This window comes from Carcharodon carcharias, chromosome 22 (genome assembly GCF_017639515.1).
Source record: "Carcharodon carcharias isolate sCarCar2 chromosome 22, sCarCar2.pri, whole genome shotgun sequence".
Classification (NCBI taxonomy): domain Eukaryota; kingdom Metazoa; phylum Chordata; class Chondrichthyes; order Lamniformes; family Lamnidae; genus Carcharodon; species Carcharodon carcharias.
Window position 1 is genome coordinate 46436906 of NC_054488.1, and position 53290 is coordinate 46490195.

At 44.0% G+C, this 53290-nt stretch overlaps 1 protein-coding gene across 1 annotated transcript; it reads right to left on the minus strand.

The window, feature by feature from the left end:
- Window positions 1-6253: 6253 nt before the first annotated feature.
- On the minus strand, window positions 6254-40515 carry sirt7 (sirtuin 7). The gene is made up of 10 exons (XM_041217126.1): window positions 40362-40515; window positions 34788-34925; window positions 33042-33146; window positions 29364-29434; window positions 27563-27635; window positions 23362-23460; window positions 17624-17860; window positions 16527-16607; window positions 12008-12114; window positions 6254-9766 (listed from the first exon to the last, which is right to left on the minus strand). The coding sequence occupies exons 1-10, from the start codon at window positions 40449-40451 to the stop codon at window positions 9598-9600; spliced, it is 1170 nt and encodes a 389-aa protein (XP_041073060.1). The 5' UTR covers window positions 40452-40515; the 3' UTR covers window positions 6254-9597.
- Window positions 40516-53290: the final 12775 nt, after the last annotated feature.

A 53290-nucleotide genomic window follows, 5' to 3' on the forward strand; every position in this document is an offset into this window, starting at 1 on the left:
GGCTCGATGGGCCGAATGGTCTACACCTGTTCCTATTTCTTATGTTCTTATATTACTAAAATAGTGGACATAGTCTGCATCAGGGCTAAGAAGCCTTCTATACCACATGTCTTCTGTGTCTCCTTATGGGAACAACTGTCCTTTGCTCCCTGGTTTTCCATTTACCTGTGCTCTTGACAGGTCCCTGCTGTTCCTTTGCTTGAAAATCCACATCTGCTACATATTATAAGCATCAATTCTTGATCACCTGAGTTTTATAGGTTCAAGAATTTATGCTCAATTTGAAGCAGAGTTGTATCCCTGAGCAAAGCACCAGCAGCCGGAAGCGGCTGGTAGCAACAGTGAGCAGTAAATAAAGATGTGTTTCTTTGAACTATCTGAATGGCTCAGAGAGGAATGAATGTCAGAGGGAACTGGAATGCGAGGTGAAGGGGAAGAAAATGCGTCTGTGACCTGGAAGGAGGGATGAGTAGAAAGGTGCCATTATTTAATTGGAGGTGGTGTGGGAAGAGGGAGTAGGACAGCACCTTTGAACTGGAGAGAGTGGGAGAGGACGAGTGGAAAGGTGCCTCTGTGAATGGGAAAGGGAACTTTTTTTATTATTCATTTGTGAAATGTGGCCATGGATGTCACTGGGGGCATAGCTTCCCTGCTTTTGTACACTATACCTCCATTTATAAAGCTAAAGATCACATATGCTTTTTTTTTAACATCCTTATCAACTTGTCCTGCCACCTTCAAAGGTGTGTATACATAAATCTCAGGTCTCCCTGGTCCTGCACGCCTTTTAAAATTGTATTGTTTTGTTTATATTGCCTTTCCTCATTCTTCCTTCTAAAATATATCACTTACCACTACGTTATATTAAAGTTTATATGCTTTGTATCTGCCCATTTCACCAGATCAGTCTATTTAATTAAAATTAAACATTAATTAAAATTATTGATAATACTTTAGAATGCAATTTCAATCTACGTCTATTTATTTGGGTCACTAATATTTTTAATAAGCAGACTCCCAGTCTAATTAATTTACAACAATAAGGGATGTGCTAACACAAGTTTTGCAGAAGCTTCATAGAAATGATATGGTTGATTCCAGCTGTGGTTCATTAGAAGGAACTTGCAGAGCCAAAATTATTTTCATCAGAGGAAATAATGAAAGGGGAAGTGTTTAAATAGACATGATCCAATTCTTTAGATTGCTGAGAGGCATGAACAGTGTAGATGTGAAATGGTTGCTGGACTTGGAAGATGATCAAAGAACTGGAGGGATCATGGGTTCAAATTTAAGCTTCAAATGAGACAAAACTTAGAAGTGCAATGGCTATGGAAAGGAGACATCCTGAAAAAGCAGCTGATGTTCTGCTCATTACCTCCTTCAAAAAATGGACTGGACAAAAATCTGACTGGAAATGGGACAAAAGTCAAAAATAAATGCTTACTTAATCAAATATTTTGCAGACTGTAATAGTTTTTATAAAATCAATTCTTAGGATGTGAGCTTTGCTGGTAAGGCTATCACTTAATGTTCATTCCTAATTGCCCTTGATAAAATGGTGGCGAGCCACCTTCATGAACTGCTGCAGTCCATGTGTGTCAGCACAATCTGTTAGGGAGGGGGTTGCAGCTTTTTGACCTAGCGACCATGAAGGAACAGTGATATAGTTCCAAGTCAGGATGGTTTGTGACGTGGAGGAATAGTTGCAGGTGATGGCATTCTCATGTCTGTTTCCTTTGTTTTTCTAGATGGTTGAGCTTGTGTGTTCGGAGATACTGCTGAAGAAGGCTTGGTGAGTTGCTGCAGTGCATCTTGTAAATGGTACACACTGCTATCACTGTGCAGAAGTGATGGAGAGTGAATGTTGAAGCTGGTAAATGGGATACTGATCAAGTGGGATGCTTTGTCTTGAATGATGTTGAACTTCTTGAGTGTCATTGAAGCTGCATTCATCCAGGCAAGTGAAGAAATGTCATCACACTTCTGACTCGTGTCTTGTAGATAGATGGTGGACAGGTTTTGGATGGTCAAGTGAGTTACTCGCTGCAGCATTCCAAGCTTCTGGCTTGCTTTTACAGCCACTGTAATTATATAGCTGGTCCAGTTCAGTTTCTGGTCATTGTTAACTCCCAGGGTCTTGAATAATGGGAGAATTCAGTTGTGGTGATGCCATAGAATGTTAAGGAATGGTTAAATTCTATTTTAATGGAGATCTAGCACTTCTATGGTGTGAATGTTACCTGCACATATCAGTCCAAGCCTGAATGTTGTCCAGGTCTTTCTGCATGCTGGCATGGACTGCTTCGATATCTCAGGAGTTGAGAATGGCAGTGAGCACAGCAATCATCAGTGAAAATCTCCCCTTTATATTGTGTTAAAGGGAAGATCAGTGATGAAGCAGCTAAACCAGTGTCCTGTTTTGGTTCAGGATACTGCCCTGAGGAACTCCCACAGTGATGTCCTGGGGCTGAGATGATTAGCCTCCAAATACCACAACCACTTTCCTTTGTGCTAGATGTAAATCTAACCAATGGAAAGTTCTCATGATTCCCATTAACTTCAATTTTGCTAAGGCTCCTTGATGTCACAGTCAGTCAAATGCTGCCATATCAATGCAATCAGTCTCTCCATGCCTCAGGAATTCAGTTATTCTGTCCATGTTAAGACTAAGGCTGTAATGAGGTCAGGAGGCAAGTGACTCTGGCGGAAACTAAACTGTGCATTGGCGAGCAAGTTGCTAAATGCAGTTTGATTGCACTGTTACTGACACCTTCCATCATTTGCTGACTATGGAGGGTAGACTGATGGGGCAATAATTGGCTGTATTGGATTTGTCCTGCGTTTTGTGGACAGGACATACTAGGGAAATTTTCCACATTGTCAGATAGGTGCCAGTGTTGTCGTTGTACTAGAACAGTTTGGCTAAGGCCATGGCTAGTTCTGGAGCATAAGGCTTCAGTACAACAGTAGGATGTTGTCAGGGCCCATTGCATTTGGTGTATCCATTGCCTTCAGCCAATCCTTGATATCACGGGAAGTGCATTATATTGTCTGAAGACTAGCATCTGTGATGTTGGGGACAAGGAGAAGGCCAAGATGGATCATCCACTTGGCACTTCTGGATGAAAATGGTTACAAATATTTCAGCCTTGTCTTGTGCGCTGACATTACGCGTTTTTAAATTCTTTCATGGGATGTAAGCATCGCTGGCTGGGCCAATGTTTGTTGCCCACGCCTAATTGCCCTTGAAAAGGTGGTGGTGAGCCGCCTTCTTGAACCGCTGCAATCCAAGTGGTGTAGGGACATGCACAGTTCTGTTAGGAAGGGAGATCCAGGGTTTTGACCCAGCAATAGTGAAGGAATGGTAATATAGTTCCAAGTCATGATGGCGTGTAGCTTGGAGGGTTACTTGCAGGTGGTGGTGTTCCCATGCATCTGCTGCCCTTGTCCTTCTAGGTGGTAAAGGTTGCGGATTTGGAAGGTGCTACTGAAAGAGATTTGATGAGTTGCTGAAGTGCATCTTGTGTATTGTATACACTGTTGCCACTGTGTGTTGACGGTGGAAGGAGTGAAAGTTTAAGGTGGTGTAATGGGTGCCAATCAAGCGGGCTGCTTTGTTCTGGATGGTGTCAAACTTCTTAAGTGTTATTGGTGCTGCACTCATCCAGGCAGGTGGAGTTTATTCCATCATGCTCTCAACTTGTGCCTTGTACATGGCAGGCAGGAGTCAGGAGATGAGTTATTTGCCACAGAATTTGCATCTTCTAATCTGCCCTTGCAGCCATAGTATTTATATGGCTGGTCTAATTAAGTTTCTCATCAATGGTAACCCAAAGGATGTAGATAGTGGGAGATTCAGCGATTGTAATGCCATTGAACATCAAGCGGAGATGGTTAGATTTCTCTCTTGTTGGAGATGGTCATTGCCTGGCACTTGTGTAGCCCAGATGTTACTTGCCACTTATCAGCCCAAGCCTGAATATTGTCCAAGTCTTGCTACATATGGGAATGGACTGCTTCAGTATCTAAGGAGTCGCAATTGGTACAGAATAGCATGCGGCCATCAACAAACATCCCCACTTGAAATCATGATGGAGGGAAGGTCATTGATGAAGCAGCTGAAATTGGCTCCAACCATCATTGAAGCCGAGGATGTTTTTGGAACTTCTTCTAGTTAGCTGATTACTTGTCCTCAATCATTCACAACTGGGAGTGGCAGCACTGCAGCGTTTGATCTAATCTGTTGGTTGTGGGATAGCTCCAATGCTGTTTCCAATGTTTAGTTGGACTGTGCTGTAGGTTCACCAGGTTGGCATCCCATTTTTAGGTAGGCTTGGTACTCATTAAACTAGGCTTGATGCCCTGGCTTAATGGCAATGGCACATAGTGGGAGATGTGCCTGGCCATGAGGTTACAATTTGTGGTTGAATGCAATTCTTCTACTGCTAATGGCTCACTGTGCCTCATGGATTCCCAGTTTTGAGCTGTTAGATCGGTTCTGAGTCCATCCCGTTTAGCGGTGATACACATTGGAGGGTTTTCTTGGTTCACAGACAGAACTACTTCACACATACTGGGTAGTGGTCACTCCTATCAATACTGTCATGGACAGATACATGTGTGAAAGGTAGATTGGTGACGATGAAGTAGAATTTTTCCTCGTGTTGGCTTACTCAACACCTGCTGCAAGCCCAGTCTAGTCTTTATGTCCTACAGCACTCAGCAAGCTAGGTCAGTAGTGGTGCTACTGAACTACTCTCAGCAATGGGGTTTACGGTTTTCCCACCCAGAGTACATTCTCTACCCTTGCTACCCTAAGTGCTTTTAACAAGTGGTGTTCAACATGAGGGAAGTGCTAATTGCCGAGCTGAGGGAAGGTGACAAGTGGTAATTAGAGGTTTCTTTGCCCATGTTTGACCTGATGTCACCAGACTTCATGGGATCTAGGGTCAATGATGAGGACTTTCAGCCACTACCTCCTGAGTGTAATCCAATATTGCCATCACACCTGGTGAGTCTGCTCTGCTGGTGGGATGGGACATTCCCAGGGATGGTGATGGAGGATTTGATGAGTATGACTATGCCAGACTGTTGTTCAACTAGTCTGTGGGACAGCTCTCCCAAATTTTGGACAAGTCCTTAGATGTTAGTGAAGAGGATTTTGCAGGGTCAAGTGGACAGAATGTAATTTTGTCATTTCCCATGCCCAGGTTGATGCCAGGCGGTCTATCTGGCTTTATTGTTATTCAATTTTTCATTAGCAGTTTCGTACAACTGAGTCGCTGTCTCGGCCATTTCAGAAGGCAGTTAAGAGTCAATAGCATTGTTGTGGGTCTGGATTCACATATAGGCCAGACTGAGTAAGAATGGCAGATTTCTTCTTCTTGAAGGATATTAGTGAACCAGATGTTTTTTTAGAACAATTTGGCAGTTTCATGATTATTACTGAGACTAACATTTGATTCCAGATTTATTAATCGAATTCAAATTCCTGCAGTTGCCATGATTTGAACTCGTACCTCCAGAGTATTAGTCCAGTCTGACATTCAAGGTTGTGGACAGCAGCTGGACAGAGTTAAATGATGTAGCTGTGGGACATTTTTCCTTGATTTCTGGTGGAGATTGGGCTACATCTTTAAAAAAAAGTTACCCTCAGGAGATCAAAGAGGTGCAGGCCACATTAGGGTCAATAGCACACGGTCCATGGAAACAGCAAGCTTAGTGGTCCAAATGGCCATTTCTCATCCAACACTGTTTATGCCCCTCATAGTCTATTGTTCTCATCAGTTTCAACCAATTACCACCATTTAAAATTCCACAACTGATGGGAGAAAATTTTCCTATAAATACCTTTTATCTTCTCTAGATTGTTATGAATAATTTATTTTCACCCATTGTATTGTCTGTGGTTCTGCATCCTGGTATTATGCTGAGAGCACAGATCAATTCTTACTGACATCTTTATAGCTACTATTAATGCCAGTTATATAAGTTAATCAGGAGGAGAGACTAAAGCAAGGCCCATGTTGGGAACCTTGCCAAAAATCAATCCCATCAGGAAGCTCAATTTCTACAGCTCACTATCTAGGTCTAGGAAGTAGTCAGGTTTGATTAACTACCTCTGGAAAAAGATTCACATCATTACACAAAATGGCATAAATATCACTATCAGGCAGCAGATTCCACAGCTTGGGTAGAATTTTTACTGGTGATAACACAACTAATTTACACTGAACAATAAGAATGCAGGCTCTCCATTTAGGACCGTTTATTTAAAAAATAATTACAGTTCTGTTGTAATACGATTGACAACTTATATCAAATAAAGTGCAACCACAGATGGGTTGTTCTATACAAGTGATCATCAATTTTATGCTTGTTCATCTTCCAGTAACATGAAGGCGATTTCTCACTTCTGTAACATGAAATGCTATTATGTAAAGTTCTATCTGGGACTCCATAGACACACAGCACACAAAAATATTAACCCTGTAAGTGTAACAGGCATATGTGAGACAATTACATGACTAGTGACACACAAGTAGAGAACAACCCAGGTGTTAAATTTACAACCACATGTTTGAACCTCACTATTTTTTACATGTTTAAAAGCATAGGCTGATGTTGCTGGAAAGCTGAACAATTTTCTTGTTTACATCACATAACATTACAAAACATTAAGAATAGTTGAAAGAAGGCATAAGACAGTGTTCAGGATTTTAAAATTATAAGTCAGTCCAAGCCCTGTGCTCACAAATCTGTCAATTTTGCTTTTTTTTATTTTGACCCTGAAAAGCCATCCCTGGGCTTAATTCACTCAGCATTATTAGATGTAAGAATGAGTTTAGTGACTGCAGAATGTTTTAAGCTTACAAACAGAAAAAAACCCAGGCTCAGTCAGATAAAAACAGCAGCATCTTTTAACAAAATATACATTCTCACACTCATACACTGCCAGGAATCTGCCACTTAATCTGATAGTGACACACAATGCGCTTATTCACTTCCAGGATACCGCCACTCAATCTGTCCATCCAATGTCAGGATACTATCACTGAATCCACTGCTTTTACTTCAGATTTCCAGTATTTTACTTTTGTTTTACCATTTAATCAATTCATTCACTTTTAGGATACTAACAGTCAATTCGTTCATTAACTGTCAGAATATGAACACGCAGTCTATTTTACAACTAAAAAAATACCCGTTTTTATACATGTCCTTACATGGTTTTGGTGTTAAAACTATTTAAGTTGTATTAAAAACAAGCCACAACATTCAGTGTTGTCTCAAGGCTGGCAGATTGATCCTGAAACACAGCACACTTTTTTTCATTCTCTGATTTAGAACAAAGGAGGTCTTGTGGCGCAGGGGGAGCATCCCTTCCTCTGGGCCATAAGCTCTGGGTTCAAGTACCACTTCAGGACTTGATGGTCACTGAAGGTGCATTTATAATGTCGTCAAACAGGTTGATTATCAGCGTTATGCCTGAAGGCAGGCAGAAAAGAGCAGGATGGTTCTAGGTCAGCCATGCTGCAGAAAACAACGGCTAACCACTGTAGTACTTTGCTAAGCATAATCGTGGACCAATCCAATGGAAGTCCATGGTCACCAACACCCTCTTAGGGCATGGTACCTGAAGGAGGAACAAGACGATTCAGAACAGAATGAAATAAGCTAGAAAGCTGAGAAAGACCTTTGGGAACAAACCCAGTTAATGACATAATGACATTGTACTCCAGGCAATCACATAGTTGGACTCTAGGATAAATACCAGAACTTTCACAGCAGCTGCCAGTCCTTTTGCATGTATGCAAAGTAATTGAAGTATTGGCACTCTTGACTTTCCCGAGAACAAATGAACTATTTCATTAAAGAGTCCATCTTTCACATTTAGAACTATGCTCCAATGTCAGCAAATTGCATAACTATAAAATGTTTTGAACATTTGTACAAGGATTATACTTTTCCCTGATAGGAAACTATCTACATTCAATATTACATTAAAACTTCAGCTGATTAATAGGTGGAGCTCTACATGTTGCAATATGTATAATCCATATTGTTTACAGCCAGACAGTGTTTTGGGTACATTAGGAAACTGCAAAGCAGAGGAAATGAAGGATTATATTAGGGTGGGATTGTTTCAGGATCAATCCATCGATAGCCTAGCTTGCAGCATTACAATAAACTGTAAAGCAACATATTAGAGGGCTCCAACAATGAGCAAGAGTAGTAAATCTAGAAAAGCAACCAATCATTAGAAAAATCCCTGTGTAGAAGAGGTGGTTTTGAAAATTCTTCAAGAAGTAGTCCAAATATGCAATATAAGTAAACAAAGACATACAAATGGCATTGTAAATTGAATATTTCCTAGTGCAAAATATACTCAAAAGCTTTATTTTCTTCTGTGGTTTCTCTAACTTTTTCAAAATTTAAGTTAAATCTTTCAGAGCACCAGCAGAGCTACAGACAGGCTTATCTGCTTTGATGCCATTACTGAAGATGGAAAGTGGCTGAGAATCACTGCTCTGCAGACAAAATTGAAATTTTAAAAATTGAAATTTGGCACAAGCAAATGCATTTACAAAAGCTATTTCAGCACACAGCTACTGTTTCTGTGTTTAACGTCAACATTTGATATCACTGGAACTGGTTTGCATTTTCTTAAGAATCAAGTAGCTGATTTAACAGGAAGTCACAAATCAAGGTTGGTGAGAGACTTTTTTCAAATTACCTGCTCTATTAAAGGAAAGGTTACAGAAATAGGTCTAGAATTTCCACTTGGGCTACCCTGGCTTGTGGGCATAATTTGAATGGCTTGCACTGGAAAATTATTTGCAAACCTCACTTGTTCCACACTTGTCTCCAGCACTTTCTACTGGGCATTGAATGGAGGTCATTTTCAACTTCAGAAGGGGAGGAAAACTTGTGACAATTGTCTGTTCTCTTGTCTTGTATTTTCATTGCAGGAAACCAAGGGCAGAGTGCATTAAGCAGTAGTGTAAGCATACACAGAATGTGTACCTTGAAACTAAACTTGCCCAAAAATAGATGTGAAAGATCAACTGTTTTAACTTTGCATTGTTTCACTTTCCATACTGCAATAAATGTAGATGCACCAGGGAGGTACTGCTTTATTACTGGTAGCAGGTGGACCCAAATCATATTCAGTTGCCTGTCAATGCCTTTTGGCCAAAGTACTTCAACTCTCCCTGTTTGCTGTACCTCTTACAGAACCTTTAGTGGCCAAACCTCAGATGTCGCGTGATTTTAAACCAGGTAGCCCACTAAGTTTCAACTGTTTGAAACTTAGCAGCCCAATTAATACTGTGGCACCCTGAGGGCTCGCATTAACAGACTAGTTCAAATCACAAGCCAGGATGGGTGTTCTCGAACAACCTAAGATGCAAAATGGAACTCCTAGTCATGCAGCCAGCACACAGTCTACTGAATCAGCAGTATGCAGTATTGGCATCAGGGTTTGCAGAAATCTGGCATTAGCTCTGCTCCTTCCCCAAGGAACGGAGGTTGTATGAGGAAGGAGGGAAAATTAAAATCAGAAAAATGTAAACAATGACAATCAGCGTTCCCAGTTTAGATTTTCTTCTTTCTTCTGCCTTTTGCACAACCTTTTCCATACCAACCGCCAGAGACAGCGGAACCCACGCTTCCTGGACTGTCCTTGGTTAGTAGTTTGCGGCTATGACTGTCTTCTTCACCTGGTCTCAGCTGAGTGGCTAGGCTGAAAATAGGATCTTTGGACCTTGATGAGAATCAGGCATCACAGTGAAAGTCATTTTGAGATATTAATGGATAAAGATTTTGCAATCTATTCTCAGCAACTATACTTCACCAACAAAAGATTATAAAAACCAAAATAAAAACAGAAAATGCTGGAAATACTCAGAAAAAAGCCACCCGCCTCCCTGATAGCTCAATTGTAAAGACAGGGTGTAAGACCATAAGACATAGGAGCAGAAATTAGGCCATTCGAACCATCGAGTCTGCTCCGCCATTCAATCATGCCTGATAAGTTTCTCAACCCCATTCTCCCGCCTTCTCCCTGTAACCTTTGATCCCCTTACCAGTCAAGAACCTTTCTATCTCAGTTTTAAATACACTCAATGACCTGGCCTCCACAGCCTTCTGTGGCAATGAATTCCAAAGATTCACCACTTTCTGGCTAAAGAAGTTTCTCCTCATCTCTGTTCTAAAAGATCTTCCCTTTACCCTGAGGTTGTGCCCTCAGGTCCTAGTCTCTCCTACTAATGGAAACATCTTCCCCACGTCCACTCTATCCAGGCCTTTCAGTATTCTGTAAGTTTCAATCAGATCCCCTCTTATCCTTCTAAACTCCATCGAGTATAGACCCAGAGTCCTCAAACTTTCCTCATATGTTAAGCCTTTCGTTCCTGGGATCGTTCTCGTGAACCTCCCCTGGACCCTCTCCAGGGCCAGAACATCCTTTCTGAGATATGGGGCCCAAAATTGCTCACAATATTCTAAATTGTGTAAATGGGCGATAATGGTCAGCTCTACAATAACTTCATCGCAGGAGCATGGCCACTTGGATGGGGGAACACTGTGAAACGGCAGCCCTTCAGGAATAAATGTCTCCAGCTGAAGAAGTGAGAAACAGGGAGAAAACTGGCAACAAATGAAATTTGGGATGCTTGCATGCGATTGAAAAATAGGAAATCCTACAACCAGTCAATGTTAGTCTTTCCATTACAAGTATAATTTACGAAATTACCTCTTACACCATCTGAAAAATCACAATGGGTTGAATTTTACGGAGATTGAGGGGGGTGTGTGTAGTGCTTGCAGCTCCCCACCACCCGTTACAAAAGTCAGTTTCAAACCAACCAACTTAAAAAATGGCTGCCCCACCAGCAATAACATGCTTTGGGCAGCCCTAAACAAACAGAGGGTGGGACTTCTGCCCCTGGGCGGGAGGAAGTCCCACCCCCCCCAGAACTGCTGGCCAATCTGACTGGCTGGCAGCTCTAGTAGTCCCAGCAGCGCCAGAACAACAGTTCTGGGGATTGGTCACCCTTGGGAGGGGGCGGGGGGATGGGTTTTGGAGGCCGGCAGGGAGGCACAAAGTGGTGAGGGGGGGGGTGGTGGGGGGAGTATCAGCTTGGGGGGAGGGGGGGGGGGGCATGCCCCCAATGCTGACAGGGTACTCCCAAAGGATGTACACCCACTCCCCAACTTCCTGTTTTTTAACCAGCTGTGTTTAAAAAACGGATGTCTATCTCTTGCCCGCTTGCCCACGCCAACCATATTATGGCATGGACAGGGTAATATTTTAGTCAATTTGCTTGTTAACGAGCTCAATTGCCCATTCATTTTTTTTAAAATGGAGGACAGACTGTTCATTTCAGTGCCTGCCCACCTACCATATTATGAGGAACAGGTCAGGGCGGAAGGCGGTGAGGTATTTCATGTGCCCACCATCCCGCTGAAGACAGATCTGTTGTGGGGGGACGACCGTAAAATCCAGTGCAATAGTTTTACATAAAATCTGAAAAAGCTTTCGTATGTGACAGCTAATTGTCACGGAGCCAAAGAGATATTAAAAGGGGTGACTAAAAGCTTGGTCACAGAGGTGGTTTTAAGGAGGGGCTTACAAGGAGCAGACAGGTATAGAGGTTTAGGGAGGCAGTTCCAGAGTTTAGGGTCTAGATGGCTCACATCATGGCCATGACTGGTGAGACAGAATGTCAGTGGGGAGCGGAAACACAGCAGGCCAGAGTTGAAGGAACTTGGACATTACAGCATTGTAAAGCTGGAGAAGGTCATAAAGATAGAAAGGGCCAATGCCAAGAATGGATTTAAAGCAAAGGTCTTTGCAAAAGAAGCAGTTCAATAGTGGAGCTCAGAACAGATCAGAGAGCCAACAGCACAGATTTTGTGGGTGGAAGGTTTTATATGGAGGAAGAGGTTAAATGAGGACTGGAGGGCAGTGGAGAAGCAGCAAGGTGAAATTTCCATCCTATACCTGTCATAGTATGGAATGTCAAGGTGAAGTTCTTCCAATAGCAATTGCATGACATCATCGCATTTTGCATGGATCTTCAGTGTAGCTATATCATCCTTTGGTGTCCACTGCAAAGGATAAGGAGGGAGCAACAAATTACAATTTACATTGATTTACTGACTTTAAAATCAAAAAAAATCCCAAGATGCTGTAAAGTTGTTGGGCAGAATAAAACAGGAAAGAGGTGTTTCTTGGAAAGCAACAGATGGTGCTGTTTGATATGGGAGAGAAGGAGCAAGACAAAGAATGTTAGAAGGGAGTTTTGGACTATGAGGGTGGGGGGGTGGGGGTTGGCAGAGTTGGGGGTAGGGGAAGAGGGTTAGGGCAGGGTGGGGGTTGGCTACTGTCAGTAAAGATACAGTAGAAGGTTAGGGGAATGCACAGTGGACCAGAGTAGGAAGAATGGGACTGTAGACTCAGACATAGCATATGAGAAGATTTCAAAACTAGAAATGAGCAGGACTCTGGAAGAATGTGAAAATTGTGAAGCTAATCCACCGAAAGATAGGAGACAATGGGATTGACAATAACTAGGGTGATAGATAGACAGCTTTTCTTCTGGACAGGATGCAAGTGCTGGAAATTGGATGACTGACTTTATGTAGGGTGGAAGCCAATGGATGATAGGTGTGCTAGAGAAATCTGATAGTGACAAAGGTTTTGATTGATTAGAAATGTGTGGTTTGAAATTCAGCTCAAAGTATAACAGGGCAGTAAAGTTACATATCATCCAAGTCAGCCTGAGTGGGCATTCAAAATAGGAGATAGACCTGGGTCTTCTCTTGATCTTTTCAGTGAGAACAGTCAGCGTGACATTAGTCGTCTCAATTTCTCTGCTCCTCTCACCCATTCTTACCTGTCTCTCTCTGAACTTGCTGCACTCTGTTCTCTCAGGTCCAACCCTTATATTGTCATCAAACCTGCAGACAAGGGCGGTGCTGTTGTTGTCTGGCGCACTGACCTCTACCACGCAGAGGCTGAGCGTCAACTTGCAGACACTTCCTCCTGCCTCCCCCTGGACCATGACCCCACCACTGAACATCAAGCCATTGTTTCCAGGATTGTTACTGACCTCATCTCCTCTGGAGATCTTCCTTCCACAGCTTCCAACCTGATAGTCTCCCAACCTCGGACGGCCCGCTTCTACCTCCTACCCAAAATCCACAAACAGGACTGTCCCGGCAGACCGATTGTGTCAGCCTGTTCCTGTCCTACAGAACACATTTCTTGTTATCTTGACTCCATTCTCTCTCCCCTTGTCCAGTCCCTTCCTACCTACATCCGTGATTCCTCTGACACCCTACATCATATCACAATTTCCAGTTCCCTGGCCCCAACCGCCTCCTCTTCACCATGGACGTCTAACCCCTCTACACCTCCATCCCCCACCGGGATGGTCTGATGGCTCTCCGTTTCTTCCTCGAACAGAGGCCCGAACAATGCCCATCCACCACTACTCTCCACCGTCTGGCTGAACTTGTTCTCACACTGAACAATTTCTCCTTAATCTCCTCTCACTTCCTCCAAATAAAAGGTGTGGCTATGGTTCCCCGCATGGGCCCCAGTTATGCCTGTCTCTTTATGGGGTATGTGGAACATTCCTTGTTCCAGTCCTACTCCGGCCCCCTCCCATAAGTCTTTCTCCGGTACATCGATGATTACTTCAGTGCTGCTTCATGCTCTCGTCTGGACCTGGAAAAACTTATTAATTTTGCTTCCCATCTCCACCCCTCCATCATTTTCACATGGCCCATCTCTGACACTTCCCTTCCCTTCCTTGACCTCTCTGAGTCAATTTCTGGTGTTAGACTGTCCATCAATATTCATTACAAGCCTACCGACTCCCACAGCTACCTCGACTACAGCTCCTCACACCCCGCTTCCTGTAAGGACTCCACCCCATTCTCTCAGTTCCTTCGCCTCCGTCGCATCTGTTCTGATGATGCCACTTTCAACAACAGTTCCTCTGATATGTCTTCCTTCTTCCTTAACCGAGGTTTTCCACCCATGGTGGTTGACAGGGCCCTCGACCGTGTCCGGCCAATCTCCCGCGCATCCACCCTCACACCTTCCTCTCCTTCCCAGAAACATGATAGGGTCCCCCTTGTCCTCACTTATCACCCCACCAGCCTCCATATTCAAAGGATCATCCTCCGCCATTTCCGCCAACTCTAGCATGATGCCACCACCAAACACATCTTCCCTTCACCCCCACCCTGGCGGCATTCTGCAGGGATCGTTCCCTCCGGGACACCCTGGTCCACTCCTCCATCACCCCCTGCACCTCAAACCCCTCCCACACCACCTTCCCATGCAACCGCAGAAAATGCAACACCTGCTCCTTTACTTCCCCTCTCCTCACCGTCCAAGGGCCCAAACACCCCTTTCAAGTGAAGCAGCATTTCACTTGACTTCCCTCAATTTAGTCTACTGCATTCGATACTCCCAATGCGGTTTCCTCTACATTGGAGAGACCAAACGCAGACTGGGTGACTGCTTTGCAGAACACCTTTGGTCTGTCCGCAAACATGACCCAGACCTCCCTGTCGCTTGCCATTTCAACACTCCACCCTGCTCTCATGCCCACGTGTCCGTCCTTGGCCTGCTGCATTGTTCCAGTGAAGCTCAACACAAACTGGAGGAACAGCACCTCATCTTCCGACTAGGCACTTTACAGCCTTCCAGATTGAATATTGAGTTCAAAAATTTTAGATCATGAACTCTGTCCTCCATCCCCACCCCCTTTCCGATCCCCCCTTTTTTTCCAATAACTAATATAGATTTTTCTTTTCCCACCTATTTCCATTATTTTAAAATGTATTTCCATCCACTGTTTCATCTCTACCTTTTAGCCTATTTTGATCCCTTCCCTTCACCCCAGCCCACCCCCACTAGGGCTATCTGTACCTTGCTTGTCCTGCTTTCTACCCTTTATTAGCACATTCCTTAGATAACATCACCACCTTAAACAACTTTGTCCTTTTGCCTATGACATCTTTTGGCTATCTCCAACTATCACTGGCCCTCTATCCAGCTCTAACCCCCCCACCTCTTAAACCAGCTCATATTTCACCTCTTTTCTATTTTTACTTAGATCTGTTGAAGAGTCATACGGACTTGAAACATTAACAATGTTCCTCTCCCCAGATGCTGCCAGACCTGCTGAGTTTTTCCAGGTATTTTTATTTTTGATAGACCTGGGGGACTTGGGCTCCAATTTTGGAGCTGGGGCTGAGTTTCAGTCTTGCCAATGTTGCAAGAGATTCTGACTCATCTACTGAGATTCTGGCTCATCTACTAAATGAAGCTAGACGGAGAGACCAAAAGCACAGTGAAAGATGAGGTATAGGGGTAAATCAGGGTAGGAATCCTCATGCACACCAGAGCGTATGATACAGTTAGCACAACTCTGTGTGCCAATCTACTAGTGGTAACAGCTTTTAAATGTAATCAACAAAATGAAACTTCCTGGTGTAAAAATAAACAGGATTGGATTCAAACATGAATTTATTCTGCTGATTAAAGTGACTATGCTTAATTTACAGAAAGGCAGATCAATCACAAAGCCCACTTCTTCCTCACAAACCAGAGAATTTTACTTTGTCAACTCAACACAAAAAATAGAAACCATCTCAAGGATCCTCAAGAGGAAGTTAGACTCAGCATGTATTAAAGTTAAAATTTTAACTCATTCTGAGGCCCATTAAGTTGATTTTTTTAATCCATTAAAATGCACCACAGGTCATGTCACTTATTGCTGACTGGCTTCATTTCATGTATAACTGGGTGCCAGGTTCCTGGTCTTCTGAGGCTCATTTACAATTTCAAGTATAGCAGCGGACACATAACCAGTCTTAAAACATAAAGCCACTGTCATATAAGCATGTTTTTGAAAAATCGAAGTTGGAAATCACTTTTAAACTCAACTACTCAAAGGGGCATCTAAAGAAAGAGAGATAATACAGCTTAATATAGTATAGGATATGGCACATAATAAAAACAGAAAACGCTGGAAATACTCAGCAGGACTAGAAGCATCTGTAGAGAGAAGCAGAGTTAACAACTCAGGTCTGTGACCTTTCTTGAGTTCTGATGAAAGGTCATTTCAGATTTACATCATCCGCAGTATATTGCTTCTGTGTTATTGTAGGATATGGTACATAGTTGTTATGTTATTGGATAAATAATCCAGGGTTCTGGATTAATAATACAGAAAATGCAAGTTCAAATCCCACCATGATAGTTTGAGGATTTGAATTCCATTTTAACAGTCTAAAAATAAAAAGCTGGTTCCAGTAAACAAAAAAAATTACAATACTTTGGATTGCTAATGTCCTTTATAGGGAAATAAACCAGCTGTCCTTATCCAGTCTGATCTAGATGGCGGACAAGATCCGCAGCAACATAATCAACTGTTAAACTGCTTTGTGCAGTGATGCCTACATCACAAGAATGAATAAAGAAAAAAACTGCTTCTTACCTGTAGATTTACTATGTACAGCTTTGGCCTTTTGTGAGGTACCCTGCTCATGCACCAAAGACATGCATACTTTTTAAGAACCTGCAATAAGAAAAGTGTTGTTTTAAATAAAAATAACTTGATGGAACTTGCTCACATTTTAATATAAGAATTCATGCAGAATAATTCAGATTGGAAGAAAGAGAGAAATGTGAAGATATTTACATAATAAAGAAGCGGTTTCAACAACTATGGGTCAGCGATGTGAACTGGCAGAATGTCCTATCTGCTAAAATCCAAACATGCCCAGCTGAAACCCAATGTACCTGTTCTCCAATTGTTGGAGCAGAATATTTATGGATGTGGATTTGGATGTCTAGTATTGCCCTCACTGAGAGGGTTTGGACACTCAAAGGTTCCAGAGGCTGATGCCCACAGAAATCACAAAGATGGTCAGTGTTGGAAAATTAAAGGTGGTATATGGTGCTATTCTCAGATTCATGTTAAGCATACTGTTGAAGCAGAGTGTTTCAATCTACAGCCAACCTAATCTGGAAATAACTGGTGCCAAAAGTGAGGGCAAAAGATGGAAACGCTTGCAATCCTTAGCAATGATGTTCCTCACTTGGATGAGTGCAAAAAAAAACCGCGTAGGGGAGGATGATCACTTCACTATCTGGGACCAGTGAATAAAAGAATCCTGTACAGTCAAAGTAATGTCGCTGCATCAATACAAAATACAAGACATTGAGCTTTAAGCTTGTTTCCATTTTTTTAACTTTGTTATGTACACTATTACAACCATGCAAGATATTGCTTCTTAGCCTTTAGACATAAAAATTATGAGGAGTGCTGTTCTCAAAGGATTAAATCTTTTAACATGGTATTTCTCCATTTTTAAAAGGTTATTAATTTTGAATTAAATGGAGATTACTGTAGATTCCATAGTCCCTTATTCGTAACTTTACTTATTTTTTATAGCCAACAACATAAGAAATTGCTAGAAATTCTTATCTACACAAAATGTACAATGGGGTGTGGCTTGACTATTTCAAAAGCAACCATGGTCCATTCGTATCCTAAATGACAAAGGAAGTTTCTGGAAAACAATGCTTAACCTTTAAACTGGATCCGAGACAAATGATGACATCAGCTTTCTTGGCTGCCTCAGCTGCTCCTTTCCAGTTCAGTGGCTGCTCCAGTGTTCCCTTTTCCCCAAAGTGCACAATTGTGTCTCGCAGTTCACCGCCACACTTGTGGCACTTTCTTCCAGTATTGTGTCTGTGTAGTGATGTGCGTTCAGTAACATCAAACAGACGAATGTATTCTCGGTTAGGAGAGCAAAATGTGCAAACCTGCGAGAAGCATATCACCATAATGAAGTGAAATGTTGACAGTAATTAATCATTATCTGTATTGATATCAGGGAGAAAAAAACCCATTCTAAATATATATATATATATATATATAAAAATATATATATATAAAAAAAACACTTAAAATAACCTGGCCACTGATTTACAGAAGGACTTATAGTTCTGTGAAAGCCTTAGTGTGGAAAAGTGCCTGGCCTCTGCTTGGTAACTGCTCACAGTGGCAGGTTTGAAATCAAGAACTCACCACAAGTTATTTCATCACAAGTTATTTCACAATGCAACGGATTGAAACATTGTTAGGTAACCATCTTTGGTAAAAATTGGCAAGTAAAACTACTACAGTTATAATATTTCTTTTGTTATTAATGTTAAATTTTGGGACTTTTTACTTTGATAGTCAAAAATGGGTATAATTCTAGTACATAGAATTTCCAACACAGAGGCTGGTATTTATACACCAGAAGAGCTTCCTCCCAACTTGCACCTAATATCCCACTATTTCTTTCTCCCTTATGTATTAATTGAGTCTCCCCTTAAATGCGTTACTGTATCGTGAGGCTATTTGCTTCAACCGCTCCATGAGTTCGGCATTATTGCCACCCTCTGTGCAAAGAAATTCATTCTAGATTCTTGATTTGATCTGGCTATCACATATTTGCACTTCCTTGTTCTAGACTCACCCACAAGAGGAAAAGATTCCTCCACACCCATTCTACCAAACACCTACATAATTTTAAAGACCTCAAAAAGTCTCTTAGTTTTCACTTCCAAAGAGGAGCCTTTAAATGTGTCTATAATGTGGAAAACCCCTTAAGTATGAAACTGCAGCTAGCTCAGTCAATTGTACAATTCTGAGTTAAGAGTCTCTTGATGCATTGTCCTTTGAATTACGCCCAGGAAATTTCTGCTTGTAACTTCCTCTTCTAGGAAAAAGAGGAAACAAAACTGGGGAAACACAATGGGCTGTAACCTCCAAGCTCCCCAGCGTCAGGTTTGTGGGGTACCCCAAAGATGCACTGGGGAATCCCTCTGGGAAGTGCCCAGATAAGGGTTTGCAAGGCAATTGCCCAGAAGTGCACGCTTCCTCTGGACAATCGCGCTGCGCTGAGGACCATTTGAAAATGAGGTTTAAATTGCAAACTACTGATGGTTCTGTCAGCATTGTCCCAATAGTTACCTAGGAAATGTTAGAGGAATTAAAACATCTTATTGTAAGACCCAGACCGATCCTGCCACGGGACTCTCCCACCGACCATGACAGCCCCGACCTCCCAGGGGACACCCCCACCCCTAACCACACACCACACCCCCCTCACTGTATTTACCAGCCACCGAACCCCCATGGGATTCCCCCACCCCCACCCGCACAGGACTCCTCACCCGACACACTGGCCCAACTCAACCCTGACACCCACCATGTCCGACCCACAACCCCCGAAATTCCAACCCCCCAGCCCCCTGAATGGCTGACCCCTACACCCACTCTCGGTCTAACTCTCCCCAGCCCCTACAAATGTTCAGATCACCCCACCCCCTCCCTAAGTCCGATGCCCCCCCCCCAGCCTCCGACCTCACCAAATGTCCAGCCCGCTCACCACATCCCGATGTCCGGCACATCCAGCTCCCCCAATGTCTGACCATCCCACCCCATCCCAATATCCACCCCCGCCCCAGCCCACCAAATGTCCAGGCTGCGCTATCCCCCCAATGTCCGACCCCTCCAGTCCCCCTCGATGTCCGACCCACCCAGTAGCCCCCCCCATCAATGTATAACACCCCAGCACCCCAAATTTCCAACCCCACAGCAACCCCACCACCCCAAATGTCAGGCCCGCAGCACCCCCTCCTGATGTCTGACTCCCCCTACACCATCTTGGTCCAACCCCCTCCCCCTATCCCAACCCAACCTCTGAACCTTCTCACAGTATCACAGTATCTTTACAGTGTAGAAGGAGGCCATTCAGCCCATCTAGTCTGTACTGGGTCTCTAAAAGAGCATTTCACCTATTCCCACTCCCCTGCCTTATCCCCATAACCTTTGCACATTCTCTCTTTTCAGTTGGCAATCCAATTCCCTTTTGAATGCCTCAATCGAACCTGCCTCCACCACCCTTTCAGGAAGTTTGTTCCAGGCTCCAAACACTTTCTGGGTGAAAAACCTTCTCCTCACATCACAGTTACTCCTTTTGACAATTATTTTGAATCTGTGCCCTTTAGTTCCTGATGTTCTCCTGAGTGGGAACAGTTTCTCACTATTTACCCTGTCCATACCCCTCAGGATCTGGAATACCTCTATCAAGTCTCCTAGGCCTTCTTTTCTTCAAAGAAGACAGTCTCAACCTCTCCAGTCTATCCTCATAGATACAGTTCTTCATCCTGGGAATCATTCTTGTGAATCTCCTCTGTACTCTCTCCAATGCCTTCATATCCTTCCTCAAGTATGGTGCTCAGAATTGGACACAGTACTCCAGATGAGGCCTAACTAGTGTCTTATGTTCAACATGACCTCCTTACTCTTGTACTCAATGCCCCTATTAATAAAGCCTAAGATACTATATGCTTTATAACCTGCTCTCTCAACATGCCCTGCCAATTTGTACATATCCACCAAGGTCCCTCTGTTCCTGCATCTCCTTTAGAGGCTCTCCCTTTACTTTATACCATCTCACCATATCTTTCTTGTGAAAATGAATCACCTCACACTTCTCTGCACTGAACTTCATCTGCCATCTGTCTGCCCAATCCCAACATGTCAATGTCCTTTTGAAGCTCAAGACTATCCCCATCACAGCTGACAACATTTCCAATCTTTGTATCATCTGCAAATTTTGCAGTCGTGCCCTGCCCATCACAGTCTAGGTCATTAATACATATCAGGAAGAGCAACACTGAACCCTGAGGAACTCCACTACAAACCTTCCTCCAAACTGAAAAATTATCGTTACTGCTTCCTGTCACTCAGCCAATTTCTTATCCAAGTGCTGACTTTCCCTTTTATTCCATTACCTAGAATTTTGCTCACAAGTCTACTGTGTGGCACTGTATCAAATGCCTTTTGAAAATCCAAATACACCACATCAACAGTGTTTCCTTTATCAACCTTCTCTGTTACTTCCTCAGAAAACTCCAGCAAGTTAGTTAAATAAGATTTTCCCTTGATGAATCCATGCTGTCTTTCCTTAATTTTCTTGCACTTGTCTTAAGTGATTATTTATTTTAACCTGTACTATAGTTTCCAGATGTTTCCCTATCACTGAGATCAAACTGACTGGCCTGTATTTGCCAGCTTTATCCTTGCACCCCTTTTTGAACAAGGGTGTAACATTCGCAGTTCTTCAGTCCTCTGGTGCCTCCCCTGTGTCTAAGGAAAACTGGAAGATTATCATTAGTGCCTCTGCAATTTCCACTCTCACTTCCCTCAGTACCCTTGGATGCATCTCATCCAGACTTGGTACCTTATCTATTTTAAGTAAAGAAAGTCTTTCCAATACCACCTTCCTCTCAATTGTAAGTTCTTCTGGTGTACGTTATCTCCTCTCGCACCTCGGCCTGGGTAGCAAGTTCTTCCTTTATAAAGACAGATGCAAAGTATTTGTTCAACACCTCCACTATTTCTCCAGCCTCCATATGCAAGTCTTCTTTTTTGTCCCTAATTGGCCCTACTCTTTCTTTTACCACACTTTTATTATTTTCATGCTTATAGAAGATCTTGGGATTCCTTTTCATGTTTGCTACCAGCCTCTTTTCATGCTCTCTCTTTGCTTTTCTTATTAGTTTCCTCACTTCCCCTCTGGTTGTTCTATATTCAGCCTGATTCTCCATTGTATTTTCTACCTGATATCTGTCATACTTCTTACTTTTCATCATTACCCCTATCTCTCTCATCATTCAGGACGCTCCAGATTTATTTGTCTTACCTTTCCCCTTCAAGGGAATATTCCTTGACTTTGCCTGTAATACTTTTCACCTACCTTAGGCCTGTCAATTTCAATTTTAAACTTACTGCTTTCCGGCAGCTAGTGCTTAAAAAAGGGGGGCGTGTCCTCCTTCAATTCAACAGTGCTGGACTTCGGAGACAGCTGTGCTGCCTGGATCTCTCGTCCGGCCTGAGTTGGAAGGTTGGGCGAGAGAGGCACTGAAGAAATTTGGCGTAGGTAAGTGGGCACGGAGTGGCAATCTGATGTTGATTGCCACTCTGCGGAAGTTACAACCTATTATTTTGAAAGCTTGCATTGCAGAATTTTCATTTTATGCCTTAAAAGCTACAATCATTTCTTTCAGTAAGTAGCTGAATAGGTCAGAAAGGTCCTTAGTTCAGTCCCAGTTTGCTAAATTAGTTGATCTCAATTAAAGGACTACAACTGGCTTCATTGCTCTGGGTTACAAAAGGGAAAATCAACCCTGATCACTATTCAGAAATCACACTGGGAGTACATATGTATGGACATTGGGTGAGGACATATTTTGGAAAAGAAATTCCACCAAATTTTCCCCTTCCTCTCCTTTTGATTCCTGACTGGGGTGTAGTTACACAGTTACAGGGCATCTTGTAGTATCTTGCCAAATGGCCATTATTTACATATGTGTCATAAAAGTAAAGAGTCAATGCTTTCAGGAGATGGAGAAATTTGATTGAAAAAACCCCAAAAATGTAACTTAAAATTATTACAGGGAACATATAAAATAGTGCCAGAAACTGAAACACGATTAAGAATGTCTGACATCAGCAACTATTTTCTAGTGGCTGAAAACAGGCCAATTATACTTGCCTTTATTAGCCAAGGCATAGAATAAAAGAGCAGGGAGGTTATGCTGGAACTGTATAAAACTTTGGTCAGGCCACAGCTAGAGTACTGTGTGCAGTTCTGGAATCCGCATTATAGGAAGGATGTGGTTGCACTAGAGAGACTGCAGAGATTTACTAGGATGTTGCCTGGGCTGGAGAGTTTTTGTTATGAGGAGAGATTGGATAGACTGGGGTTATTTTCTCTGGAGCAGAGGAGATTGAGGGGGTACATGATTGAGGTGCATAAAATTATGAGGGGCATAGATAGGGTAGACAGGAAGGAGTTTATCCCCTTGGTGGAGGGGAAAACCAGGGGCATAGATTTAAGGTAAGGGGCAGGAGGTTTAGAGGCCGTGTGAGGAAGAATTTTTTCACCCAGAGGGTGGTGGTAATCTGAAACTCCCCGCCTGAAAGGGTGGTAGAGGCAGAAACCCTCATAACATTTAAGACGTATTTGGATGTGCACTTGCAACAAGGCTATGGGCTTAGTGCTGGAAAATGGGATTAGAGTAATTAGGTACTTGTTTGACCAGCGCAGACTCGATGGGCTGAAGGGCCTTTTTCTAAGCTGTAGACCTCTAGACTCGATAGAAGATACTTCACATGATAACTTATGGGCCATATCCTGATGTTCCAACAGTGAAATGGATATTACTATAACATGTTCAGCACGCCAGTCTCTCCATTACCTTACCTCTATGTACATATTTCCATGTAGTTCTGAAAGTGCCTTCCTAGGTAAACTGCTACGTAAATGTAATCCATCGCAATTCTGAGACACCACATGCTGCACCTGGAGGGAGATATATAACAAGGATACTTTTCCAGCTGGGTTTTTGAGCTCTCAGCATTCTGATCTGGTTATAAAAGCCCGTGAAAGGCACAAAATCGAATGCTAACCTAAGTTTTTCACGTATTAATAAAAAATATAATGTTCACAAATCAACCTTTAAAAGGCAGGATCTAACTTATTGATTAAAGTGAATAATAACCCAAGACACTTTTCCCCCTCAACTTTATTCTTGTGCTGGTTCAGGATTTCCCCAGGATGGAGGTGGAGGAAGGGGGAGAATGAACCATTATTTTACGATATATGGCCAGTGCTTCAAAAAATGTATCAGTTAGTTTTGCAGTTTAAACTGTATAATTCGCTACATCCCACAGCTTCTTGGTCTTCTTGTTTTGTGTAAGAAAGCCAGTTTTCAACAAATGAAAAAAAGAGAACATCCAGTGTTTCAGTAGACGGTAAGCACAGAAAATATAAAATAGCAAACCACTGAATGAGGAAAAAATATATAAATTTAGAACATTGTTTACTTCTTTGGAAACTTCTGGCATTATGGAGTGATTTTATCCTATGAGAAAGTGAGCACTATACTCACAGGACATAGTTTAATTGCATAATTAAAATTAATTGGCTATAATTATAATTAATTGGTCTTTACTGAATTAAAATTAAATGAACCATGTTGAAAGAGAGAGACAATAGATCATACCAACATTAACAGAATGTAAACAAGCAGTGATCAAGAACATAATTCCTAGGCTTCTGAATAGGGATTAATGGGACAATCCTGCAGATGCCTGCAGTTACATCTTGCAAAATGGGGGGCATTATTTTACACTGTACCACTAACGTTTTACAGTTACGGGTTCATTAGTTTAACAACTGCAGCTTTCTAGAACAACCAGAGAGTTTTTGTAATCATTTACCACTAATTATTGGACAGAAAGGTGTGCGCCACTTTTTAATTGTCAAATTCATATTTTATTGCTAATTTCAGCTGGCCCACATGGTCATCTGATGTTTTTATATTCTCAGCATGGAGCTTAACAGAAATTTTAATGCTTTTGCTTTCTGTTCAGTTAAATCTCAGGCTGTTTCCTTATCCTCCTCTGGCCTGCATATACCAGCAAGGGAAGTTTTTCCATGGGCACAGGGAAATCTTAATTGCGGTGTTGCAATTTCATCCAGAGTTGTCCCTGAACACAGAAATGATAAGGATTTTCCACAGTGAAAGAATTAAAACTAACTATCGTGTTCAACATAGGTCAATCTTTTATTGAGAATTTAATTTCAAAAAGGATCTTATGTTTTTTCTTGACACCTGACAGGATTCATGGTTATTAAAACGATATGCAAATATTTTTCTGAAGGGGTTCCTGTATGGTTTGCTCTGTGGGCAGCATCTATACCATGGGGAATCAGAGAACACAAAAGTGAAGCTGAATTCTAGTTCCCATTAAATTGTATTTAGTGTCGACCTGCTGATACTAATCCATTTTGGTGCTTGCTTTAGGACAAAAGCACCAACAAGCATTTTTCCAAACCTCCATGCTTACAAACATGGGACAGATCAACGAGTATGAAGTGTGCATTTCACTGTGTTGGCTGGGCTTAGAGGGCTGGATTGTCAGAGCATGGGAGATGCCTGTCGATTGTGGGCTTAGGTTGGACATCTGTCTGCACTGAAGAAAGGAGAAAAATGGCTGAGCATGCTAGATATACTAATACCTGACTAATTTGATTGAGTTCTTTGAAGTAGTAGTACTGGAATGGTTGATGTTGTGCAAATGGATTTTCAAAAGAATTTTCATAAAATATCACATAATAGACTTTAGAAAAAGTGAAAGAGCAACGGCTGCGTAGATATGAAATTGGCTAAGGTCAGAAACAGTTAGTAGTCGTGAATGATTATTTTTCAAACTGGAAGGAAATGTGCAGTGGTGTCCCCCTAGGGGTCAGTGTTGACATCACTATTCTTTTGGATACATATCAACGACCTGGGCTTGAGTATACTGGGCAAAAGTTCAGAGGGAAGACACAAAACTAGGAAATGTAGTACGTGAGGAAGATAGCAACTGACTTCAAGTTGACACAGTCTGGTGAAATAAGCATACAGATAGCAGATTAACTTTAACACAGAGAAGTGAGGAGTGATTCCTTTCGTTAGGAAGAATAAGGAAAGGCACTTGAACGATAGCACAGTGGTTATGTTACTGGACTAATAATCCAGAGGCCTGGACTAACTAATTCAAATCCACCTCCGCACCTGAGGAATTTAAATTCAATTAATTAAATAAATCTGGAATAAAAAATTAGCATCAGTAATGATGAACATGTAATTGCTAGATTGTTGGAAAAAAAACCCACCGGGTTCACTAATGTCCTTTAGGGATGGAGATTTGCCACCCTTACGTTGTCTGGCCCATACATATCTCCAGACAGCAAAGTAGTTTACTCTTACCTTCTCCCTGAAATAGCTTAGCAAGCCACTCAGTTGTCAAGAAGGTGGCTCATCACCACTTTCTCAAGGGTATTTAGAGATGGGCAAAAAATGCTGGCTTTGCAAGTGGTGCCCAAACCCCATGACTGAATAATGAAAGAAGCAATATAAACTAAATGGTACAATTTTAAAGAGGGTGCTGGAACAGAGAAACCTGGGGTTGCTGAAGTAATCATAAGGAGTTATTGGCCACATTGTACTAGAAAGGGTTCAGGAGAGATTTACTAGAATAGTACCAAGGATGAAAGACCGCAGTTATGTGGAAAGATGAGAGAAACTAAGGTTGTTCTCTTGAGACTAGAGAAAGTTAACAGGTTATTTGATAGTAAATGATCAAAATCCTGAAGTATTTTGTCAGAGTAAATAGGGAGGAACAGTGAATGTCAAGTGAGTTCTGGATCTCAAAGGAGATACCAAGTTGTTAGCAGTATTCTGGGAGAAGGAACAGCAGGGGCAAGGCCCTAAAGGAAAAAGAGGAAGGCCCAAGAAGCCCTTTAAGTTAAGTCAAAGGACAAGGACAGGGATTCGGGTCTTGTGAAGCCAAGTTAAGAGTGAGGAGCAGAGAAAGGCTCCAAGCTTATAGGGAGAAAGCTGCAGGACACAGACCTAAAGCAAAATAGGCTTGCGAGAAGCCAGAAGATCCAAGGAGGCAGCCGAAGATCTGTAACTCTTTACTGTGGATATGCGAAGCAGCGGTGTTCTGTTGGCACGGCTGAGTACGATGATGCACATGGGGATCCAGGAGAGAAGAACATCAGAAGGAGAGTTCAAGACTCTGGAGGTGGACCCCTGTGGAAGGCGTCCAAGAGTAAGCATTACTTGGCAAAAGATTCCAAAGTGGGTTCTTCGAGTGTGGAGACTGGAAGCCCTTGTGTGAAAGATGGAGTTCAGTGAGATTGGTTGGCTCATGGTGTGACAAGCATCTGGGGGGAGTTGATGAGGGGTCCATAGCATCTATTTGGGGTGGCATCTGTCACTTGGTTTCAGAGTGTGGTGTGCCTGACCACAGATCACCCATTGATTTACATGGACTGTGTACTTACTGTGAACATGAGAGTATAAAATAGCTTTTGTAACTTGTTTATCCTTACGAATCTGTATACATTTGTAAAGGTATAGTTGTGGGTGAAGGTGTATTATAATATAGTTCATCTTTTCTCGTTTAATAAATGTTTTATTCTTTTGTTAGAAGTTCATCAGCTGACTCCTGTGACTCTGTTCAGTAGCTCTCCACGTTTCTAAACAAAAAATTAAAGTTAAGGTCTGTCAAGCCAGGTTCCACCCTGGGATCTGACTTGTCCAGCAGTAACATCAGCTGGGATCATAACAATAGGGCAGTGGGATTAATTGGACAGCTCTTTCAAATAGCTGGAAAAGGTCTTCCCAATTATGGGTATCATTCCAGTGATTCCAGGATGATCTTCTCCTACCTGAAATACATTAATATATCACTCTTTCTTCATCTAATCTTTTTGCTCTAGTTTACAAGAAGGCTATTGTTGTCCACAATTTCCTTTTTTTTTTCCTTTGCACCCAACATTTACCCCAACAACAATGTTCTAAGGACCAGTCGCTGTAATACAATGGAATAAAAATCAAAGTTCTTACCAGTTTTTCTTTGTAAAGTTGTGTGATGCACATGTGAGTCAAGGTGGGTTCTGCCTCACTGAGGTCTGCTGTGCTTTATAACAAAAGACAAACACAAACACTTCATTAGAATAAATATGCTTGAATCACACAACAGTTATAGCACAAAAGGAGGCCATTCAGCCCATCATGTCTGCGTTGGACTCCAATTTCTTTTTGAAAGCCTCAATTGACCCTGTCTCCAACACACTCTCTGGCAGTGCATTCCAGATCCTAACCATTCGCTCCATAAGAAAGTTTTTCCTCATTTCACCATTGATTCTTTGGCCAATTACCTTAAACCTGTCCCCACTGGTTCGCAATCCTTCCACCAATGCGAACAGTTTCTCCCTTTCTACTCTGTCCAAACCCCTCATGACTTTGAATACCTTTATCAAAACTCCTTCTCTTCTCCAAGGGGAACATCCCAACTTCTCCAATCTTTCTACGTTACTTAAGTTCCTCATCCCTGGAACCATTCTCATGAATCTTTTCTGCACCCCCTCTAATGCCTTCACATTCTTCCTAAATAGTGATGCCCAGAACTGAATGCAATACTCCAGTTGAGGCCAAACCAGTGTTTTATACAGGTTTAACGCAACTCCTTTGCTTTTGTACCCTATGCCTCTATTTATAAAGCCCAGGATGCTAAATGCATTATTAACCGCACTCTCAACCTGTCCTACCACCTTCAATGATTTATGTACATTCTCCAGGTCCCTCTGCTCCTGCATCCCATTTAGAATTGTACCCTCTTCATTCTTCCTACCAAAATTAATCATTTCACACTCCTCTGTATTAAATTTCATCCACCATTTGTCTGCCCATTCCATCACCCTATCTATGTCCTTTTAAAGTTCCTCCTCATGGTTCCCTATACTTGCAAGTGTCGTATCATTCACAAATTTTGAAACAAAAAAAAACAAGTCACATTTTGTAGGGGCAAGAGTATGGCATTGTATTGTGAATGTATTGACTGCAGGAATGGCTGGAAGCTTGAAACCTATTCCATAACCTCTATGGATAAATGCACAACATCGTCTGATCAGCAATAGTTACAGGTTAACACACATTGGTACTTACATATTGCCGTGAATAGATTAAGTGTTTTCATTTTACAGGCCTTAAAAAAATTCTTTTGAACTGAAACAAGTGCAGGAATACTTTGGAATGTGGCTCTGAGCAGTTATTTTTTCCTTGCGTTGATGAAATCACCTATTAATCCGCAAGCATTCCACCAGTGGGAGTGAGGAAAGGGCACTGCTCTTTGCCAATTCCCACTGCTGGCTGGTCATGCTTCAAGTGGCTTCATTGGGGCCGATGTTATTACACTATTTTTGGTTTAATTTAACATTGGCAGCGAAAGAAAATTCTCATTTTACAAGTATAATAGGTCTTGTCAGAAAGACTGGCAGCAGCTATGGTAAATTACTGCAAACTCAACTGCACTATCTGGCAACATCAATTATGGCACAGACTAAAGTTTTGCAAAGATTAGAATAAACCAAAAGATTGGGTATAATTTTACTTTGGAAGGACTGAATTTTTTTTTGTTTAAATCAGCTCCTACTTGCTACCATAAACAAGGCATGGCTATATTTTTTGATCATTTAAATGCCACTTAAGGTTATACCTAAAAGTGCAGCACTCTCTAACACATTAATTTCACCAGTTAATATACTTCTGTACTCTAATCACATTTAAAAAAAAACAATAGTTCTGGTCCAGAAATAACAGCTATATTTTATGGTGCACTCATTCATGTAAAGATTTTTTTTCTTACCTCACTTCCCTACCACTCTGCAATAATGTCCACACCCCATTGGGGCCTCTGTAATCTGGGATAGATGCAGCCTGCATTAAGTGGAAACAAGGGTAATGACTTAATACCTTGACAGTAAAAAATGAAGAAGTATATTACAATAGCTTGCATTTATCTAGCACCTTTAACACAGCAGAATGTCCCAACACACCACAGAATTTAACACCGAGCCACATAAGAAGATATCAGGCAGGTGACCAAAAGCTTGGCTTAAAGAAACAGGTTTTAAGGAGCATCTTGCAGGAGGAGAAAGAATGTGATCGAAATACAGAGAGGTTTAGGGAGAGAATTCCAGATCTTACGGCCTAAGTAGCTAAAGGTACCATTGCCAATGGTGGAACGATGAAAATCTGTATTTTGGTTAGCATGGTTATCCCTCCAGTTTTGATGACTAACATTTTTACATTAAAGTGTTGTTAATAAGAGATCCCAAAGAAACTGATACTACTTATTAAAAATAAAGGATATAAGTAACTTGCAAATAAGCATACATTAAACATGATAGGCAGTGAAAGAAAATTCTCATTTTAAAAGTATAATAGGTCTTGTCAGGAGAGCTGGCAGCAGCTATGATGATTACTGCAAAGTCAACTACACCACCTGCCAACATCAATTGTGGCAGAGACTAAAACTTCGCAAAGACTGGAAAAAACCAAAAGGTTGGGAATAATTTTACTTTGGACAGAGTGAAATTTTTTTGTTTCAGTTTGCAAGGTGGCTTCTTGGGGATTTCGACAAGCTGTGTGAGTAGGCAAGAACATGTCAGAGGGAGCATAATGTGGAAAAATGTGAAGTATTGCACCGCGGTACGAAAAACAGAAATGCAGAGTATTTCTTAAATGGGGAGAGATTGAAAAGTGTTGATGCCCAAAGGGACCTAGGTGTTCTTGTTCATAAGTCACTGAGAGCTAACATGCAGGTGCAGCAAGCAATTAGGAAGACAAATGGTATGTTAGCCTTTATTGCAAGGGGAATTTGAGTACAGGAGTAAGGAAGTCTTGCTGCAGTTGTATAGACCCTTGGTGAGAACACACCTGGAGTAGTCTGTGGAGTTTTGGTCTCCTTACCCAAGGAAGGATGTACTGGCCACAGAGGGAGTGCAACAAAGGTTCACCAGTCTAATTCCTGGGAGAGCAGATTGACCTATGGGGACAGATTGAGGAGACTGGGCCTCTATTCTCTAGAGCTTAGAAGAATGAGAAGTGATCTCATTGAGTTGTGCAAAATTCTTACAACTGTTGACAGGGTAGATGCAGAAAGGATGGCGTCCTGGTTGGGGAGTCTAGAACCAGGGAACAGAGTCTCAGAGTAAGAGGTAGGTCATTTTGGACTGCGATGAGGAGGAATTTCTTCAGAGGGTGGTGAATCTTTGGAATTCTCTACCTCTGAGGGCTGTGGAGGCTCAGTCATTGAGTATTTCCAAAGCAGAGGTTGATAGATTTCTAGATACCAATGACATCAAGGGATACAGGGATAATGTGAGAAGATGGAGCTGAGGTAGAAGATCAGCCATGATCTAGCTGAACGGCAGAGAAGGCTCGAGGGGCCGAAAGGCCTAATCCTGCTCCTACGTTCCTATGACATCTGTCATATATATTGTATGTGTTCTAGGTCCTTGATTTGAATAATTTAGACGATAATATTTTCACTTTTAAATGCAATTTGCATAAAAGGATAAAAATTTCATTGTTTAAGTCAATGGATATGCAGGGAGTTACCACTCTGCGTTTTCGCCTTGTTTCACTCATAATGGTAGCTTCGAAATCTCCTCTCTGAAAAATGTTAAGGATCGTAAATCAAATAAATAGACACAAATTACAGGCCTGTCCATAAGTCCGCCTGTTATTCAACACCCTCTGGAAAATCTCCCTCCAGCTCATAACATGCAGAATATGGACAAATAAATCATAGTGCTAAGAGGCACTTACAGCTGGAGCTAAGATATATTTAATCACTCTAGTTTTTCAAAGTTAGGCTGTTGCCTAATTCAGTGGCCAGTACATGCCATTCTGAGCCTGCCTTGGTGAATCAGCAAACAATGTTGGGAGCTTAAGTGACCTGAATCAATATGATGTTTTCATACTTTGGCCGCGGCTTTGGAGAGAGGTTATTTATTTCTCATTCTGTCAAAAAAAATTATGTTGAGTGACTTTAAAATTGTCAGTAAATATTGCACAAACAGCAAAAATTACTGCTTCTTAACCATGCAGTCGAACAGTGTTGTTAAGCTTCTTTAATAAAAGCAAAATACTGTGGAAGCTGGAAATCTGAAACAAAAGCAAAAATTGCTGGAAAAACTCAGCAGGTCTGACAGCATCTGTGGAGAGAAAGACAGAGTTAACGTTTTGAGTCCGTAAGTTCTGAAGAGTCATACGGACTCGAAACTTTAACTCTGTCTTTCTCGCCACAGATGCTGTCAGGCCTGCTGAGTTTTTGCAGCAATTTTTACTTTTGTTAAGCTTCTTTGCAGTTTTGCTCTTTACACTAATGTTCAACCAGGAAATGGGGGGGGGGGGGGAGAGAGAGAGCGAGAGAGAGAGAGAGAGAGAGAGAGAGAGAAGAGTGAGCACATGGAGAGCTACTGGGGTTGTTAGCAGACATCTCCACCAGCCTTTGCATATTCATCCTTGCCCAGGAACCACCAACTGATGGTTAAGAAGTCCACCCTGACCCCCTTTTCACTGTACTCTGAAGACTTCATCACATTACCTGCTTTTGTTTCTCTGAGTGCCAACTTTCTTTAGAATATTTGGCATATAATAGAGACAATGATAAAGCCAGGCATGAGAATGTGAAACTCTCATTAATTACCCAGTGGAAATTCTTGTCACAGCCACCTGTTGGATAGAAGCACAGGCTGGGGCTCTTTTCTCTAGAACAGAGAAAACTGGGGAGTGACTTGTCCTAAAAATTATAAAGAGGTTGGATAGAAAAGATGTAGAGATGATAAATATAAGATGGTTACTAATAAATCCAACAAAGAATACAGGGAAGACTTATTGTTTAACTCAGAGTGATGAGAACATGGAACTTGTTACCATGTAAGAGTTGTTGAGGAGAATAGCATAGATCCATTTAAGGGGAAGGAGCTTAGTAAATGAGGAAGAATGAATAGAAGAAAGTGTTGATAAGGTAAGATGAAGTTAGGTGGAACAATGCTTCTTCAGAGTGTAGATCTGTTGGGCCAAATGGACTGATTCTGTTCTGTAAATTTAATGTAATCAATTACTCCTTTTCTCACTTCCATGCACTGTGTACGATGTTTCTGTACGGAATCGATTACAATTTATATGAAAAGAAACTAAACTGTTCTGTAGTGTTGGGTATTTCCAAGGATATTTCCATTCAAAGCAATAGAATCAAGCGTTCATGTCAGTCCCATTCTACTCAGGGAAGATGGGTCGTTACTGCCCTCTGGTGCTTCCTTTGGCTGTTTATAGGACCACATTCTTGATTTATGAAAATCTAGTTAGCACCCTTAGTAGCACATTTTTATTTTGCCAAGCTAATATTGCTATGACTGCTGTTTCATAGTGTGCTGCACAAGCTTTCAAGCTGCTAAACTGAAGTTATTTGAAGTTCTAGTGATTTGCTAATTATGGTTCTCATTTCTCTGGCTCTGTTGTAGTACTGCCTTACCGTGCTGATCCCTGCACCAGAATAGATCACTGGGTATTGTGCTTCCTGAATAGCTGCTGCCAGAAGGTTAATTTTTCTCCTTAGTTCTTCAGGCTCATCTATAACCTAATGAGAAAAAAAAACTGTCAGAAATCTCACAGCATAACAAACATTTAACATGCATCCACTCCGCAATAGCATTTTAAAGAATGGTGTTTACAACTTGTTTAAAGAAAGAACAAAAAACTTGTATTTATCTTATGCCTTTCCTGGTTAATCTGTTTTTGATGGTATTGGTTGAGGGATAATTATTAGTCAAGGCAACTGCACAACTCCCTTTCTCTTCTTTGAACATTGCTGCGGGATCTTTTACATCCACCTAAGGCGGCATACAAAACCTCGATTTAACGTCTCATCCAAAAATGTCACCCTGGATTATTGCACATGGAATGGGATTTGAGCTCACGACCTGCTTCAGAGGTAAGTGTGCTACCACTGAGCCAAGGCTGATATAATAGGCAGCCCAGTGAGTGGATCCACTATCTTGCTTTGATACAATGACAGAAGTTGGATGAATATCTGTGATTTCTTTACATGAGTTTCCAATAATGATCAATGCATCAAGGAAATGAGAGCAGGTTTCAGTGCGAAAAAAGGAGACACCTACTGTCTCCGAGTGCTGGTTTATAAATTGGCATAAGCCAAAGAACAGTTTGCATACCAAACAAATGATGTATGGCATAGGCAAGGGATGATGGAAATCTCACAGTTGCCTCAGTATTGAAAGTGCAACAACGAACATTTGTACCCATGCTAAAATGTCAGCTGTGGCTTGGTTGATAGATCTTTTATTCAAGTTAAAAGGTTGTGGGCACAGGCCCCAATTCAGGGACTTGAGCACTCTGGGTTGGCACCTCAGTGCAGTACTGAGGGAATGCTGCACTGTCGAGATGCTATCTTTCAGATGAGGTGTTAAACTGGGGCTCCGTCAGCTGTCTTGAATGAATGCAAAAGATCCCACGGCATTACTTTGATAAAGAACAGTGGAGATCTCTCTGCTGTCCTGCCTAATATTTATCCCTCAACTAACACTTGTTCTACTATTATCACATTCTGCTTTCTTACCTTAATGCCATTATCAGCACATTTTTTAGCCCTTACTATTACCATTAATGCTCCCTTTGTCCTTTTGTTCGTGACATCTTTGTCAGTCTCTCATTTGTCCCCACCTATCACTGACCTTCTATCCAGCTTCACCTGCTCCAGCTCCCTTAAACAGTATAAATTTCATCACATTTCTACTTCTCTATAGCTCTGAAGAAGAGTCATACAGACTCGAAACGCCAACTGTTTCTCTCTCCACAGACGCTGTTTTTGTTTTTGTTTCAGATTTCCAGCATCCGCAGTTATTTTGCTTTTATCACTATAACAGATTATCCGGTCATTATCCCATTGCTGTTTGGATACTTTGCAAAGTGTAAATTGGCTGCCTTGTTTCCTACATCACAACAAAGACATTTCAAAAAGTATTAAGACATCATGAAAGGTACCAAAGAAAAGCAAGTTCCTCTTGTATCCAACAGAAGGAATGGTAGAAACTGATCATCACAGCAGTCCAGTCCTAGAATTCAGAAGTTTTAAGTCTTTTTAAAAAATTGTTTTTCTGCTTTAAACCACCGTTGATTGAGTCTGTTGCTGTGCATAACTGACAACTGCCCAATTAGGAAGTTCAGGAGTCAACTACATTGCACTGGATAAATTACCCACCTCTTCAAGTTTCCTCTTTCGTGCCTCGGTCTTCTGCTTTCGCTTTTGCAACTCCTGCACAGTGTCAACACATGCTGCAAGCATAGTGAGGTCATCCTTTGTTCGTAGTTGTTCTGGTTTTTGTAGGATTTTGGAGACCTGCAAGGGATTCAATTAAGGGGAGATTAGAAGAAATGGGCTATTAAGACATGCAACATTAAGACATAAGAGATTGCCAGCAGTTGATACGAAAGCTGATTCAATTCTCCAACCTCCTTATAAGTCTAAACACTTAACAGAAACAGTAAATGTACATAGAAAGAGTAGGAAAATTGGCCTAGAATAGATAGCTACAGTGTGGATCAAGTGACAACACTTCTCAGTAAGCCTTGCAATTATTGATGGAGGGCGTTACTTTACAAACTTTAATTTCAACGGATATTAATGTTAGCAAGCAGCAGTTCTTTAGTCATGGTTGAATGAAGACTTTTTAATGTGTGAAAGAATGGCATGAAAAATCTCAATGTAAAAAAATACATATTCTAATTTGCTGCCCCAATTTAACATCACCGAAGGGAAGTTTGAAACGGTTTTAATTCTTGTGTTGCTAAGATACTTAACCCAACTCATTTTATCATTTTACCTATGCAGTTGTTATGCAATATACTTCAAAGATTATGTCATATTACTTCCACAACCATCAACCCTGTCATGTATTGTACTAATCAAAATGTTCCCTCCAGGCACTTTCCCAATTTGTAAGCCCCAAATATTTTCCTTTGTGCAATCGGTCTAATGAATCATCAATATGTTTACAAACTTATATGTTCATTAAAGCTAGTGCACAGATGAAGATATAAAAAAAAACTATAATTTGATTTGTACTGCTGAGCGATTTTCATAGTTCAAATTTCACAAGCCCACATTACACTTTGCTAAAATCTTATTGATTATCTTTTCCTTCATCATTGTGATCTTCCTGTCCCTGGACAGTAAAAATATAAATAGCAATTTAATGCAGCAGGCGCTTTGCATTGAAACTGAAGAAAGTAATCTCTTTGTGATAATGTCCAGTGAAACATGGGACAGTTATTCTATAATACTGATGATTACTCATTGTTGGAACATATGGACATGATAAAACAATGGTTAAGTTAATAATGTGCAAAGGCACAGCCAGCATATGCTTTTGGACATCACAGACATTAGTGCTGCAGAGACAGTTGAGAGTTTAATTTTTGATAAAGTTGAAAGAATGCCTTTAATATCTCATTAAAAGCGCAATATGCTGTTTGCTCATGGGCCGGACTTGACAGATTTTAAATGTGTACTCATTGCACTAAAAGATTACAGACATTTACCAGTATTAACATTAATGAGGTTAACCGAATTTATTGATGCATAGTATTTTTACCCGGGTAGTGACTGTCTCCATCTTAATTAGCTGTGTGTTATCTAGCAAACTAACTGTTAAGTGATTCATGCTCAGATAATACTGGACATGCTACCAATTACTGCATTATAAGCAATCCTCAAACGCCACTTGTAGGGAAACCAATTTGCTTTCACTTAGAAAATGGCATTTTTACTGTCTCCAAGAATTTTCATGCTAAACTGTGGTGTTCAGCAGAAAATTGAACCACAAGTAGTGACTGTAAATATTCATAAGACTAATTGTGGGATGCAGTGCCACACTAAAACCAGTCACCCCAATCTTTTGGACAGTCCCAGCCACTGATGATCAGAGGGCACATTTGCGAATGTAGCTATTCTTCCCACCACTGCAACACAGTATGAAGTCTGGCAATAGCAATTGGATTGTTTTTTTTTTCATTTACTCAACAATTTCCTCCCCTCCTTTCCCTGAAAACATTGTATACTGGAGTACAAATCAAAGGATGCCAGGCACCTTCCAGTGCCTTGCCCAACTAGCCACTGCTCACATCAAGGAGGCATCACAGCTGAGCCCAACTCTATCATCACAACTTATCCATACACACACACACACACACTTATACATGGAGCAAACAGGAACCCTGGCAGTTCATTCCCCCCCACCCTACTCCTCCCTCCCTCTGCAATGCACAGTTCAGCCATTTGCAGCACTCACCCACTAGACCATTCAGATCACTACAGATGGGAAATCAAACCTAGGTATTTGGGTATGTACATTGAAGCTGTGCATTTGTTCAATTACTAAGTCATTAAATCCTCCACAAGTGAGATCACACAATATAGTACTTCTGGTTCTGGTTACAGAAGTTGTGCCTGTATGCTAATTGTTTCTCACAAGACAAAGAAAATACTTCACTATAAACAATGTGACTTTGTGCATGTGATATGGTAAAGAACTGAAATGGGCAGGATATTTATTAAAAGTGTTCAGCAATTTTTTTCTTCTTTTCCACATATACAGATCACAAAAAATTTAAATAACAAAATGGAGGGGAGAGATTTAGGTTCTCCCTGGATTGATAAATTAAGATTTATCAAATGGCCTCCCTTATCCATATATTGCAAATCTGACAGCAACTGCATTTGGGCATAAACAGCATGGAAAGAGGGAGTAGTAAGGAGGCGGAGAGGGGGAAAGGTGGGGGGGGTTATGGAGGATGACGGTGGAGGGGGGTTCTGGGGAAGGAGCTAGAGACGGGGGAGGGGGAGGGGGTCCGGGGCGTGTGACGGCGGAGGGGGCGCGGGTCCTGGGCGGGTGACGGCGGAGGGGGCGCGGGTCCTGGGCGGGTGACGGCGGAGGGGGAGCGGGTCCTGGGCGGGTGACGGCGGAGGGGGAGCGGGTCCTGGGCGGGTGACGGCGGAGGGGGAGCGGGTCCTGGGCGGGTGACGGCGGAGGGGGAGCGGGTCCTGGGCGGGTGACGGCGGAGGGGGAGCGGGTCCTGGGCGGGTGACGGCGGAGGGGGAGCGGGTCCTGGGCGGGTGACGGCGGAGGGGGAGCGGGTCCTGGGCGGGTGACGGCGGAGGGGGAGCGGGTCCTGGGCGGGTGACGGCGGAGGGGGAGCGGGTCCTGGGCGGGTGACGGCGGAGGGGGAGCGGGTCCTGGGCGGGTGACGGCGGAGGGGGAGCGGGTCCTGGGCGGGTGACGGCGGAGGGGGAGCGGGTCCTGGGCGGGTGACGGCGGAGGGGGAGCGGGGTCCTGGGCGGGTGACGGCGGAGGGGGAGCGGGTCCTGGGCGGGTGACGGCGGAGGGGGAGCGGGTCCTGGGCGGGTGACGGCGGAGGGGGAGCGGGTCCTGGGCGGGTGACGGCGGAGGGGGAGCGGGTCCTGGGCGGGTGACGGCGGAGGGGGAGCGGGTCCTGGGCGGGTGACGGCGGAGGGGGAGCGGGTCCTGGGCGGGTGACGGCGGAGGGGGAGCGGGTCCTGGGCGGGTGACGGCGGAGGGGGAGCGGGTCCTGGGCGGGGTGACGGCGGAGGGGGAGCGGGTCCTGGGCGGGTGACGGCGGAGGGGGAGCGGGTCCTGGGCGGGTGACGGCGGAGGGGGAGCGGGTCCTGGGCGGGTGACGGCGGAGGGGGAGCGGGTCCTGGGCGGGTGACGGCGGAGGGGGAGCGGGTCCTGGGCGGGTGACGGCGGAGGGGGAGCGGGTCCTGGGCGGGTGACGGCGGAGGGGGAGCGGGTCCTGGGCGGGTGACGGCGGAGGGGGAGCGGGTCCTGGGCGGGTGACGGCGGAGGGGGAGCGGGTCCTGGGCGGGTGACGGCGGAGGGGGAGCGGGTCCTGGGCGGGTGACGGCGGAGGGGGAGCGGGTCCTGGGCGGGTGACGGCGGAGGGGGAGCGGGTCCTGGGCGGGTGACGGCGGAGGGGGAGCGGGTCCTGGGCGGGTGACGGCGGAGGGGGAGCGGGTCCTGGGCGGGTGACGGCGGAGGGGGAGCGGGTCCTGGGCGGGTGACGGCTGAGGGGGAGCGGGTCCTGGGCGGGTGACGGCGGAGGGGGGCGAAAGTCCCGGGGGGGTGATGGCGGATGGGGGCCAGAGTCCCGGGGGGGGAGAGGTGATGGCGGATGGGGCCAGAGTCCCGGGGGGTGACAGCGGACGGGGGCCAGAATACTGGGGGGATAACTGCAGACGGGGGCCAGAGTTCCAGGGGGGTGATGGCGGACGGGGGCCAGAGTCCCAGGGGGGTGTGAGTCCTGGGGGGTGACGGCAGAGGGGGAGCGAGAGTCCCGGGGGGGTGATGGCGGAGGGAGGGCGAGAGTCCCGGGGGAGGGGGGTGACGGCAGAGAGGGGGCGAGAGTCCCGGGGGAGGGGGGTGACAGCAGAGGGGGGGGGAGTGACAGCGGAGGGTGCGAGGGTCCCAGGGGGTGACGGCGGAGATGGGCGAGGGTCCCGGTGGGTGACAGCGGAGGGGGGCGAGGGTCCCAGTGGGTGACAGCGGAGGCCGGCCAGGGTCCCGAGGGGGGTGACGGTGGAGGCGGGCGAGGGTCCTGGGGGGTGACAGTGGAGGCCGGCGAGGGTCCCGGGGGGGTGACGGCGGAGGCCGGCGAGGGTCCCGGGGGGGTGACGGCAGAGGCCGGCGAGGGTCCCGGGGGGGTGACGGCAGAGGCCGGCGAGGGTCCCGGGGGGGTGACGGCGGAGGGGATCGAGGGTCCCGGGGGGGTGACGGCGGAGGGGATCGAGGGTCCCGGGGGGGTGACGGCGGAGGGGGCGAGGGTCCCGGGGGGGTGACGGCGGAGGGGGCGAGGGTCCCGGGGGGGGTGACGGCGGAGGGGGCGAAGGTCCCGGGGGAGGGGGCGAGGGTCCCGGGGGGGGTGACGGCGGAGGGGGCGAGGGTCCCGGGGGGTGACGGCGGAGGGGGCGAGGGTCCCGGGGGGTGACGGCGGAGGGGGCGAGGGTCCCGGGGGGTGACGGCGGAGGGGGCGAGGGTCCCGGGGGGTGACGGCGGAGGGGGCGAGGGTCCCGGGGGGGTGACGGCGGAGGGGGGCGAGGGTCCCGGGGGGTGACGGCGGAGGGGGGCGAGGGTCCCGGGGGGTGACGGCGGAGGGGGGCGAGGGCCCCGGGGGGTGACGGCGGAGGGGGGCGAGGGTCCCGGGGGGTGACGGCGGAGGGGGGCGAGGATCCCGGGGGGTGACGGCAGAGGGGGGCGAGGGTCCCGGGGGGTGACGGCGGAGGGGGGCGAGGGTCCCGGGGGGTGACGGCGGAGGGGGGCAAGGATCCCGGGGGGTGACGGCAGAGGGGGGCGAGGGTCCCGGGGGGTGACGGCGGAGGGGGGCAAGGATCCCGGGGGGTGACGGCGGAGGGGGCGAGGGTCCCGGGAGGTGACGGCGGAGGAGTAGGGGGTCCTGGGTGGGACGGGGAGGTAGGTGTTGGGGTGGGGGGGGGGGAGGTAGGTGTTGGGGTGGGGGGGGGGGTTGGGTGGAGATGCCTTCAGTCCCTGGCCCGATCCCCAATACAATCGGCGGAGCGTCTCAGTCCCCGCGCGGCCGGACTGTGCCGAGTCCCCGACGGGAGGGTTGGGGTCGGGCCGGCAGGACCGGGAGCGGCTGCGGGGCCCTCGACGGTCCCTCCCCGGCTGAAGAAGCCGCCCCTCCCGCTGTGTTGATCAGACACCCGGACACCAGGCAGACTATGAACCGCCGTGAACCTGACCAGTTTGATCCTGGCCCTCTGCTCCTCCAGCACTCGCTTCTGCCGCCGATCAGCCGCTTTCCGGACCTCCCGCTGGGACACGCCGGCCATGGCCGGGGGAGGGCGGGCGGCCACTCGCTCTACCGACCGGGCCCTTTAAAACAAGGAGAGGGAGCGGGGCGGAGAGAGCGGCCTCACCCCCGGCTGGAGCCTGGACAAGGAGCGCGCTCACCGCCCCCCCAAAACAGCGGCTCCTGTGGCCGGAGCCGAAACAACACCCACTGTTTCATCCAGACTTGCAGATTTCTCTTAAAGGGGATAGGGATCCTTGGCCCAGCAAACTCTATCTGTGCTATCCATCAGCAAAACTTAACCACCCGACCTAATACTTTGGGTTTCAACATTACTTATACCCCCAAGTGTTGGCAGCTAATTTTGCTTTGCTGGAGTGGCTGTGTTCTAATGCCAGAGTTATTGATCTTTACAGCTCCAAGCACAATCAACTATTATAAAAATCTGCATGCTTTTTTTACATTTGCTTTTTTTACATTTGAAATGTTTTGCACATTTTGATTTTGTTCAAATTCTAGAAGGCAATCTCATTGAAACATAAAATATCCTGAGGTGACTTTACAGGATGGATGCTGAAAGGATGCTTCCCCTCATTGGAGAGACTAGAACGAGGGGACACTGTTTAAAATTGAGGGGTCTCCCAATTAAGATGGAGATGAGAAGGATTTTTTTCTCAGAGGGTCGTTTGTGGAACTCTCCCCAGGTAGTGGTGGAAGTAGGATCGTTGAATATTTTTAAGGCTGAATTAGACAGCTTCTTGGTTGACAAGGGAGTCAAAGGGTATAGGGGGGTAGTAAGGGAAGTGTTGAGGCCACAATCAGATCAGCCATGATCTTATTGAATGGTAGAGCAGACTTGAGGGGCCAAATGGCCTACTCTTAGTCATAACATGTAGCACTCTTGCCTCTGAATCAGATGTTTGTGGGTTCAAGCCCTCTTCCAGAGACTAAAGCGCATATTCTAGCCTGACACTGCAGTGGAGGACAGAATGGACACTGCACTCTTGGTGACACTGCTTTGGGATAAATTATCAAACTCTGTCTGCCCCCTCAGGTGGACATAAAAGATCTAATGGATCCCCAATTCAATGAACAACAGAGGAATTCTCCCTGGTGTCCCGTGCAATATTTATCCCTCAACCAATATCACTAAAACAAAAACAGAATTACCTGAAAAAACTCAGCAGGTCTGGCAGCATCGGCGGAGAAGAAAAGAGTTGACGTTTCGAGTCCTCATGACCCTTCGACAGAACTTGAGTTCGAGTCCAAGAAAGAGCTGAAATGTAAGCTGGTTTAAGGTGTGTGTGTGGGGGGCAGAGAGATAGAGAGACAGAGAGGTGGAGGGGGGTGGTGTGGTTGTAGGGACAAACAAGCAGTGATAGAAGCAGATCATCAAAAGATGCCAACGACAATAGTACAATAGAACACATAGGTGTTAAAGTTGGTGATATTATCTAAACGAATGTGCTAATTAAGAATGGATGGTAGGGCACTCAAGGTATAGCTCTAGTGGGGTTTTTTTTATAATGGAAATAGGTGGGAAAAGGAAAATCTTTATAATTTATTGGAAAAAAAAAGGAAGGGGGAAACAGAAAGGGGGTGGGGATGGGGGAGGGAGCTCACGACCTAAAGTTGTTGAATTCAATATTCAGTCCGGAAGGCTGTAAAGTCCCTAGTCAGAAGATGAGGTGTTGTTCCTCCAGTTTGCGTTGGGCTTCACTGGAACAATGCAGCAAGCCAAGGACAGACATGTGGGCAAGAGAGCATGGTGGAGTGTTAAAATGGCAAGCGACAGGGAGGTTTGGGTCATTCTTGCGGACAGACCGCAGGTGTTCTGCAAAGCGGTCGCCCAGTTTACGTTTGGTCTCTCCATTGTAGAGGAGACCACATTGGGAGCAACGAATGCAGTAGACTAAGTTGGGGGAAATGCAAGTGAAATGCTGCTTCACTTGAAAGGAGTGTTTGGGTCCTTGGACGGTGAGGAGAGAGGAAGTGAAGGGGCAGGTGTTGCATCTTTTGCGTGGGCATGGGGTTGTGCCATAGGAGGGGGTTGAGGACCAGGGTGTCCCGGAGGGAGCGATCCCTACGGAATGCCGATAAGGGGGGTGAAGGGAAGATGTGTTTGGTGGTGGCATCATGCTGGAGTTGGCGGAAATGGCGGAGGATGATCACTAAAACTGATTATATGGTCATTGTCTCATTGCTGCTAGTGGGAGCTTGCCATTCATAAATTGGCTGCTGCATTTCTTACATTGCAACAGTGACTACAGTTAAAAAGTACTTAATCGCAAATGCTTTGAAACATCCTGTGTTTATGAAAACTGTTTTATTTATGTAAATTCTTTTCCTTACTACAAAAGTAAAATACTGCAAATGCTGGGAATCCAAAAAAAGACAGAAACTGCTGGAAATACTCGGCTGGTCAGGCAGCATCTGTGGAGACAGAAACAGAGTTAAAATTTCAGGTCTTTGGCTTTCAATGAAAATCTTAGTAACTTTAATGAATTTGAAACATTTGTCCAGGTGAGAAAGTTGTTAACTGCCAGAGGAAGAAAAATTACTGTAAAATTTGGGTTTGTCTGAGTTAAGCTGTCTTTTCTAAGAATAAGATTTAAACAGCTAGTTATGCAGAATTTATATCTGTATCTGTCATCACTATGTGCATTAATTTCCTTTTTATTTTCATGCAGGAATCCAGTGCTAAAACAGATCTTCATTTAGCTCGGTCGTTGGGATTTGGGCTACAGCTACAATCTTCAACAGTACCAGTCAGTGGCCAGCCAACAGTGGGCTGGTGATATGCCAGTACCCCCACTTACCCTCAGAAAAGACAGTATTGCATCATAAATGAGGCATCTGTCTAATAGGCAATAGAGAATGGATGAATCACCCATCACTGGCAGGCATATTTAAATGGCAAGTGACTCTAAGATTTAAAAATATCCTTTTGAGGCTGGTATTAAATGCACAAAGAGTCTTCAAAATTCTGTTTCTCTGCATTACATGCCTGTTTTATCATAATACTTAGACATTAACAGCATGTATTAAAATTGAATTGTAAATAAAAGAATAAATTTTATGTACCACCTAGTTGGTATTGGGAAGTCTACAAAAATTGCTCATACCTCAACATTTGTGAAAGAATGAAATGAGCATTTATTTGTAATTTATTGAAAGGGAACTTTGAGAAAGTTGTTCCACAAAAATAAGTAGCTCTCTGCCCATTTAAAATACATTTTATAGCTGTGGTATGAAAAGGACACATCAAATGCAGCAGTGTGGTGTCATAATAATCCACAATGGACTGTTTGTCTCTTATTGATGGCCTCATGTGTAGAGCTAACCACTCAGTCCTGACTACTGAGCTCATGTAATATTGCTGGGCCAGATACTGCAGCTGGCACACTGGTAAGACACATTTAAAGTGTGGACTTGACCATGTCACATTAGCAGAGTCTAAAGTGTTTTGTGTCAATTTGGAAACATGGAGCTGATCCCCAAATCAGCTGCTCCACAGAAGGAATGAGGCCTGCCGTGGCATTCCTTAGTGTTGGCTGGGAAATCGTGGGTCAGCAGCCCCTAATGTTCTATTCCTGTAAGTTAGTGGATGGAAAACCGGAGACTACAGGTCTGTGATTCCCTGATTAGTGTTCCCCTTGAACACTATTCCTCGCATGGAATGCCCAACTGAGGGATCAGCCATCTTAAGTTGTATTGTATAATCCCAATGTACTAGGCATCCAATGATTTATTTTTATGACATTTAAGGATTGTGGATTTTCTTGTGTGTTTTTTTGCTGGAAATGTTTTGCTGATTAAGGTGAGGGTTGGTGCTGGAACACCTTTTTACTTCAAACCCTTAGTATAAGCGCTCCTAGGTCACCTGTGGCATATTTACAGAGTAATCCTCAACAATGTCCAACCAGCCTGATACTTTCTCAATTTCCCACAATAGCCATGCTTAGTCTTTCAGAATGGAATTGGTTTGGTTGTTGATCATCTCTTTTCAAATACTGACATGACTGAGCTCCTGCTCACAATCAAAGGGCAGAATATCTACCCTTCCCTCCCTTCTCTTTTGGATTTTCCCATATTACGTGGGGTCACCACAAGGCTGGTTGTTCACCTTCATATCAACCAGCATCTTTTGGATGCGGTGGGTGGTTTCACAGCTGGATGCCCTTTGGCAGAAAACCTAACCCACTCTCCGTTTTTTTTAGTATTTTCTATTCTCATTAAAGTAAAATAAATTTTGAACATGGGGTAGAAAATGGAGGGGAGAAAGCAAGGGTTTGGGAAAGTGGAGAAGCTAAGGTGGATAAGAGCAAGGAACGACAGGCATAATTGTTCTTAAAATGCTGCAAGTTTTGCAAAATATCACTTTCCCTTTGCGTCCAACAGGTGTTTGCTTTGAAGTTGATGCTTTGTGCTCTTGATTTAATTTGTTGGGGGGTGGAGTAGTGTAGCTTGTAGTATAAATGTAGTCCTATGAAAATCACATTAATACTGCTGCAGAAACCACATGCATTTATAAAAAGAAAAGCATTCTAATTTCAGATGTAATGACTAGCTTACAATTCACAAACCTTTTACTGAGATATTTTATGAAACACTACTAATAGATCAGTGGGTGTTTGCAGCTGGGTAGCACATTTGGCTGCGATAATTTCCTACTGTGGAAAAAGGTAGCACAACATTCATTGTATTGTGAGAGGAATATCTCAACTAACTTGGCATCACAATCAGGTTGCAAGATAACAATGCAATGTGGCAAGAGGTCCATCAGAAATTTAGCAGTCAGTGTATGTATTGCTCTTTTATATAAATTTACATGATCTGACAATCTGGACTGATGGTCACATGTGCCATTGATGGTCGCTCAAACATTCTCAAGGTCTGCCATTTGGCACAACATGCACTGTGAGGTTTTTGGGCAATGGATACCAACATATCTTAATTGTCTGAAGCTTGCAATCTGTATGTCTCTGGTGCAATCAACGGAAATGAGATCGAGGGAAAGAAAAATTACAATGAATAGGCAGAACATGAGTTCAATTCGGGCCTTCTTTGAGTACATTCCAGAGGTATACCATTGCTGGCTTAGACTGGGTTTGCAACAGCAAGCCGTTCCCTGTGGGTTTCTAAATTATCCCTTCTGTATCATAGAGGTTAGGACTACATTGTAAGGAATGTATTGTTCATCACTGTGGGCCTCTTGACTTTACATTGTCTCTGAATAATTAATTAATAGGAAGTAGATACTTTATTTAATTCCATAAAATTGGGATTTGGGCTGCTAATTGCTAATTTGCTGCTCTACAGAAGCATTGAATCACAGCATGTACAATATTCTGCTATGCATGTCTCTCTGCTACTCTCAAATACAACACTTAAAAGCGCATTCAGCCCAAAGTCCACATCTGGTTAAATTCGAACAAATTCAGGGTTGCTATATGTACAAAAATTATCTAAATCAGCCATGTGAAAAACAATCGACCTTTCTATTCAGCAGCACCGACTCACTCTATCTCAAAGTTGTCCTGGTCCGCAGTTTCATTTCATCCTTCGACTCACCCAACACTTTAACAAAAAAATTTTTTTCATTCTTTCAGATGTTAAGGTTTGCAAGCTCCAACAACTCATGGGTACCGACACCGCTCCTTCCTCTCCCTTCCCTCTGACCCCACCCCTTCTTCTAATCTTACCCCTTGCCATGGAATAAACCCTCTGACCTCCCCTTTCTGATGCTGAACAAACTGTCTTTAGCAAAGGACACAGCCTAATCCCCTTATGCCCTCACCTTAAATTTCGAGCTCTGCATAATATTGAGCTCTCCTTCCATTGCCTTTGCTTCCTTTCCCATTTCTTTGACCAGGAGTCCTCCCCACAACTCCAATGTTCTCCAATATTCTTCCTCCACCTGGACTCCTTCCTCTGGCCTCTTACCAGTTCTTGATCTTTTCATTGAGAACTGCTGGCGTGACATCGGCCATCTTAATTTCTCTGCTCCCCACATTCACTCTAACCTGTTTCCTTCTGAACTTGCTGCATTCCGTTCTCTCGGATCTAAACCTGACATTATCATCAATCCTGCTGACAAAGGTGGTGCTGTCTGGTGACCTGAACTCTCCCTAGCAGAGGCTGAACACTAACTCTTCAACACTTCCTTCTAGCTTCCTCTGGACCATGACTCCACCACCAAACATCAAGCCATTGTTTCCAGAACAAGAAATGTTTGACATATCCTATAAAAAGACAGGGAAAGCCAGGACCCATGTGGGTTTCCATAGTAACACCTTTTATTTGAATGAAGTGAGTGGAATTGAAGGAGATGTTGTTCAGTGAGAACAAGCTCAGCCGGGCGGAGCTACTAGGGTGGTGGTGGATGGGGACTGGCCGGGCCTCCGTCCAAGGAGGAAGCAGAGAGCTCTCAGCCCATCCTGGTGGGAGTTGGAGGTGTAGAGAGATTGGATATCCCTGATAAAGATGAAGTGGTTAGGGCCAGGATACTGGATTCTTTTAAAGTGATGTAGGGCATCAGAAGAGTCATGGATGTAGGTAGGTAGGAAGAGACTGGGCTCCTCCAGTGACCTTCCCTCCATGACTTCCCACCTCATGGTTTCCCAACCCTTACAACTCACTTCTACCTCCTCAAGGTGCATAAACAGGCCTGCCCAGGTAGATCCATTGTTTCAGCCTGTTCCTGCCCCATTGATTTCTTCCTAACTTGGTTCTATTTTTTCTCCCTTTGTCCAGTCTCTTTCTACCTACATCTGTGACTCTCCTGATGCCCTACATCACTTTAAAAGTTTCCAATTTCCTGGCCTTAACCATCTCCTCTTTACCAGGGATATCCAATCTCTCTACACCTCCAACCCCAACGGGCTGGGCTGAGAGCTCTCTGCTTTTTCCTCGACCAGAGGCCCAACCAAACCCATCCACCACCATCCTCCTAGCTCCGACTGGCTGAGCTTGTTCTCACTCACTTCATTCAAATAAAAGGTGTTACTATGGTTACCTACATGGGTCCTAGCTTTTCCTGAAAGCTGTCCCTATCTTTTTGTAGGATATGTCAAACATTTTTTGTTCCAGTCCGATTCAGGTCCCCTCCCTCAACACTTTATCTGGTTTATTGATGACTGTATCAGTGCTGCGTCCTGCTCTTGCAATGAATTGAAAACTTAATTAATTTTGCTTCCAATTTCCACCCTTCTCTCACCTTCACATAGTTCATTGCTGACTCTTCCCTTCCCTCCCTTGACTACTCTGTCTCCATTTCTGGCCATAGGCTGTCAATTGACATTCATTGTAAGCCCACTGATTCCCCCATCTACCTCGACTATACTTCCTCACACCTTACTCCATTCCACTCTCAGTTCCTCCATCTCCATCGCATCTGTTCTGACATGCAACCCTCCACAAAAGTGTTTCTGAGATGTCTTCTTTTTACGTCAGCTGAGGATTCCCCTCCACCATGACTCACAGATCCTTGACCATGTCTGCCACATTTCCCACACTTCTCCCCTTCCCCTCTGTCTTAGAACCACGATAGACTTCCCCTTGTCTTCACCTTCCACCCCACCAGCTTCTGTGTTCAACAGATTATTTTTGGCCATTTCTACCACCTCCAGCGTGATAACAACACCAAACCCTCCCCTTTTAGCGTTCCGAAGGGACCATACCCTCCGTGTTACCTTGGTTCAGTCCTGAATCACGCCAATACACCATCCCCTTTCCACAGCACCTTTTCATGCAAATGCAAGGAAGGTAACACCTGCCCTTTTACCTCTTCTCTTTTCACCACCACAGGCCCCAAACACTCCTTCTATGTGAAACAGCGATTTACGTGTACTTCTTTCAATTTAATCTACTGCATTCGCTGCTCACGATGTGGTCTCCTCTACACTGAAGAGACCAAATGCAGATTGGGTGACAGCTTTGCGTAATACCTCCATTCTGTCCAGAAGCGTGATCCCAATCTTCTGATCACCTGTCATTTTAATTCTTGACCTTGGTCTCACACTGACATTTCTGTCCTTGGCCTGCAGGACTCAACATTGAGTTCGACAATTTCAGGCCATGAACTCTGCCCTCCATTTTGTTTCTTTTTCTTTCCTTGTTTTGTTATTTTTCTTTCAGTCGTAGCTCACCTGCTTTAGGCACATCTTTTGTTCCTTTGCAATTTCTCTTGCCCCATCACCATTTCCTTTGGCCCTGGAGGGCTAACTTTTCTGTCATTCAATCTCTCTTGTCTTCCACCCTATCACAGGCCTTCCTTTGTCCTTGCCCCATCCACCCCTTGCTCAAAACCTATTACACCTCCAACTTGTCCCAGTTCTGAAGAAAGGTCATCGACCTGAAAAGTTAACTCTGGCCGGGACTTTCCGGTCCTGCCCACCGTCGGACCGAGAATTCCCACCCGAAGTCAACGGATCTTTAATTGCTGATCCCTCAAATTTTCTGTACCGCCTGGAACGATTCCTGCTGGGGCAGTACCAGAAAATCCCGGCCTCTGTTTCTCCCTTCACGTAAACACTCCCTAACCTGCTGAGTTTTTCCAGCGTTTTCTGTTTTTATTTCATTCGGAAAACTGTTTGGCCCATTTGAAAATAATAAGGATATTTCATGCGTTGTAACTTTTTTAAACTGAGAATTTCCTATATAAAATCAAATAAAATAGGACCCTGTTTAGTTAGTGATCTAGACGTCTTCTGAATGATATATTTTTTTTTAATGTTCCCTTGATAGCTTTGTGAGCTTATTCAGCTGAGCCATGCAAGATGCCAGATTTGATTCTCCATCTGTTTTGAGTTAACCAATCACAGCCAAAACAACAGTGGGATGCTAAATTTGGCCTCCTCTGCCCTCAGGGAGAAATAAATCAAGCAGAGGGCTCATTCCTGCTCATTGTCCAGCAAACCATTTTGGAAGTGTGCATGGGCAAACACCAGGTGAGGACTGAATTGGATTCAGCTTGATGCCGCTGTGGTTGAATAGTGTTCCCACACTCACTATCATGACTCATAGTGACTGATGGCCAGATTGATGAGGTAATGGAGGGTGACTGGGCCTGTGGAACAGTATTCCAGGAAAGCATCAATGCCTTTAAGAGAACAGAAAGTAAGGAAATAAAGTATGGGGATCATTAACAATGTAGGCTTATAAGTAACATGCATGGCTCAGAAGTTTAAATGCATGATATATTAGAATACTACAAAAATGCTAATTCCATTTTGGCCCTAATTTAAAATATGAATTTACAATCTTATAAATTATTAACTGCCTAGTTGTTAACTGTTGGAAAAAGGGAGGTGGAAAAAATGGGTGTCTCACAATGACCAGGTAGTTGGATTATTGTTACATTTATGTTAGGGATATTCTTATACTGGACAAGGCAGTATATATGGCTCTAATTATTTGTTACATTTATGTAAAGGGTATTCATATATTGGACAAGGCGATGTATATGGCTCTAATTATCTTTTCGGCTATAAACTAATCCAGTATTAGATTGTCCCTTTAAATGACTTGTTAGTGGACAATATTGTCTTTTAAATGGTGCAAGAAACATAAAATTCTAATTGCAGACTTATGGATGTATGAAAGGAAACTGAATGCATGTTCAAATGGGGAAATAACATTAAGTTGTATATGAAAAGGTTTTTTTTAAGTGTAGGACACAATTGTACTTGATGTTTATATATTTTTTAATCATCATGTGGACTTCGCTGGCTGGGCCAGCATTTATTGCCCATCCCTAGTTGCCCTTGAGAAGGTGGTGGTGAGCTGCCTTCTTGAACTGCTGCAGCCCATGTGGTGTGGGTACACCCACAGTGCTATTAGGAAGGGAGTTTCAGGATTTTGACCCAGTGACAGTGAAGAAATGGCGATATAGTTCCAAGTCATGATGGTGAGTGACTTGGAGGGGAACTTCCATGTGGTGGTGTTCCCAAACCAACCTGCCTTTATAATGACAAAGCTACATGGATTACTTATGCTAGTCAGTGTTTTGGATGGTGTAACATCCTATACACACAGCTGGTCACAGTTTTGTTGTGTGTTTAGGGCCTAGATGGGGTTCTTCAGGGTTTGTCTATACTCCCTATGTAAGCTACTCGAGGTTGTAGTTTGTTAAAACCATTATTATTTATTTGCAGCTCTTTGTACATCTTGGGAACTCTGCACAAGGCTGGACTTCTCCCTTCAGTTCTCTGTTAATTAGATCATTACATCATTGTTACAACAGCATCAGGTCCTTCTGATGTTAACCCTTTACTCTACAGTAACTATGTGATGGAATTATGCATTCATAGACATTTCAGCTCTAACTCATTTCCCTTCTCTCTCCTATATCTTTTTCATATTTTTCTTCCTTAAGTATTAAACCCTGCGCCTAAACTAGATTCAGTGACTATTTGTGGAAATGCATTCCACACAAATTACTTTTTTCCCAATTGTTGTCATCCTTGTGTGAGATTTCATATGGTGCTTACCCATATTTGACCCATCAATGATACCTAGCCCCTGGCTGATAGGAATTTTGACTGAGTGGCTTCAGTTGATTCTTTCCTCTGATCATGTCTTTCTCTTTGGAGGAAGTGCTTTACTTTCCCTTAGAGTCTCATTTCACCAATTTGGATAGGCAGAGATTGAGAACTCTGCGTTAGTTGGCATATGATGCAACACCCACCATACCAAAGCTCTTATTAGATTTATATATTACAAAGTTGTATAGAGCAATAAAATTTAACACCCCCTTGAATAACCTTACTGGGTGAATCACTTTGATCTTGGTTTATTGATAAAAGTTCCTAATGGGGTTGGGCAACAAAACTTAATGCCTGTACCTGGAAGGCATTTAACAATATGTAAAAGGGAGGCAAAAGTAAAAGGGTGAGAAAAGATTATGAAAGACAATACTTAAGTGTCATCAATGTACATCTTATGTTGCAATTGATGTGGCAAACTCCAGTAGTATATCCTACATCCACAATTTTTGCAAGAACTGGCCAGAAAAATCTCAACTGCGTTTCATAATTCACATTCTCAGATTGATGGGTCATATGTATTTATTTAAAGGTGTGATACATGCACCAGACTTTACAATGCATGCCAAAGATATTTACTGACAATATTTTTCCTTGCTTTTCTCTACTGCATGTTGACTTGGATTATGAAGGCAGGCACATCACGTCCAAGACCCTTGTCAGTACTATTCTGTGCCACCGCTGCCCTGAATGGATATTACTCTGATTTTTTTTTCTCTCTTCCTCATCATATAATGTAGCAGCCAGTGGATAAAGGCTGAGGGTGGGGCAAGAAGAGATGACTCACAAGCAATGATGAAAATAGCCAATCGATTTATGTCAACAAAATATATTTTAATTGTCATTATGCTTCTCCAGATACATGTAATAAATATATAAGCACCTGCCAGAAACTTTACGACTATAACACGCTGAGGATTTCAGACTCTTTCCCACTATTTGAAGGGCTTGCTTCTCAACTTCTGGTCCCACACAATGCATGGTATGCAATTAGCACCATAATCTTGATTTTATCATGCCGATTTTAGACAATTTTTAAATATTAATTTAATCTGCTAATTTTTAAAGGAAATCTGCACCATTTTTAGAAATCTTGCACAGATTTTTCTGGTTACTTTGTTTGCAGCCGCAATGACACTGTTCTAGGATTTGTGTTTGTAATGTTGACACTGTTACTCTGAGATGGGTTTTGGGGGTAATGCTGACAGTGTTACTCTGAGATGGGTTTGGTGGTGTTGCTGACAGTGTTACTCTGAGATGGGTTTGGGGGTAATGCTGACCGTGTTACTCTGAGATGGGTTTGGGGGTAACGCTGACAGTGTTATTCTGAAATGGGTTTGTGGGGTGATGCTGACAATGTTACTCTGAGATGTGTTTGGGGGGTGATGCTGACAGTGTTACTCTGAGATGGGTTTGGGGTGTGATGCTGACAATGTTACTGTAAGATGGGTTTGGGGGGGTGATGCTGACAGTGTTACTGCTGAGATGGGTTTGGGGTGTGATGTTGACAGTGTTACTGTGAGATGGATTTGGGGGGTGATGCTGACAGTGTTACAGCTGAGATGGGTTTGGTGGGTGATGCTGACAGTGTTACTGTGAGATGGGATTGTTGGGGGGAGGTGATGCTGACAGTGTTACTCTGAGATGGGTTTGTGGGGTGATGCTGACAATGTTACTCTGAGATGCGTTTGGGGGGGTGATGCTGACAGTGTTACTCTGAAATGGGTTTGTGGCGTGATGCTGACAGTGTTACTCTGAGATGGGTTTGGGGTGGTGATGCTGACAATGTTACTCTGAGATGGGCTGGGGGGGGCGGTGATGCTGACAGTGTTACGCTGAGATGGGTTTGGGGGTTGATGCTGACAGTGTTACTCTGAGATGGGTTTGGGGGGTGGGGTGATGTTGACAGTGTTACTCTGAGATGGGCTTGTGGGGTGATGCTGACAGTGTTACTCTGAGATGGATTTGTGGGGTGATGCTGACAGTGTTACTCTGAGATGGGATTAGGGGGTGATGCTGACAGTGTTACTGCTGAGATGGGTTTATGGGGTGATGCTGACAGTGTTACTCTGAAATGGGTTTGTGGGGTGATGCTGGCAGTGTTACTCTGAGATGGGTTTGTGGGGTGATGCTTACAGTGTTACTCTGAAATGGCTTTGTGGGGTGATGCTGACAGTGTTACTCTGAGATGGGTTTGGGGGGTGATGCTTACAGTGTTACTCTGAGATGGGTTTGTGGGGTGATGCTGACAGTGTTACTCTGAGATGGGTTTTGTGGGGGGGGTGATGCTGACAGTGTTACTGTGAGATGGGTTTGGGGGGTGATGCTGACA

Excerpts from the sequence above, each read along its gene's own strand:
- sirt7 (XM_041217126.1), bottom strand. The coding sequence starts at position 40,451 with ATGGCCGGCGTGTCCCAGCGGGAGGTCCGGAAAGCGGCTGATCGGCGG. Across the intron at positions 27,636-29,363 it reads CAGAGTGGTAGGGAAGTGAG|CACAGCAGACCTCAGTGAGG; the intron begins GTAAGAAAAAAA and ends TTTGTTATAAAG. Across the intron at positions 17,861-23,361 it reads ATGGAAATATGTACATAGAG|GTTTGCACATTTTGCTCTCC; the intron begins GTAAGGTAATGG and ends TGCTTCTCGCAG.